The sequence below is a fragment of the Trichosurus vulpecula genome, chromosome 4, assembly GCF_011100635.1.
Source record: "Trichosurus vulpecula isolate mTriVul1 chromosome 4, mTriVul1.pri, whole genome shotgun sequence".
In the NCBI taxonomy this organism is placed as follows: domain Eukaryota; kingdom Metazoa; phylum Chordata; class Mammalia; order Diprotodontia; family Phalangeridae; genus Trichosurus; species Trichosurus vulpecula.
In genome coordinates, this window is record NC_050576.1 from 117,046,290 (window position 1) to 117,118,378 (window position 72,089).

The following is a 72,089-nucleotide window of genomic DNA, read 5'->3' on the forward strand; positions in this document are numbered from 1 at the left end:
TGGCAGTGCTAGTTTTTTTTTGTTTTTTATCAATTTATTTTTAGTTTTCAACATCCACTTCCACAAGATTTTTAGTTCCAAATTTTCTCCCATCTCTCCTTTCCCCCTGCCCCAAGATGGCATGCATTCTGATTACCCCTTCTCCCAATCTGCCCTCCCTTATATCACCCTCCCCTTTACCCCTTATCCTTTTCTCTTCTATTTTCCTGTAGGGCAAGATAGATTTCTATACACTATTGCTTGTATAAGAAAATTCTTACTTGAGTGGTTCTCCCCCTGGCCCCTTATACCACATTATCTCCCCATCTAGACTGTCTAGTAGATACTAAATGTCTTGAGAGTAGGGGCCATGTCTCATTCATCTTGGTATATCTGAGCACCTAATTCAGTGCATTTGCACATTGAAAGTATGTAAATATTTGTCTGGCTCCTCCTATAGCTTATATTTGGGCATGCATGAAATATATACTATAAATTAATGAGTAAGTAAATGACTGAAAGAATAGTGATCCATAATTGAATACTATAATACAATTAAAATGGACAAGTACAAGGAATAGAGAGAAAATGTGAAAGATTTTCAAGAATTAATATCCTCCATAAGAGCAGACACAGAAAACTGAAGTACATACTATAATCATTTAAAGAAAAGTAAATGAGAACAGATGAACAAAGAATTCCGATGGTGACTTAAAGGAGGTGACTGAAAAGTGTTGTACATAACATGTTGAAATCAATGAATTTACATGTAAATAATCATTAAGCAAGTTTGTTGTTGTCCGTCAGTTGTTTTGGTTGTTTCTGACTTTCCGTGACCCCATTTGGGGTTTTCTTGACAAAGACACTAGAGTAGTTTGTTATTTCCTTCTCCATCTCATTTTACAGATGAGGAAACTAAGGCAGAGAAGATTGAGTAACCTGCTCAGGATCGCACAGCTAGTGTCTGAGGTTGGCCGCGAACTCGGGTCCTCCTGATTCTAAGCCCAGCACTCTATCCAATGCACCACCTAGCTGCCATGTAGTTGTTTGTATAGATGTTTATGGTTAAATTTCTAATAAAACTATATTTTTTTAAAAGAAAAGAAGGGGGGAAATGGTTTACTCCAGAGGCCATGAGGAAAAGCAGAATAGTATATTTAGAAAGAGTCCTGGGATTTGGCATCAGAAAATGTGGGTACAAAGCTCATCTCTACTCTTATTTACAATGGTTGAACTTACGGCTCTCCTGCTCTGAAAAGTGAAGTTGTTCTGTGAGTTCCTATGACTCCAAAGGCCCAGTTACCCTTTCTAATTGTCATTAGACAGTGGTTTTCTAATCCCACTTTCTGCTAAGTTTGTCTCAATTCCGTCATTCAGATTTTGAGCATGACTTCAGGGTGAGGGTGGAAAGAGTTGAATTTCAGAAACTAGTTCATTTGTTCATTGTCCAAGCCTGACTTTGTCAAGCAGGACAGCTTCCCCCCCACCATTTTCTGTCTGTCTCTCTGTCTCTGTCTATCTCTCTGTCTCTGTCTCTGTCTCTGTCTTTGTCTTTGTCTCTCTCTCTCTCTCTCTTTCAGACACACGCACACACACACACACACACACCAGGAATGGAAAGAATCTGATCCACTTATGTTTAAATAGCTAGTAACAGACTATGCAATGTAAAAATGTTGATTTTTTTTCTGCATACATCCAGCTCACCTCACTCCCAGCCTTTGCAGAAACACACACAAATCTTTCTAAGAAGTTTCTGTTTCAGTAGCTACAAGGCTGAAGCATGCCCTATCCAGGGGAGGGAGGCTACACAAGAGGATTTCGTTGAAAATGTTGCTCCCCATTACCAAATTATCATCCTGTTCCTTCACACCAACTTTTGTTCGGCTACTTACCGATGATTCTGCTTTGACTAACAAAACCATAGCCAGGAATGGGCACCCCCCACCTATGATCCTTCTTTCAATTATTTTCCATTTAGCTTCCATCCTATAGCCCAGCATAAAACTTTATTGAATAGCTCATTTGAGGAAAGAATACTTTTGAAAGAATATTAGTAAACTCTTTCAATGGAGTCAAAACACCAAAATGGAAAATTCAAGTTTTGAAGAGAGCCATTAAGTGTGATTAAACCTTTAAAAAGGAGAGAACAACGCTGGCAGAACTCTATTTAGCCATTTCATATCTTTAATTGTCCAAAGATTTACTTTAAAAGCACAGACATGAAAGGACGCTGAATGTTAGAGTATTTAGAGGGGGAAAGTGAAGATAAGCCCTGTTCACCAGCAAATGGAGCATAGCCCAGAAGTAGGAACAACAAAAGCTGTAAGGACCTGCTTCCTTCTCCAATATATAGAGAGAGGGAAATAAAAAGGCAGCAATTCTTGACTTAGCTTTGAGGAGCACAATGGGCATGATTAGGGATCCAGAGCCGGGAGAGCATTTCAGCAAAGGCAGGCGACATCCACCAGTTAGCTCTGGTAATTAGAATGGAGAAAAGGAGGGAAGCAGAGGAGGAACCCAGGCGGGAGCTGAGCAAAACTGGCAGAAAGAATTTGGGGATGAGGGTGGGTGGTGAGATTAAGACAAGACATAAGAAATAGAGAAGGATAAAAAGGAAAGAAAGAAACCACTCCTCCCAACCCTCAGAAGAAGAGGTGTGCTCCTAAATAGTACTTGGCCAGATAGAGATTGGAGAATCTCCTAAAAATCTAGCTGGTCAGTGCCCAGAGAAACTGAGGCCTGAGGGAACAAATGAATGGGATGGACTTCTGAAGGTTTATTTTTTTTAATTAAAACTCGATTTGTCTGGTTCCATAGTATTACACAAATGTCTGTGAACAAATTGCTTTCTTTCTTTAAAAAAATTATAATAACTGGAGAGAGAAAGAGAGGGAGGGAGGGAGGGAGGGAGAGAGAGAGAGAGAGAGAGAGAGAGAGAGAGAGAGAGAGAGAGGAGAAGGCTGTTTAAATAGGGTTTTCAAAGAACGCTATCTGGCTCTGAGTAGTTTAGCTGATAACTACATTAGGGAGCTCTCACCATAGTAATAAATACAAAGACATTGCAGAGAAGAATTGTAAGAAGAGCCAAATGATCTCAGAAAGAGCCGACGTGTGTATGTCTTCAAAGAAGGTTATTGGCATAGATGCCTAACCAAAAGAAGAAAGGGTGAGGGAAGATACTTGGGGTAGGAGAAGACAGAGGGTTTCTTGGAAGCATTTACTGATTCCTAGCACTCTAATAAGGGTACTTCGCAATTTATGGCATTTCTTTGTGCATCAATTTCCCTGACGATGATGATATGAGTGACACTTCTATTGACTTGTATATTTCAATTACTATTAAAAATATGAAGTCCTTAAGTTATAGGAAATTATGAATGCAGCTCCTGGAGTGTTGCACCTCTGACACTCCAAGGATAGTATCATTTATCTCCTTAGCACTCCAGAGGCCCCATTACTCATTGTGGATAAGGAAGGAGCCAATGTCTATACAATGGTAGCCCACATTACCAAGGCACTTGTGAGATATTCTACAATTTACATGCCGTGTTATGGTAACCCCAGGTGACCCACAGCCTTTATTTCCACAGGACACAATGGCAAATAGAAACATTAACTCACACAATGTCACAAGAATCCAACTGCATTATTCCCTGACCTCCAAAAAGATAATGTGTCATTTGCTATTCAGAAGGAAAAAAAAAGTTTTCAGAGCTGTTGGAAATATAATTGTGTACACTTCACTTGCACAGCAGTCTTTCTGGGGTTTGTTTGTCTTGCCCTTTGGAGCGAGTGAATGAGAGAAGGTTTGCAGAGAGGTGACCCCGGCTGTTTCCTTTCCCTAGTTTCTCCCCTCCCCCAGCCCCTCTGGGAAGCTGGAGTGATTTCTGAGAGTTGGGGGACTGTGGGCAATGGAAAGCAGAGTTTTAGGCCAGCACCCACCCAGGGGTGGAACAATAGGGAGATAGTCTGGATTCTGAGAGCCCCTGAGGCAAGGCTTGGTGGTATCCTCATCATTGATGGATATTCACTGGGAGTTAGAAGCCCCAGTGCCTTCCAGCACAGTGTTAATGAGGCCAAGGTCACTTGGGGGCCAGTTCTCTTTCCTATATTCCGTTCACACAAGACACCACTAGCCCCTGCCAGTCTTCTTGAAAATGCATGGAGAGGTTATAATTAAATGGGTCTAGAGTCGACCACATCCAGAAAGTTCCTCATCACTGGTTAAACTTCAGGCATTGATACTACATCTCAAGGAAAAGGGGAGGAGGAATTTGACTTAGAACTGGGAGGGACTTTGCAAGTCCAATGCTTTCATTTTATAGATGAGAAAATGGAGGCCCAGAGTGACTAAGTGACTTGCCTTAGTCACACAGGTATTAAGCATCCTTCCCTCAGTCCCCTGCACTCTATCCCTACTCTAAGATGGCAGATCACTTCTCCTGAAGCACCCCTACCTCAGTGATGGGTGGTACCCTTCTTCAGTGCAGCCTAGGATCAGTCATCTTCTTAAACCAAGAAACTTATTACATTGCATGAAAATCTCCAGCTACAGTTCACAACAGGAAAGTTATGAACACACTGTTCCTCTTAATTCAGGTCAGCTTGACTTGGCCTAAAGGCCTTGTTTCCTCCTTGGCTCAGCTCAGCTGACTCCTCCTAGACTCACCACCCTCGTGCCCCTCTGTGTTCCCTTCTTAGTCCATATTAATCTCTACCCTCAGTCCAAGGTCAGAGCAATCCCTCTCAGCTTGCTTAGTCCTTATAGAACTTATGCTCTCTGTTTTAGATCAAACCCTTAGTTCTATGTTCTTTTTAGCACCCCTAGAATCCTGATTCATCTGGATTCCACAGCCTCCTCCCTGCCAAGGAAACCTCTCTAATCCAGCCCTCTTCCCCACATTCCCATCAAGTCCTCTCTTATTTCCGAACTTTCATGTTTACTTCCATAAGCCTAGCTCATCAACTCTTTCTAAAAAAGCTTCTTTAAGTTACTGACATATTCTAGTCTCTTCAGCCTCAACCCATGCCGTTTTCATGTCTGTTTCCTTTTTCTTCCATGGGACTTAATATATGTTTGTGAGTCCATGTGCCCCAGTTTCACAGTACCCATACTCCTGAAAAAGGAAATCACTGAAATTGTAGGGGACAAGCTTTATCCATTAATTCAGCTCCTTGAATAGTGCATCACTGAGGCAGTTGGAAAGTGATTACAAGTTATGGGATGCCAAAACATCCAATCAATTTATTTAAATATGTTTTGTTTTAATTTGCATAGTAATTTTATTCATAGAAGAAAAAAGTCAATCATATAGACCATTAGTTAGGCATCCATCAGTGTTCAAAGTGTGATCTGGGAACCCCAGTGACCCCAAGACCCTTTCAGAAGTTGAAATTATTTTCATAATAATAAGACATTTTAATGTCTAATGTGGTAAATATTGATAAACAACAGCTCTTTGGGAGGGAATCCTCAATAATTTTTAAGAAGGTAAAGGAGTCCTGAGCCTAAAAATTTTGAGTGGAAATAATCCTGTCTCTGAAGTCATAAGATTGCAGATTTAGAGTTGAAAGGTACCATATTTCCCCACATATAAGATGCACCTTAACTTTGGGGCCTGAAATTTGAAAAAAAAAATGTATTACATAGTTATTGAACTCAAGTTTTATTCATCATAAAATTCATACAACTCCTCATCACTGTCAAAACTCCCATCCATTAGCTTGTCCTCATCTGTGTTTGACGATGAATCACTGTCTTCATCTATTGCCTCATCCTCAGTTCCATCTATGGCATTTGAAGTGCCACACTTCTTAAATGACTTGACAACGATCTCAATCTTGATATTATCCCAGGATCTTTTCACCTAGGTACAAATTTCTCCTATAGTTGTTTCCTTCACTCTTGCCTCTCATGACCTTCTTCTGCCGTGGCATTTTTGGTGGGGTTTCTTCTTCCCATAGCCAGTCTCAGATTGTTTTCTCAGTCAGAGGAGGACTAAACTTATGTTCAGCAGCACGATTTCCATTGTAAACTGGATCACTTTTAACTTGAATTCAGCACTGTATGAAAATCTTTTCTGAGCCATTTCTGGGCAGAATGTGGCAAAACGTAACCTAATATACGGGTAACAAATGCGAAACAATGAGCTCAAAAACAAGTGCAAAAAAGCAGGAAATGCAAGCAAAAAAAAAAATCTACAACCACTGTATAAGATGCACCCAGTTTTTAGACCCCAAATTTTTCGAAAAAGGGTGCGTGTTATACATGGGGAAATATGGTACTTTATAGGTAACTGAGTTCGACTCTCTTATTTTAATCAATTGTGCAGGATCACATAGATAGTTTAGTGCCTGGGGTGGTATTTTAACTCCAATCTTTCTGACTCTAAGCACTCTATTCACTATGCTACTTGGCTGTCCTGGATTTGAATCTTGGCTCCAGCACTTATTAGCTATGTAACTTTGGACAGGATACTAACTCTCCCCAGGACTCACTTTTCTTCTCTGTAAAATGAAGATGTAAGACTAGATGACCCTTCTAGGTCCCTTCCAGCTTTAGATCAATGGTCATCTATGTACATTTTCTGCTGGTACTAGGCAGAGAGAAGACCCAAAAAGCATGAAAAAGACATGGGAACTTAGGGAACTAAAAATCTAATGGATGAGAATAGAACACACATATATAATTGTGAAAACATCTACAAAGACCCGGAAGAAAGAGTGCAAATGAAGATCCAGCAAATTCCATTCATAAGTGCTTTTGGGAGGCAGAATAACTAAGCATTTGGGAGAAGATAATGGTCTTTGGATGGAAAAGCCCAAAGGGGCCCTTAAATCTTTAATAAATCCTCTACATGACTCATGTCTCTTCAGAAGCTTTCTTTGCTAGCCTGCCTACCTACCCTCTGTATTCAACCCAAACACACCCAGTCTGGGTAAATAAGATCCCATGTAACATTGTTTGATCTAGGATGACCCCTCAATTCTTGCTTCCTTTTCTTCTTTCATTTTGAATATACATTGATTTCACCTTTCTTGGAATAAATATTTGATAGGCTTTGTGCCTATCATTTCAAAAAGTTGGTTGATGGTGAAACATTCAAGTGTCGAAGCTGAGTTAGCATCAAGGGCTGGGATACTTACTCTTAGACTTTTTACATGGGAATCTTAGAAAGACCATTTGGAATGAATTGACTGATTAATTCTTATTGGACTTCTTTGTTTGTTTCCACTGAATTGACTAACAATGTTCCTGGACTGACTAGGTCAGTTCACTCAGAATGTTGAACTGCATAGTAGTAGGTGTGGGCATAGTCCTGGAAGAGCTTAGCTGAAGGGGTCAAAGGCCTGGGGCTACTATGAGTACTCACCATGATCTCAGAATGGCATTCTACTGTGGAGTAAAAGGTAGAGTCACTTTCCATTCTCCAAATATCCATTGGGAAGCAGAACATACAAAAGGAGTAGAAGTCAAATCAACAACTACTTATTAAGAGTTTATACTGTACTAAGTTCTAGGAGTGCCAATATAAGCAGAAAGACATTCTCTGCCCTCAAGAAGTTTACATTCTAATGGGAAAAAACAATACATGAAAGGAAAGTGAAAAGAGATGAGCAGAGGGAATTGCAGGGAGCAAAAGGTACTTCCATGAGAACATGGTAGAGAAAACCTGGAAAGCCAGGAGTGAAAGCTGGAGAAGAATGAAGACATGTCTGGCCTGGTGGCTTTCCCTCCTTTCCTTAAAAATGAAAGTCCTGGGAAGAACCAGCAAATCAGAGGAAAAAACCATAGAAGTAGAGTATACTTCCAGTATGAGAAATCCAGAGATAGAATGAATTTCCAGGGTGAGGAAGGAGGCCTCTTGCATAGTAGAGAAAGTCCTGAGAGTAAGGAGTAGAGCCTAGAGAATAATGAAGACATGATCCCTATCTTTGGGGAGCCTGAAGTCTGTATGGAGAGACAAAACAATTACATGTGAAATGACTCCTCTGCAAAATTAGGGGGTTAGAATGAATTTTGGTCCTTTCTTTTTAATTTCCTTCCCTGACTCCAATTCATGCTTTACAGAGCTACCAAAGCAATTTTCCTAAAGTGTAGGTTTGACTATGTAACCATCCTTGCCCCCAACTCAACTCCATTGGCTCCTTATGGTCTTTAGGATCAAATATAAAGTCCTTTGTCATTGGAAGGTATTCACAACCTGGTCCCCCCTCCATTATTTTTACTTTCCAGATTCATTCATTTTACTCTTGTCTGAATACTCTACAATCCAGCTCTATTAGTCTAACTACTGTTCATTACATACAACGTTTCTCCATGCATTTGTACAGACTAGCCTAGAATGCCCTCCATTGTTATATCTCTTAGTATCCCTGGATTCTTCAAGGCTCAGCTAAAATACTGTCTTCTCTAGGAAACCTTTCCTGGGCCCTCAGGCGTTATAGACTTGTCTTTCAAGGCTGCCTTCCATCTATTCCATATGTATATATTGTGTGTGTCACATACACAATATACACATTGGCATGTAGGCATGTATGTATGTGTGATGTCTTCCCCATAAGGATACAAGATCTCTCAGGGCAGATATCATGCTTTTGTCTTTCTTTGTAGCCTTAACACTTAGCGCAGTGACTGGAACATAGTGATCAATAAAAGCATATTGATTGATTGCACAATAAATAATAATTGAATGAATGGAATTTGTCTGAAGGGGTTAAAATTCTCTTCAACAATGCACACAGAAAGAGTAACAATATTTAATATTTATTCACAATCTAAGAAGTATGTGATTTTTTTGCTTATCTTTTTTTTGTTACATTTTGAGTTTCGATTGTCTCCCTCCCTCCCAACCCCACATAAGAGGAGGCTGACATTTGATATAGATATATATGTGGAACCATACAACACATACTTTCATATATCGATTCTTTCTCTGGAGGTGGATAGCTTTTGTCTCCATAAGTCCTTCATAAGTGATTTGAATCATCATGTTATTCAGAGTATCTTAGTCACTCACAGTTACTCAAAACAATATTGCTGTTACTGTATACGGTGATCTCTTGGTTCTGCTTGTTTCACTCAGCATGATTTCATGCAAGTCTTTCCACGTTTTTCTAAAACCAACCTGCTTGTCATCTCTTACAGCATAGTAGTATTCCAATTTTTAGACACTGATAACTAACATTTGTATAGCACTTTAAAGTTTGCATAGCTCTTTACAAATATTATCTCTTTCAATCCTCACAACAACCCTGTGGGGTACGTGCCTTTATTAATCTCATTTTACAAAAGAAGAAACTGAGGCTGAGGGGTTGTGACTTAATGCAGAATTTCCTAATCCCAAATCCAGTTCTCTATCCACTAGACCACCCAATTAAGAGCTGCCTCTTAATGACTAGTGCCCCCTTTTCAGCCTCCTTGATATTAGAACTTCAGGAGCAGAAGAGGACTGCATAGGCCTGATGGAAGTGTGTATTTTAATCTCTTTCATGGGTCATGGTGACAGGGAAAAAAAATCTATCATCATTCTTATTGTGAAGACTCCCTACTTAGCAAGATTGGTCTTCATACAGTAGGCACACTGAGCCAGCATTCAACGCCTTTCCAGTTTGACTGGACCTGCCAAAGACAGAGTCTCTGGCGTAGTGTTCAAGAACCTGGCACCACCTACATTCTCGAATTCTATGACCAGAGGGTAATTAAGGAGCAACATATGGAGGAACATCAACATTTTGATGGGATGTAACACAATAAATTGAGTCATTTAGGATATGAATGTGGTTTTTTTATGGGGGGGAGAGTGGGAGGCAGAGAAGGGGAAGGTTTCTTAAAGTTGGCCAGTTTTGAGAAGGTCTTAAAATATTTCTCTGGGATAAAGCAGATGGGCAGAGAGCAGCTGATGCAGTTAAGATACTCCTGAAATTCTCCCTGATCCAACCTGACTATCTAAGGGGTTTCGTTTAGGTCCAGAGGTCTGAAAAGGAGCCTCTACATTTTCTAGACATGTAGGTACAGTGAGGCAACAATCGATTACTGGATTCCAATTTTGCCAAACTCCCCATGATGTCACTCTCTAGAATTCTAATTTCCAGAAGTTCTTCCCCTAAAAAGCCCTAACTAGTCATGGAATCATAATAAAAACAACTTCTTGTTACAGCAATTTGCTGTTCTAGACTGCTCTTCTCCCAATAATCCTACATGGTAGGTAGTACAAATGTTATCATCCCCATTTTACAGATGAAGAAAACAAAACTTAGAGTGGCTTAATGGCCTGCCTATGGCCACAAAGCTAACAAACATCAGTCAGGCTTCAAATCCACATCTTCTGATTCCCAGTGTTCTTTTTATTATTACACCGTCTCATTCAACTAGTGTAACAGATTTATTCCAACCTCTGACCTGTTCTGGCCCATATCTCCTTTTTATGCTATGCAACTCAGACACCCTGGAAGGATGGAACCCACCATAAGGGTATTCCATGTCTTTACAAACTCTTCTGTGTAGCTTAATTCCTCCTCTTTCTCATTCCTTCACTACCACCATGAAGGCTACTGTGAGGGCACTGAATATATTAAAAATATATATTCATAAAGAAAAAAGGAGTGGTGTTAGTGTTATATAATATTCTTTGTAGAGATGGGAAAATAGTTTAAAGGGCCCATCATTATTATTTTTTTTTCCAGACATTTTTAGCCATCCCTAAGTCTGGGATATGCCCCCTTTTGCAACACCCCCCTCCCCAGCTTTCTTCAAAACACAGCTGAAGGGCTTCTTCCTACATGTGTTTTTCCATGATCATCCCAGTTGCCAGTGCTCTCTTCTTGAAATTTCTTTGAATAACTACGTTTACTTGCCTGGGTTCATGTTGTATATCCTTAGGAGAATGAAAACTTCTTGAGGGCACAGACTATTTCATGTTTTTATTGTTGCATCCCCAGCACCAAGTGACTGGCACACACTAAGCACTTATTAAATATGTTGTTTATGGTGGTGGTGGCAGCAAAGATGAGATCCATTAATTTTCTAATTGTTGGGCATCCTCCTCTCTTTCATGTTCCTTGAGAATTAACACTTTGGTATCCTTAAAATTGAGCCACCTCCAACACGGGCCTTCTCTGTGTGATCTAATTCAGGTGTACTTCTCATCTGTTTTCTTCAGTGACATTTCTATTTTCTCTTGTAGGACATTGGGGTCTATGATGTAGGGGTTCAAATGTGGCAGTTTTACTGTCATGGATGGAGAAAATAATTTGTTGTCGAAATCTTGTTAGATCTTTTCTATTTATCATCTGCCTTCTAATTTCATCCTCAAATGCCCTCATGATACTCTGGCTTAGTTGAGGCTCTCACCAAGCTTTCTGTAAATTTGTTTTTCCCTTCAGTACAATGATCTCATTCCCAAGTAATAAGCTGTTTGGGAAGTTTTAATTTTCCACAATCGGTCACCATCAAATACACATGTGGAAGAGGGAGTTATTTACTGGTGTTCAGGCAAGGTGGAGACTAGCTAATGTGAGCCTTCAATGAAAAAGAAAAAAGTATTTACTAAGTGCTTACTATGTGCCAAGCATCGTGTTTAGTTCGTTCAATGTGATAGCACTTCTCTGTGGACTCAAGAATCTGGCTAAATTGAAGGGCTGTCATTTTAAAGACCACTACTTCTGTGTAGCATTTGAAAAAAATTGATAATTTGGATATTTGTTCTGCCCACTGCTTATCTTGGCAATATATAGGTGATTAGCCACAATCTAGAACCATCCCTTCTATCAAGAAGTTATACAAATTTAATTTGACCAATAAGGATTAACTGCCTGATATCCAGAAAGCATTTGGTGGGCACTAAGAATAGAGTTTCTGCCTTCATGGAACTCATAGGTTACTCCATTTCTGAAATTATAACATTTCTTGCAGAGCCCAGTCCTAACAACTAACATAAGTAAAGGTAGAAAGTCCAACAAGGAATCCTAGCCTCCCCTGGTAAGGAAGGGTACAAAAGGGAAGGATTTGCAAGATAGCCTAGAGAGAAATAATGAATAATAATGGCATGACATTTCCCATTAGATAATTGTGTCTACACTGAGCCACAAGTGGTTGCAAAGTTCAACCTTCTAAGCACAGCTCAGATGCCACCTTCTACTGGAGGTCTTTCCCAACCCCACACCCTTTCTAGTCATTAGCACTTTTTTACTGTTCAAATTACTCTGTGTTCACTTACTTAACTGCTTGTTGCATTGTCCCAGCAGAATATAAGTACCTTAAGGACATGCTTTTTCATTTTTGTCTTTTTGTCCCCAGTCCTCAGCATGTTGCTTGCACATAGTAGGTACTTAAAATGTGTGTTGAATGTAAAAGGGAAAATTTCAGCAAAACCAGCTACTGGGCATCATATGAAGGTGGGAAGAGGAAAACATTTGAACCTACATGACTGTATGACAATTTAACTCTTAATTTTGAAATTTTGTTTTTCTGGATTCAGTCAAACTGATTTGTGTATGTCCACATAACCATGAGTAAGAATTAAGCATGAAGAAAGGGTAGGGCACTAAAGGAATTCACTTTGGGTTTTCTTCCAACATTGGAAGCAAACTGGCTGGAACATTGTTGACCAAGGAGGAAGTATTCTTTGTCAAGCTGTCCATAACTCAGAGGGGACGGCCACTGGCTAAGGGTGTCCTACAGCCTCCTGCCTGGCTTGTTTAAAGCACCATTTCGACAGCATCCGATAACTTAAAAAAAAAATTAAAACCATTTTATAAGACTGCGTTAAGCTAAAAGCTTCTCTCTCCCACCCCCCACCCCCATAGCCAGGCGCCACTCTTTCCGAGAGCATGTTATTTCTTTTTAATTTGCTCACTCAGTCCTGAATAACTTTTCAGAGGGCTCCAGACACCACAGTATGACAGCTAAACCAAGGAGCATTGGATGCGATGGAATTGCTCTACAAGCAACCTTGCCAAAGGCCCTTTTTTGCTGCACAAAGCTGGCTCTATCTTTGTATATTGAGGGAGCTAAATCAATGTTAAATGCTTGGCTCTTTTCACAGGACAATGACCAGGACCTAAGCTGCGTCCTTCCTTTTTGATTGACACTTGAAACGCTGAGTTGGAATCAGCCAGAGGCACTGCTACAAGCCCGAAACCTCTGCTGGGGATAACAACTGGTGACATCTGCAGAAAGGCCTACAAAAGGCAGTTGAAAGCTGTGTTTGTTGCTTTCCCCTCTCAGATCTCCTCTCTTTCATGGAGCTCCTTCCTTGCTTTAATATTATGATTCAGCACCTGGCTTTTTTGAACCTTACTTTAAACTTCAAAAGCCGAGGTGGTATTAACAAACATGAAACGGAAAAGTGGCGGTAGTTTGATTTACTGTTGTCGTCTTATCAAGGGGTTTTTTGTCACCAGCTGCCACTTTCTGTCATCTTTGGAGCCATTATCATTTCTCTAAAATCTGAAAGACTCCACTTAATAACAGCTTTGAATACAGGCAGGATCAGTAACATATACAGTTCTGGGGATGACAGGACCATCAAATGAAAAGAAAGATGTTGCCAAAAAAAAAAAAAAAGCCCACCACACAAATAAAAGCTGTAGTACTTTCTAGTGACCTTGATATCAGAATTAAACAAATCAAACCCAATTCTATTGTTCTTTTTGAATTCCACTTTAGACTTTCCTTGAGAATTTCCTTTTTTGTTCTTGGGACTAAGGGGGGTGGGGGTGGGGAAAGCCAACTTCACACCACAACAAGGCTTTGCTATCCCATGAAGTGCTCACAATGGATGACCCTCACTTGTGAAGCCTCTCAACTAATTACCAGTTCACTTTCACTGACTTTCTAATACTTTGGACACCCACTTGAGGCTGACAAGCAAATCATGGGGGATTCTGGCCAACTCTGGTATTTGTTTTCAGCTTGTTTCCAGAGGGGTTGCTGGCTCTAACTCTCTCTAACCAAGCCCAAGCCGACCTCCAAACTCCAGAACCAAATCTCCTGATGTCCTTTAGATGCAAAGGTGTCAAAAGTATTTATACAAGATGCATTCAGTCAAGTTAGTCCCTCTTCAGTTCAGCCATTGGGCTGAAATTGCATCAAGGGGGCTGGAGAGTTGATTGGCTGATCACTTTCTAGTTGGTTGTAGTGGTGGTGTGGGGTGTGATGGATAGAGAGTAGACAAAGTCTCCCTTTTCTTAAATCTAGTCACCCCTGCCTAAACAGCAATCTGTGGCCTCTTCTCTTCCCATCTAATTTCTGTGCCACCATCATATCTCCTTATAAATTATATGCATATATGAAATTATATATATTATGTGGATATATAATAAATATTACATGTATCGTATTTTACATATATATGTTACATGGGTGATCTATAAATGATGGATGTCCCAGGTGACATGTTCTTTTTAAAATCCTTTAATAATCCTTATAATAATTCTTTTAATCAGCAAACATTTATTAAGCACCTACTATGTGCTAGGGTCTTTCAGTGCTATGCTAGGTACTGCCTACCTCACAGGGCTGTTGTGAAAATTGTGTTTGGTAAACTTTAAAAAACTACAGAGGTGTAAGCTAATGATTTAGAATTAAGAAATGTATGTGACACAGTGTAAAGTAGTGGATAGAGAGCTGACTTCTGAGCCAGAAGACCTGAGTTCAAGTCTTGAGTTTGACACATATTGGCCGCACAACCCTGGACAAGTCACTTCCTCCCAGACCTGGAATACTCTCTCTCCTCACCTTCACCTCCTGGCTTCTTTCAAGACTCAGTTTAAATCCTACTTTCTTTATGCAATTTTTCTCCCCAACTGCTAGTACCTTCTCCTTCTCTTTGAGATTCCAGTTTGCACCATATGTATCTCTAATGTAAATAGCTGTTGAGAGGTTGTCTCTCCCATTAGAACACAAGCTACATGAAGGCAGGGACTATGCTTTTGCCCCTTTTTTACTCCCCAGAGCAGCTAGCACCATGCTTGGTACCTAACAAATGCTTTAAAAAAATACTTGCTTGATTGACTTAAATTCTTAGGACCCTAGGAAACTTTCTAAAATAGTACATTGCAGAACAGCTACTGATCAGCATTGAGAGAGGAAGGGCATTCCCCCATACCCATGAAATCACAGATCTCGTTAAAAACCAAAAACAAGTGAAGGCAGACTTAAGCTTAGGTTGGTTTTTAACACTTTTCTCACATTGGATTTAAATTGTTCTCTTCATAGCTCATAGGAATATATATTTAGATCTGTAAAAGATGTTGGGGGTCATATAGTCCAAGCCCCTCATTTTACAGAGAAGGAAACTGAGATCCAGAGGTTAATGACTTGCCAATGGTTACGCAGAAAGTGGCAAAGATAGGATTTGAACCTGTGTCCTTTGACTCCAAATAAGTAGCATACAACTCTGCTTCATTTGTTATAAAGGTGCAGACGTGACTTTTGCCTCCCTCCTTGAAGATGGAGAGAAATGGAGTCTTCAGATGTTTTTAGGATTAGAAATCACCCATTGAGGCCACAAAACAAAAATCTCCCTCTCTCCCTCTCCTTTTCCCCCTCCCCCCCTCTCTCTGTAACTAGTGGTTATATAAATACATAAATATGTTACATCAATGGCTTAAAAAGAATCTTTGGCACAAATCTTTGATCCAGTGCTCCTGGATTATACATAGCAAGAGGGCCTAAAGATAAAGGAGAATCTCTTTATAGTCATGAGTGACATTTGCCTTCTTGTTAAAAAAAACCCACAAACAACCATGTATACATGTATATTATTGGAACTTTTAAAAAGTTTCAATATGAAAAGCTAATTGGAAAGGGAGGATCATGGATGTTACGAACTGAAAGGTGGCATTCTTACCACATTTGATGAGTTGGGAGTCAGAGTTCCTTAGGCATAGTCTTGCCTAGAATGAAAATAGTCAAGATTATGACTTATTACCCTGTACATCAACAGCAAGATATACATTAGAAAAGGGAAGTGGATTACAGTGACTATTATCCACTTATTCAAGGACACAAACAAAAATATCTGGATACATCAAGAGGAATAATCTTTAATGTGTTTTCTGTACTGTCCAGATAATTATCTTACTTCTCTACTTTTATGCTTACTGTTATTTATTATTATTATGACTACTCTCCAAAGAAGAGAGAACATTTTTTTCTCAAAACCATTCAGGAACTCCCTAGACACAAAAAATCAGGATTGCTTTGGCCATCACAAGGACTGATCAACTAATCACCACAGCCATCCTTGGTCCCCTAATATTGGGTCACCATAGCACCAGCAAAGAGGCATGTTGGTGCTCTTACTGAGAGAGATCAAACCAAAAGCTCACATGTTTGATTTCCCCAAGAAAATACTTCAACTATGGATCATCAACACAAACTTGTTTCCCAGGGTTCTTGTCTGTCCCTTTGGGTTTGGCTTATATGTTCTTGTATTTAAAAAAGCTTGGGATGTGGTAAGGCTATGAAAGAAGCAAAAAAAAAGAACAAAAGAAGGAACTGGTACTTTCTGCTTCCAGAAAAGAAGGGGGAAAAGATTGTTGAGATAATTTTTAAAGCTGTATGTTACTGAAAGTTACCCAACACCACGTATCCAACATGACTATGTGGCCTGGATTTCCTATACTTTTAATAAGAAAACTGCTAGCACTAAAATGTGATCTTTGCACTGTTCTTCCTTTCATGATCTTTATTCTGTCCTCTGTTGAAGGGAATTGTAAGGAATGGGATTATCTTCATGAACTGGAATCAGAAGATCTTGAATCTCAAACTGGAAGGAATTTCAGAGGCCAACTCATTCACCCCCCTCCTTTTTCAGATGAGAAAACTGAGACTCCCAGAAAGTAAAGGACTTGACCAAAGTCAAATAAGTAGTTAGCCTAAGAGACAGGATCTGAATCCAGGTCATTTGACTTCAGAGCCAGGGATCTTTCTCCGGTACCAGACCAATTCCAGGATGAATTGTGTATTTAGTTGGATTAAAGATAATGGGAATAATATCGGGCCTTGCTTGTATTTTGTTTTCTTTTTCCCTCAGAAAAGAAAGGAAGTTAGTTAGAAAATGATATTGGGAGCCAAAGGGTAGAAGGAAATGGAGGGGAGATAATTGTACAACAAAACCACCATGCGATAAGGGAACTTCTTGATTGGCTATGGGTAGATGAGGATAATCCCTTGTACCCAAGTGGGCACAGAATTGGTTCAGGCATATACTCATAGGGAGGATATCATTTTGTTCTTGGCCCTTCAAGAAACCAGTCAGATAGTAAGTCAGCCAATGAGCATTTATTAAGCTCTATGTTCCAGGCACTGTATTCCAATTTAGAGAAATCATGGTGAATCCAGTCAGGTATGGAGAAATGTAAATAGATAAGCCCAGCAGATAAGTTAAGTACTTCCTACCTTGGGAGCCAGGATTTTTTCTTTTTAAATTTCTACTTCCAATGACCTGACCCAGATGTTTAATTTCTGATTTTTTTGTATTTTCTTTTCCCTTATAAATATACCTTAGAAAAATACTCTTGTGGTTTAGTAGTTAAGAGAAGTAGTATGAGAGTTCACCAAGATACAGTGATAGAAGAAGAGAGAAAGGTTATGATGCTAGACTCAGCGTAGGGAGTCAGGGAGGCCAGAAGCTCTGAGTATCAAATTGGAGTTTAGAGATCAGTGAAGGGTAAGAAACTAATGGCAGGTGAAAGCCCTCGAGACAGTTCCAAGTGAAGAACCTAAAGTCCAGGAAGCTCCCATGGTCCAGTGAATGGATTTTTCCCAGGCATACCAACATCTGTGATGCTGTACCAAGTCTAATTCACAGTCACCTCACCAGTATGATTAAAAGAAAGACTCATTCGCCTCCAAAATATCTCCCTCATCCACTGGTTAAAGTGATGGACCTTACACCATTTAGGGATTCTACCATTCATCATTCTTCTAGAATTTTAGGGATCTAAATGCTTTTAGATGAATACTGCATCACTACTGGACATGCTTTTATAATGAATTAAATTATTTGTATCCATTTAGAATATACAAAGGACTCTCATAGTAGTTATCTCATTTGATCTCCATAACAACCCCATACCAGTGAGCTGAGCAGGTATCATAATTCTCTTTTTACAGATAAGGATACTTAAGTCTAGAAAAGCTAAGGTACTTTCTCTAGGTCACATGACTGCTACTGGTTGTAGTTGAGACTAGAACTCTGGCATCCGGATTCCAAGTTCAGAGTTGTTGTTGTTACTGGTTTTTTTTTTTCCATATGAACACCTTGGAATGAATTTGTACTAAAAGAACATAGATAGAGTTAGAAGCTACCTTCCACTAGAAGGTCCAACCTCCTCATTTTATGAAGAAGAAAAATGTCTAGAAAAGTAATTGGTTGCAGCATAATGGAAATGAGCAAGTGAATTCAAATAATATGACCTTTTCAAGACATTCATCATATGCACTAATCTGGACCTAGCTTTACAGCCATAGGAGGACATGACAGCCAGTTGGAATAGGGAATGTCATGGTGGTGGGGGGGAGGTGTTAATATGGTTCAAAACAAAAAGAAGTAGAATGCCAAAAACAAGCTTTAACTTCTTCACAATTCTACCTTGAATCACACCTGAGCTACTAGAGGCATGGATTGGACTGAAATTAGTGAATTCAGAGAAACCATTAATTGACCAAATGCCCCTCATCCCCAATCAGCTGAGTAAAGCAGTTGTTTTGGTGTTATCTAGAAATAGCCTAAACCTAGATGAAATGCACCTGTTTTTTAGGTAGATACTGTGGTATTATTGTGATTAAAGATCTTCCCCATTGTTAATCCCCTTAATAGGCCTCAGGTGAAGCTAGTTAAGGGAAGCTTGACTAGGTGAGGCTTGTTGGTAGGAAGGCCCACACCTTTTGCTAATTAGGTCCACAGAGGTGTGAACTCTTGGGCCCTAAACAGGATTTATACCCTGAGGGTAGCCCTTAAGCTCTGAGAATTGAAAGGGCTCTCAGAAATGCAAGCTTTCAGAACTGTAGGAAGAGAGGACATAGGCAAGCAGACAACTAGGATTTGTGAGTGAGTATTTATGGGAAGGCACCAGCATAGGGGAAGGTTACAGATGGCTTGGCTCCCTGCTGAGATATCATGTTTTAATTTCATTGCTGTTATGACAAAGTGGGCTTACTCGTTTTGGAATATGATTGCTGCTATGTCAAATTGGAGTTATTGGTTTTGGGATTTGATCCTCTGGTATCTGAATAAACGTTTTATTTCTTCTGCCTTCTACATGGAGAGTCTCTTGTATTCTTTGATACAGAACTATACAGGCATATTCATGGTCACCATCAATATTGTGACACTTGCCTTATAGATAGAGATGTCTCCACATTTTCATATCCCATGTAATCTCATAGAGTTGAAATCACAATATCTTTTTGATATGACAATGAAAAAAACAGGCTTTCAAGAATTGCAAATCATTTGAATTATCCCACTAGAACATAAGCTCCTTGAGGCCAAGGACTGTTTAATTGGTTTTGTCTTTTTATCTTTATTGTCTAGCACAGAATCTGCCACAAGGTAAATTCTCAGTAAATGCTTGTTTAATTTGTGAATGAATTTGGTCTATGCTGGAAAGTAACTAACAAGAGAGAAGCCATTTCTGTGCTCCCAAGTGTGGTACATCTTCTCCAGGATCCATTTTTAATTCACCACTAGGGAATGAAACTCGCCAAAGTTGGAGGCAATTGCTTGTCTTTTACTTGCCCTGAAATCAAAGTGCCGGCTTCTTTTATGTCTGTTAATAAGTTCTGCTGAACTTGAACTATTTCCTGTCACACCAATGTTATCTCTCCCTAAAGAATGCATTTCTCTTCTACGTTTGAAAGTAGCAAAACAAACCAAAACAAAATCTCCCAAATTCTGTTCCTCCCTCCAGCCTCCCCACCCCTCTGCCCTCTCAGGGCATACTTATCAGCCACATGCAGTGTAGCTCTGATCCAATCAGGAGCTACAGGAAACTCCAGAGCTAAATAAATAGGATGGTGACGAACACATGGAATGCTCTGGAGATCAAAATTCCAGTCGCTCATTTGCCACATGGCAGATGTCAAGAACCCTCTACTTTCAAAAAACTCTCCCTGAAATTCCTGTGCTTGACTCCCAGCCTACCATGGTACTATCTGCTTCTACACAATCAAATGAGGTAGAGAACTTAGGCTATTATCTGGATATTTCCATCCTCAAAAACACAATGCTACTGCTTTCCTTCTGTTGGTTATCTGCAATTTATTTCATTCATATATATATATGTATAAGTCTATACATGCATACATACCCCGCCTTGTTTGTACATAGTTGTTTTGTCATGGCTCACCTATTAGACTGAGTTCCTTGAGTGTGGAGACTGCTCTTTGTGTTTCTTTGCATCCCCAGCACTTACTATGGTGCTTAGTACAAATTGAGTGCTTAATAAATGCTTATTGACTGACGTTGAACTATCTTGGTAATTGAGACTCTGGTTTGACATTGAGTTAATTCCCCAACCTCTTTCATTTTCATTTCTATGAATGGATGCAACCACAAACTCTTCAGTTCTAAGAAGAAAAGTTATTTCTCGGGGTATAAAACAAAACTCCCTAGTTTTCTTCTGTTTAAATCTTATTTTCATTGATTTATTTTTGTTTTGCATTTTTACACTTATATTCCTCTCCTAACTCAGGAAACCATTCCTAAGTAACCAAGATTTTCAAAGAAATAGAAATGAATCCATTTAGCAAAACCAATCAATGTATCAACTCTACTTGACAGTATATGAAATATTCCACTCCCCTAGCCTCCTCCCACTTCTGCGAAAAGAAGAGAGAAAGGCAAAAACAAAAAAACCAACCCTCTTTTTAAGGCTAATCTGTTTGGAGATAACGGGGTAGAAATAGCAATAGAAAGAATAGCAGCAGACCAAGACCATGGAGATTTGTCCAGCTTGTTTTGAGGATATGGTTCCACTGTGGCCACATCCTAAATCAGAAGCCCATGTTCTAAACTCAAATTATTTGACTAGATTAATGTTTTTTTCTTCTTTTGCAAATGAATTTGTTTGTATAGCCACTGCCTCCAAAAGCATTTGCTAAGAGTAAAGTCATTTTATTTTGTTTTTCAAATAACAAGCACTTAGGGGGGAAAAAGAGAGAAATATAAACCAAGGAATAAATAGTCACTGAAGTCCAGAAAAGAGAGCCAGGGCTGTTTCATAAAACTCACAAAAGGGGTCCAAGGGGATGCATAGTCCAACCATCATTATTAGGAAGAGAGTTTGAATACTCCTGGATTTATCAGATATGGCTCAGGTGATCTGTCTTGACTAGTAAATATGTCACTGCACTAGCATATAACCAATTATATCTTCTCTGCTTTTCCTAATCTCAACAAGATATGTTCACAAAATCATGGCAGTTTGGAAAAACAACAGTGATGTAGCAAAAACAAAAATGCTTCCCTTAAAAAAGATAAGGTTTTAATACATGATGGAATTCTGCTAATAATTTGGTGGGGGGGGGGACGACGACAAATTCACTTATTCATGCCAGAATGGGGACAAGAAAAATGGAAGATGTCTGCATGATAGGCTTTGGATGCATTTGTGTTATTTTGTGTAATGTTGTCTGCACAGCCATGCAAAAGAGAATTTAGCATTCCCCTCTAGAAATTTTTGGACAATCATAAATACTGGATACAGTCATAACATCATCAACTTTGAACTGAAAAGTTCACCCCAGAGGTTATTGAGTTCAGATTTCCCGTTATATAATGGAAGAAACTAAGGCCTAGCAAGGCTATGAGACTTGCCAGAATTACATAGGCAGTAAGCTTCAGAGGTGTGTTATGAACCCAGGTCCATTGACTCCAGGTCAGTACTCTTTCCATCAGGCTATGTTACCCAAACCTACTGTGACTATGTAGTGAGAGTTGTGTTCTATTAACATCAGAAGAAAACTGGTTTTTTAACAAGAAGTCAATTGTTTGGGAAAGTGTTTAGCTTCCAGAATTGAGATCCTGACTACTGGGATTGTAAGAAACAACAGTTGGGTGGAACTGGTTAGGGCAAGATCAGAGGTTCGTGAGAGTGACAGCTAATAGACACCTTAGAGATCATCCTGTCCCATCTTCTCATCCTAAAGATGAGGAAGCTGAGGCTCAAAATGAAATACCTCGTATAAGGTCATAAAGTTGCAGAGGTAGTAGCCACAGCCTGGTCTCTTTCTCTTCTACCAGATACACCTACACCCCTACACCTGTAGGGAGGGATTCTCAATCCAGTTCTCAATCCAATCCTCCAGGCCCTCTAGGTCTTTGAGTGCTGCTTTTAAAGGGCACTTGAAGACCTAGAGGGCCATATGTGGCCTCAAGGCCAAAGGTTCCTCATCCCTGCTCTAGACACTTGATTGGGCAGCATTTCCTAACCATTAACTTATCGAATAGGAACAACCATGCTTAGACAATTTGTACTGCTCTGTAAAACTTTTACTAACAATTTTTATTCCTTATTTCTTACTTTTCATTGTTTACTTCTTGTTTCTTAAAAGCCTGAGAACTTAAAAAAATGACTTTCCATTGTCCTCCTTTCTTCTTCCTCCTCACCCACCTTACCCCCTCTCTCCCACCTTCCCTCTTCCCTCTGGTTCCCAAAACCTGCCAATGAATCCAGAAAACTGAAGTATTTTAATTTTAAAAATATTTTAAATTGGAAAATATTAAACTAAGCTTTATTACCTATCTTTACCCAATCCAATCTTTAGGACCCTTTAGCAACATTATTAGTTACTTTGGGTCAAGCCACTGACTGGGAGACTTGATTAGAAGTATTTTTAAAAGAAAGACAAAGGTGATACATTTGGAAAATATAGCATAAGACTTTGCCTCAGGGCAATATATGGGCTCACCACTGGAAAAATAAATTAAAAATAAAACTAAAGTAGATGCTTCTGAAGGGCAGAGATCAAAAATGTTTCATTTACATAGTGCTGCACCCAGCACAGAACAACACAATGAATAGGTTTTTCAAAAATGCTTTAGGATTATAATGATAGGACAGCTCTGGACCTGTGATCTCACCAGAATAGGGAGGTTCCAGGTGAGGAAACTCCTGCTCATTCAGATCAACACTTTCTCCAAAATTTACAGTTTTAGAGGGTAGCCCAGAGCCTTGAGAGGTTAAGTGACTTACCCAGGGCCGCGTTGTCTGTATGAGTCTGAGGTAGAACTAGAACTCAGGTATTCCCGTCTCCCATTCACTATATCAGGCTACCCCCGGCTACCTCTAGCTGCTGATGCTGCTAAATTGCAAATATCTGAATCAGATCCATAACTTTTACTGACAGCATTTCATAAAATTGGTTTTTAGCCTTCATTTATGATCACGACCTTTCTGAGAGTTACTACCACCAGAGGTACACTGATAAATGTTCAACAAACTAGCTGGGGAGGTGAGTATGTGTGGTACACTTTTCAGTTTAATCTGCATTATTAATACTTTCTTAAGTCCAGATGAAACAATCAATCAAGCTGTGCTTTTTAGTATATGCTGATTTCTTAGGTCTAAATGCTCACAATGAAAATTTAACGATTAAGGCAATCAAGCTAGTTTGAGCTGGCTCCAGCTTACTCCTACCCTTGGTAGAGCTTAAAGAAGGACTAACTTCTTCATCCCAAGTAGGTATGGCCTTGTAGGAGCCAGAACAAAGGGTGGCAGAAGTAGTAGTCATAGGTAGTTGAGAAAACAAACTTTCTGCCCTCAGGGCATCTAGAGGAGTGCCATATTTTAACATTGACCCACTTAGTAGTGGTAAAGGAGAGAGGGATGGGTTGTCCAGTAGATTGTCAACTCCTTGACTATTTTTCCTTTTGCTATTGTATTCCTAGCACCTAGCTTTATGCCTTGGATTATGTACCCACAAGTTTATTTAACAAAAAACATGATGGGGGTACTATGAGACGACATACTGAAAGTTTGGATCTCTTCAGGCTGGACAAATGAGGGTTGGGAGAGACATGGCTGAAGTCTATAAAATCCTGAAGGATGTGGATCAAAAGAATGATTTGTCCACTTACTTTAAAAATATCAGGACCATATTCCACTAGACTTTGGAGGGGGTCTTGATAGGACCAGTAAAAGAAAATATTTGGGATAGGATGTGCCAAATAATACAGAATGGTTTACCCTTACAGGTGGCTCAAATCCAAAGAGATTCATGAAAGCGTTTAGGTGATTTCATGAGTTCTCTTTGTTAAAAGGAACTAGAGATATTCTGAATATAATCATCCCTTCCAAGGATGTAGTAGAAGGGAACCCTCCCATTTTCCATAGACTATTCATTGGTACCTCTATCAGAGACAGAATCTTCTATTTGGTATTTAAAGCCCTTCACAATCCACCTTCAATCTACCTTTCCAGTCTGATTTCACATTATTGATAAAGTGTTAAGTTCCAGCCAACCTAACCTACTTGCTGTTCATATTTGACACGCAATCTCCTGCCTTTGTATTGTACAGGATATCGTGTCTACTGCTCAGGAAGTGCTCTGTCTCTCCTCCCCCCCCCCCCGTCTCTGTTTCTGTCTGTCTCTCTGTCTCTGTCTCTCTCTGTCTTCCTCTCTCTCTCTCTCTCTGCCTCTGTCTCTCTCTCTCTGTCTCTGTCTGTTTCTATGTCTCTGTCTCTCCCTTCCTCCTTCCCTCTTTCTCTCCTTCTACCTCAATTCAAGTCCTCAATTCAAGTGGCATGGCTTGCACAAGGCCTTTCCTTATTTTCCCTCCTCATTCTTTAGTGTTCTACTCTGCTGAAATTATTTCGTGCCTATTTATCTTTGCACATGCAGTTTTCCCTTGAGTAGAATGTAAGTTCCTTGACATCAGGATCTCTACTGTGTTTGTCTCCAGAGCTTATGTAGAGATCCCCTAAATAAAAACAAAAGATTCCCTTGGTCAGTGCAGGTAAGTACCTTCCCTGCAATGTATAGTTTTAGAGAGATCATTTCCTAAATCAGTGAGAGGTTGAGACACGGCCTTGGTCACACAGCCAGTATGTGTCACAGCCAAGATGATCTGGGGTCTTCCTGGCTTTCAGGGCAACTCCCTATTCACTGCGCAACATTGCTCCTCAACTTAGTATAAACACTAGTTGAATTCAAGTTATTTTTAGGTTTTAGTACCATTAGGCTGACCATCTGATAGTCTTTAAAAAAGAATTTCACAAGAAAATGTGAATTATCTGAAAGGGGTGATGATGCATAGGATGGGCTCAAAATAAGCCAAACTGAAATCAAACTACCTACATCTGTAACTTGCCAAGGAGTTTGTTCATTCATTTTTCAAACACATTATAGGCACTAGATAGGGTGGTTAAGGTCATTACAATCTAGTGCTTTGTGTATACTTAAGAAACTTTAAAATAAATATTATACCTAAATATACAGATACTAATGGCAACCCTTCATCAACTTGCCCAGTATTTTTAGTCTTGTGATTTTACATTTTCCTGCTAGAAAAGTGCTCTTAATTCTACTGTTTTCACTTTGCATGATTTCACGTAAATCTTTCATATTTATGAATATTCTTCACATATGGGAAACAACGTGGTTTTGGGGAAGAACACTGAGTTAGGAATAAGAGGATCATAATGTCAGAGATGGAGAGGGGCATTCATTAGAGGTCCTCTGGTCCAACTCCCTCATCTTGTGGATGAGGAAACTGAGGCCCAAAGAGGTTGAGTAACTTATCAAGTTCATGAAAGTGTCAGAGGGACTTGAACCAGAATCCTCTGACTACAAATCGAGCATACTTTCCACTATACTAAACTGCCTGAATGATATACACACTCCTCATTTTGTAGATAATGGAATTGAGACTAGATGAGGTTAAGTGACTTGCTTAGGGTCACAAAGCAAATAAGCGGACAAGCGAGGTATTAACTTCCAACCTGGATTTATGCCTTAGACCATGCTCTTAGCCCCAGAACAGAGAAACCCCAAGTTCATCTTCCAAGATTTAACCACCACCTAATGAATTTTGCACTATAGTATGCTGTGTTCCAGCAAAATCTAGTCTGATTTTGATGAGATTCCAAAGCCCTTACGAACAATAGGCAACTGAGTCCCGTGTTTTTGATGACAGGCTTTCTCCTCCCTGAAAAGGCAATTTCTCTCCTACCAGATACACCCCAAATACAGACAGACAGACAGACAGACAAAATTTCTATGAACTCATTTTCTATCCTAATGGCCTCCTGACATTGGTGGGTCCTAGCTGCATGGACAAGTCACTTAATAACTCTGAGCCGGAGTTTCCTAATATATCAAATGGAGACCTAAGGCTGGAAGAGACCTTAGAAGCTGTTGAACACAATCCTCTCATTTTAAATGTGAAGAGACTGAGGCATAGGATGGCTAAGTGATTTGCCTAAGTTTACGGTCAGTAAGTATCAAAGTCAGCATTTGAACACAGATCCTCTGATTTTAGAACTCATGCTTTTTCTACTATATTGAGCTGCATAATAATAATAATAATAAATAATAATACCTATAGAGCTATATCACAGAGTGGTTGTGAGGGTCAAATGAGATAGACAATCTATGTGAAGTGGTATGTTAATGGCAACTATGATGATGAAAATAAGGATGAGGAAGACAAAAGCCCTACCATGTCACCCTCTAATTGCTCCCAGTCCCATTTTACAGATGGGACAAAAATAAATTGCTATGCTCAGGCAGGCTTCAGGATCACCACCTCTCCCTACCCAGATAACACAAGGAATCTGTTTTCCAGTTGGGAATTGCCACAGAGCCCCCAACTCTCCCCATCACGCCTCTCTCCTCCAAGAGAAGCCAATTCTCAACTTCCTCGTGCAGAATTACAGGTTCAGTCATGAGATTGGTGAGCCTTTTCGGAATGGTTTTCTGCAAGGTAACAATTTTGTAATATAGGATAGCTGAAGTAAATATAGACTTGTGCTTTCCCCGGCCCCCTTCACTCTCTTCCGTCTCTTACCACATCCCCACTTAGGTGGAATAGCTCTGCATATAAACAAACTCTCCTCAAAGACACCTCAACCTTGACATTTCTTTCTCCTTTTCCAAACTTGCTTCCTTTTTAAAACACCTCTTGACTGCCGTGCTCCCACATGAGGCCCAATTATCAGAATAATAATTAACAGGCTCTCATTAATTTGGGATCAAACACTGCCCCCCTTAATGAAGCTGAGACTAGCCAATGTGATCCCTTCCAACGGGGCATATGCTTTCCTTGCACCTTGCGGGCACCCAGTCCACTGTAACCATTAGGCACTGGCCAGAGCAGCCCGGGTAACATTGAGTCAAGGACAGTTAATGGATGCCAGAGCACAAACCAAAGTGCTCCAAGCATGTCAGTCAAGACTAACCAGAGGCGAAAACATCAAAATGCAGGTTGGAGTTTTGACATTCCTGCAGGCTCTGAACGCCTCGCCAGTAAATTTTTAAAGTCAATACCCCCCTTATGCTTGTGAACGCTTTTCTGTCTGATGGGTCGGACTAATGTGGATCTGATTGAACTGTGACTAAAGTATGGCTTTAAAGTCAGCTTTGAATGTGAAAGGGGGGTTTTGTGGGTGTGTGGATGTCTAGGTCTTTTGGTACTATTTTTTTTCTCCAGAAATGTCTGTGATAATAACGAAGACAGTGTACACAGATTATCACAGGCTGTGTCTTTCGACTTCAAGGTTATATGATTAGGAAATTAGAAAAGTGACAAGATTAGAAAAACCACAGAACATTTTGAAAGGGAGCTTTAAAAAAAATTTTTTTTAACAAATTATCTGTGTGCTGGATTTACCCAGAATCTGATAGATGGATCTTTTAATGTTTAGAAATGGATAAATGCAACAATGTAAATAGGAAGAACTCGCTTTGGAGCCAGTTCCTGGCAGAAGTTCAAAACCCATATTAAGTATTCTAATTCGCTTAAAGCTTGTTACTTCTATTTTTTTTAAAAGAAAGAAAGAAACCACCACAGACAGACATAAAACAAAATGCAATTATCCCCTCATAGGAAAGTAACAAACAATAATGTGAGGGCTGTCCTGATGAGCACAGTGGGTGTTTCTTTTTTTTTTCTCCTACCAGATTTGATATCAAACCTTCACTTCTCTGCCCTTTTGCTAGTAAAGTTGAGCAAAAATAATTAGAGGGACACCTGTGTGGAACTCTAAGCAGGAACAGGTTTGGGAGGCCCAGTGGTATTGGACAGGTTAGCACCTGTGAAGTCATAGCTGCTGATGCCTCCAGAAGTCACAAGATCATAGCTATAGTACCGAAAAGGACCTTAAAGACCATTGAGTCCAGCCTTCTTATTTTATAAAACAAGTCGACAAATACCTTCTACGTACAAGCCACTGTGTTAAGTGCTGGGAATATAAAGAAAGGGGAAAAAGAACAAGTTCCTGTTCTCAGAGATAAAGGTCTGTTGGAGGAAAATTGAAGCTCTGGAAAGTTAAGTGACTTGGCCAGGGTCATGCAACTAGTATCTGAAGGCAAATTTGAACTCAAGTCTCCCTGAGTGAGGATATCAAATTGGACCACCTCTCTCCTTAATCCTTCTTTGATTAGCCAAAACTTCACTCCTTCCTTAATGACTGAAAACTTCACTTTTTCTTGCTCTCAGGCCTGGATCTATGAGAGGTCCCGCCAAAAAACAAGAAGAAAAACACTCCCCAAACCTCCCTTTCAATTCCAGTGGCAAATGGAGCAATGCTTCAATGTCTGATGACTTGAGGCACATGCCAGTGTATGGACCCAGGAGGGCTTGCCCTCCTATTCCCCATCAGGTGTGTGCCAGGTAATGTCCACAATGCCTTTCACTGTAACTTACACAGAACAGAGCCTGATAATTGATGTCTTGATAGATTTTCTGACTTGGAGGCAGAGGGATAGGCCTGTCCATTTATAGTGTAACAAACCAATATTCCATTCGATAAATGGTTACTCATTGCCTTCTAGTTGTTTAGGTTTCCAAGGTGATATTGAGTCTTTTCATGTGAATATAATATCTCCCTAAGTATATTACGAAATCTTCACAGGCAGGGACCATGCCTTCTCATCCTCTGTAAAGTTCCTCATCCTGGAGTCTGCTTACATGGGCTGATCAAACCGAATCACAGACTCTCAGAGCCAGAAGGGACCTGAACATACACCCAGTTCAATCCATTCCTTAACTAGAAACCCCTCAACAACATACTTGACATGTGGTCGTTCAGTTTTTGCTTAAAGATCTCCAGTGAGGTGGAGATCCTACTGAGATAACCTGTTCTACTTTTGAATAGTTCTGATTATTAAGCAATTATTAAGCAATGTTTCCCCTACTCCACACCTAAATTTGCTTCTTTGTTAACTTTCACTCAATGCTTACTTATACTTGTAGACTCAGTGTTCAGGACAATGTTGGGCACATGGTACAAACTTTATTATTGCTTATTCTATTCATTCATTCATTCATCATTGCTCCTAGTGATGCCCTCTGGGGCTAAGCACAAAGTCTAGACCTTCTTCTACTTGATAACCCTAAAATGTTGATTCACCAGCCCACTGAATGTAACAGATAAGATAATCATAGAATCTAAGAGCTGGAAAGTAACTCAGAGCCCACCTAGTTCAATCCATATCTGACCAAGAAACGTTTTAACAATTTACTTGACATATTATCAAATGGTAACAAGCTGCCTATGATCTTTGCTTAAAAACCTGAGTGGGGAAACAAACAATCTAGGCCAACCCATTCCTCTTCCAAGTCAGCATTCCCTTTGGAACACAGTTGACAAGTGAATAGTCCAAGAGGACCCTGAGACCTCTAACCTACACTTTCAAGAACCTGCTTCTGCCTGACGTGAAGTATTTCCCCATCTTCCTAACTAATAACCTTTCATCCTGTCCTTTTCTGGAGACTTTCATATCCTATGCTTGTACTCCCTAGCTGGTTTTGCCAGGACTCCATCAAGCATCTCCCTGCCTGTGGCATCAAAGAAGGACACCAAGCAAAGTGCCTGGGATCCTGCCCCCTTCTTATTAAACTAATGGTCTTTAAAGATTTGCCCTGGCCATAAATTGTGACCATGATCGAGGCACCACATAAGTTGTGAACATGGTCCGTGATCCAGCTATTTTGTACACACCACTTTGAAGCAATTATTATGGGTTTTTTTGTGCCTTTTTTATGGTTGTTGCTCAATATCTTATATGCCTTGATATAAGCTCCATGAGGGTGGGCCCGTATCTTAACTAAACTTTGTTCTCCTTCAGTGCTTAGCAGGGCATTAAGTAGGTGCATAATAAATATTTGTTGAACCATAATTAGTTAGTGTTGAATTTTGGGGAAGAAGGGCCGGGGTCAGAATGGTGATTTGATTAGTACAGGGAACACTCAGTGAAAAGACTCCATCCACTGAAGCAGTGCTGAACTTATTTTACAAGCTATAATCTTGAAGAATTGCCTGAGGCACTGAAAGGGTTTAGCCTTTCCCAGGGTGACACAACTAGAAGGTGTCAGAGGTGGGACTTGAACCCAGATCTTCCTGACATAGCTTCCTTACTCAGAGGACAGTTCTTTATGCACTCTCAGTCTCTCTCTGGTATTGAATTATGAACCATAAAATGAAACATTTCCCTGGGCATTCTGCAGTTCCGAAGGTAATTTAAGATAATTTATTTTTCAAAACTGCTGATTTTGGTTTTTCTTTTTCTTCCCCCTAGAGAGTACAAGTCTTTCAGGAGTAAAAGTATGTATGTTTAATCAGACTCTTATAAAAAATATCCAAAGGAAAATAAATCCTAGTGAATTTCTCAAGGAAGAACCTTGAACAAGACACAGAGAAGAAATTTTGAAAAAAATCAACCCCAGAACAACGAATGTGGATATTTGCAGGTGTGTCTCTGCATCTCTGTGTATGTAATTTACATCTAGGTATATATTTTCCTTAAGAGCATGATTGATTTCTTTTTTCTTAGGATACAACTTAATGTCTTGGGAGGATCTCATGACAATGTCATTTCAAATCTCAGCCGATGGGACCACATTAGGATGTCACTGGCGTGACAAGATGACAGCAAAACCAGTAAGACCAAGTGGCAGAGCATGGCAATCTTGGATCAAAACAAAGCTCTCCAGAGTCTGGGTTTGCATTTTAGGATTGAGGTGGTGATGATGTGTGCAGAGAGAAAGTCAGTCTAGTAGGTTATAAAAGCTTCTTTGCAACTGTTACAGCTACTGAGGGTGCCTCCGTCTCCCAGAGGGCTTTCAGGTACATGGAGTGCCTACGCAAGATTAGCTGTGGCTTGGTAGCACAGAGAGGAAAGAAATCAGTTCAGTTTAAAAATAAAATCAGAATTAGGCTGCTCACAAGGTAAAAATATGGAGGAGAACAACTGGGGAGGGGAATCAGGAAAGGCTTTTGGTAAGAGATGCCACTTAAATTGAGCATTAAATTTTGGCTGTCCAGGGCAAAATGCCCCTCTTGGCACTGTCCTTGTGGCTCATACTGCATCTTGTATCGTCTAATGTCGTTAGACGGTGAGTGTCTCCAGTATAGGGACTGTCTTTTGACTCTCTTTGCATCCCTAGAGCTTAGCACAGTGTTTGGCACAAAATGTTAAGTTGTTTTTCAGTCACGTCTGACTCTTTGTGAGTTTATTGTTTATTGGTTTATTGTTTATTGGCAGAGATACTGGAGTGATTTGCCATTTCCTTCTCCAGCTCATCTTACAGATGAGGAAATTGAGGCAGAATTAAGTGACTTGCCCAGGGTTACACAGCTAGTAAGTGTTTGAGGCCAAATTTGAACTCAGGAAAATGAGTGTTCCTGACTGCAGACCCAGGGCTCCATCTACTGCACCACCTAGTTGCACACAGTAGGTACTTGGTTAATGCTTATTCACTCACTTGTTCCAACAAATAACCTGTGTTTATCATCACTGTGACACATTCTGCAATTTCTAACTTTGGTTCTGTTTGCTCACACTAGCATTCCCTAGACCTTGAATGCCACCCTCCTCCTCATCTATCTGTTAAAATCTTAGCCTTGTTCAAAGGCCACCTCAAATGTCACTGTCTCCATTTAATTTTCTCTAAAAGTGGGAAGTAACTTCTTCTGAATATTGGTAATATTGATAAAAGTTGATTCATATAGCCCTTCATTTATGTTTCCTTATACATACCTATGTATTATTTATATACATATCCATACATATATATGTATATTATATATTATTGGAAGCCTTTAGGTGGCACAGTGGATAGAATGCCAGGCCTATAGTCAGGAAGACTCATCTTCCATGAGTTCAAAACTGGCCTCAGGCACTCACCACCTGTGTGCCCCTGGGAAACTCACTTAACCCTGTTTTCCTCAGTTTCCTCATCTGTAAAAGGAGCTAGAGAAGAAAACAGCAAAGCACTCCAGTTTCTCTGCATAGAAAACCCCAAATGGGTCATGAAGAGTCAGACACAACCGAAACGAGTGGACAAAAAAATGTATTTTATATCATTCAGTCCTCACAATGGCCCCTGTGAGGTTGATGGGAGGGCTCATTGAGTGTCTCATTTTTGTATTTGTACCCCTAACACTTAACATAGTGCCTTGCACACTTAATAAGTGTTTATTAATTGAATTACTTCTGGCATAATTATCTGGCCAAGGGCACATTGGTAAATAGCTGATACGCCCCCCAAAAAGTGCATAAGACCAATTTCAAAGCTTTATCTGTTTTATTAACATTTTCTCCACGACTGTCTTAAGTCTAGACAATCAACAAAACAATAAATCAAGCCCTGATTTGTAGTCTTTGCTTATTTCTGAAGTGGAAATGTTCATACTGAAAATTTAACAATTGGCTGTCTGTCTGAGCTGGCTCTAGCACCCCACTGTTCCCATTTTATAGGTGAGGAAAATATCAGTGAGAAACTTGACCATGATCACACAAGTAGTGTCTGAAGCAGGATTTGACTGCTTATCTCTTTTGTTTCCAAGTAAAGCATGCTCTTCATTACACTACACTGCCCTAAAACTTTCAGTGGTCATAGCAGTGAGCTTGAACTTCTTCTATGCGCTTCTTACACCCTAGTTTCTATTATATATGTATCCTAGTTTATATTATATATGCATATGGTTTTACCTCTCTTGAGAAGCAGCATGGCCTTACGGCTTAAATAGTTGATCTTAAAACTAAGAAGACCTCAGTTCAAATATCTTCTCTGAAACCCTGGGTAAGTTACTTACCTCTGGTTGGTCTAGGCCACTCTTTGCATTGCAGAGAAGGTTTTGTCCTGCTTTGATAGGTTTCCTCACTCCGAAGTTCCCAATATTCATGAAATCACAGGTCCAATCCCTCTAGATTTTAAGCTCCTTAAAAATAGAGACCAAGCCTAGTCTTTTTTTATATTTCCCACAGCAACTAAAACAATGCATTATCCCCACAGTAAGCAGTTAACAAAAACGTGTTGAATTTTTATCGATATTTAAAGCCCTTGAAGATCCTATGTTGTGGGTGAGTAATCTTAGTTTTCTTTCTTAAGTGAAATATGTCCTAATTATCTTAGCATCAGTCAAATAGATTTTCTTTGCTGAGTAGTTAAAGTAAGTCATCTGGTACCATCATCGACTGACTACTATTCATTACTTTTGTGTTAATGGGGAGTTCACACTTGGAGCCCAACACCCCAAATAGACATTAGGTGCTGCCTAATAAAAGGCCACCACATCAGCCCCTAATGACTTAACAGCTCATCCTGGAAAACACATTAAGCCAAATGAGCTTTTAAATATTTAGAAATAATTACACCAATTCAGAGTTGTTCTGATCAAAATTACATCACATCAGTGTTCTTTTTGACAAATAAGTCTAATAAAACTTATTTTTCTTAAAGAGAAAAATTACATAACCACAAAAAAACCAACAAAACAATAAAGCAAAATGCTAATCCCAAACATCTCAAACCTTAATACCTTTAAAGTTATTTCCCTTTTGGCCAGAAATTTGGGGAACAGGGGAAGTAGGAAGGGAAAAGACGAAAGAGTTAACGAACATAACTTGACTATCTTCCCAAATGTGCACTCTTGAATAGCACTGACTTTTTTCTATCTAATTTCCTATTAGAAGCATCTCAATGTAGCTAACCACTTGGGTTCTGGGTAGCATTGTTGGGGGCAAGGGTAATCAATTAAGGAAAATGTGTAATGTCTCTTATGATAGTCTCTATTGAAATGGGTTTTTTTCATTTTTTTTTTTCTGAAACATTGCAACTCTGGAGCAGAGGAACTTAAATCGATTGGGTTGAACCTAAGACTGGCCCAGCAAGTCTGGTTTTGCTTAGGGTAAGCAACTCCCTCTTTCTTGAACCCCCATCATGAAATCAATCTCAGGACTCACCTACACAGATGCCACATTATCTGAAGCTCCACCATTGAAGAATCCTAGCTCTCAAGCTGGAAGGGACCTCAGAGATCATCTGGTCCAAGCCCCTCCTTTTACAGATGAGAAAACTGAGGTCCAAAGGGGTTGATCATACAGAGAGAATGATAGAGAAGGCAGATTTGAGCCTATGTCCCTTCCTTGAAGTTGTCATTCAAACAAGTAGCCCTGGGAGAGAAACTGTTTTCAAGGCTTTCCTTTCATTTTTCTCTTGAGTCAGGAATAAAGAGGGGGGTGGGATGAGGAGTGTCTGGGGAATGAGGTCATAAGCATCTAAATAGATGGGGGCAACAGGATTGAGAGGCAGTGGAAGACACATTGTCTCCTTCAGTACTGCCTAAATCCATTAAGTCTTAAGTGAGCCAGCACCCTAGGTAGCTTACCTCTTGCCTCTGAGACACCTCTGAAATCAGGTTGTCTTCAGGCCATACTTCAGTGGTCTTCACCTTGAGGCTTTTGGGACATCCAAGGTGGGGAAGCGCAGGAAATGGGGACTCCTCTACTTTGTCTGACCTGAAGCTGCCTCCTAGGTAATGAACTTCCTCCTCACCTTCCCCCTCTTGAAACCTAGAGGATCATGTGACTTTACATTTTCCATTCTATTGCTTTTTCCTTTGCTACAAAGTATCTCTGCCCATCCGACACCTTTTGAAGTTAAGGGCAGGGTGTTGCAGCACATCCTGTGCTTTTATAGGTTTCCTAATGACTTGCTTAATTATTTGCTTTCTTTGGGACAGATTTGCTTTTGAAAGATGCTGGCAGCTTCAGCTCTGAAATAGCACTGGACTGCCTTGCCAGATCCAGCAGAGTTTCAGAATCCTCATTCCCCAGCTCACTGACCCCAGGCAGACTTGAATTTAGATCTGTATTTGTATTTAATTTAGCCATTAGGTTGGTAGAGTACCTTCTCTCCTGAGAACTCAAGGTACAGAATATGAAATTAACCACAACCTTCTCTATGGAAATGGACTGGTCTTTAATCATCATTACTTCTTTTGGTGCGCTGAGTTTCAAATGAGAGTCCTTGGGTCTACACATCTTTCCCTCTTACAATGCACTAGAGAGTTTGCGTATGAAACATACAGACCCTCTCTTTTTCTTCATTCTCTTCGTTGTCCTTCATCCTACTACCAGGGCTCAGGAGTAAATCACAGATTGTTAACATCTTCTCTAAGAGTGAATGGAGATTCTAAGACAGCTCCAGAAGACTCATGATGGAAAAGGCTATCCACATGCAGAGAAAGAATTATGGAGTCTGAATGCAGATTGAAGCAAACTATTTGCTCTCTCTTTTTAAAATTTAATTTAATTTAATTTTTGGTTTTGTTCAATCTTTCTCATGGTCCATTTCCTTGGTTATAATTCTTCTTTTCAACTTGATTATTGGGAAAATTAGTTTAGTGTGAAAGTATATGTTGAACCTATATCACATTACATGCTGTCTTGGGGGGGGAAGAGGAAGAAGAGGGAGGGGAAAAATTTGGAACTCAAAAACTTGTGGAACTGAGTATTGTAAACTAAAAAAAAAGTAATTAATTAAAAAGTAAATAAAAACATTCTAGGAAAAAAAAAGAGTGAGTGGAGAAAAAACCAGAGATTAAGCAGCTGCTGATAAAAGTGACCACTCCAGTAGCTTTGCCAAGAAAACTCCAAATGGAGTCACAAAGAGTCAGACCTGACTGAAATGAATGAAAAACAATAACAAGGATGAATGAGAAACAACAAAATAGTACTCAATGAGAGATATTTTCAAAAGTGACTTTTTAGAAATACTTTATTGATAATGGCAAAAAATTCCACTCTAATGACACATATTTATTTTGTAGCTAAATCGAGGATAGGTAGTCTGTGAGGTCCCTTTCTACTCAGTCTCATGATTCTAAGTTACACGTGCTAAGCAATGGTTCAAAGCCTTCCATGGATAGTAACTCACAGGAGGTGCAGTTTTCAAACCTTGCGTGGGGTGCTCAAATACTTGTCCCAGCCTGGATGGAAATGAAGAGACAAAAGGAAACTCAACCCAGTACATTTTCTACTGAGAGGGTATATAGGATTTAAAGTTAGCTAGAGAATTTAAGGTCTAGCTAGACCTTATAGATTATCTTATCCAGCCACTTCCCTTGACCAATGAGGAGATCTGAGAGGTTAAGTGCTTTGCCCAAGATTACACAAAGCATAAGTTTGGAATCAAATTGCAGGTCTTCTGAATCCCAGACTCTCTCATCCATATCATGGCTCCTCTCTATGGCTCTGATAAAATTTGCTGGGTCAAAAGCTTGAAAACACTAACTAAAATGAGGTCCTTTACAGAAAAATATGACTTTGAGTCAGGGAGTCATAAGATCATAGAACTATAACTAGGAGCTATCTAATTACCCCTCCCCAATATATTACCAATAAGGAAACTGAGGCCCATGGAAATTAAGTGACTTGCCCAATGTCACATTGGTGGTAAAGCCTCAGAAGTGGAATTTGAACCAATACTCCAGAGCCCATGTTCTTTCCACTGTGCTAGGCTTCATACCCAGATCAGGCCATCAACCTCATCTCCACCATGATATTGGGTAAGTCATATCAATTTCTGTGATATGGTAGAAAAGAACCTTGATTTTGGAGTCAGAGGAATTGAGTTTAAGTCCCAACTCTCACATTTACTACCTATGTGATTTTAGACTTAAAATCTGTGACCTCAATTTCCTCATCTGTAAATGGAGGTGAATTAGATGGTCCCTTCCAATTCTAAATCTATGGATTGTCTGTGGCTCTCAGGTTCTAACCCCATATAATGAAAGTCATACTACATTATCTCCATGGTTCCTCCTATTTCCAAATTCTATCATAAATGATGTAGATGAATAATCCACATTTAATCTGAATCCATTTAACATAAGGATAGGTAATACTTGAATGTAACACAATTATTGCTACCAAGAATTGAGAACAGACTTTTTAGGTAGTTTTTTTTGTGTATGTGTGTGACTAAATTTTATATTAGTTATAGATAATACCATTGCAGAAGAATTTGTTAATTCAATTCAACAAACATGTATTAAGCACCTACTGTTTGTAACACAGGAGGGGCAGCATGGAGGAGTAGGTAGAGGGACAGTCTCTAACACATACTGACTGTGCGACCCTAAGCAAGTCATTTAACTTTTTTCTAATGCTCTAGACCACTTTCTAAGACTATTGGTTATAGATAAGGTGCTCAACTCTACTGGGAAAGGGAGTGTCCCCAGCTGAGTGTTTCCTGTATCAATAAAATCACAAGTCCAGCCCCTGTCCTACGTGTAAGACATCATATCATTTTCAGCCCTATTTTGTAGACCAAAGAATTAAGGAATGAAAACAGGAAGAATATGAACTCTTCCAATATGTCTCTTCAGGGTCCCTTCCTTCCTTCATATATTCCACAAACATTTATTAAGGGCTTTTTGTGTGCAGAACACTATTCTAGGAAAAGGAGGAGTGGAGATACAAATTTTAGATAAATAGGTACCCTGTCCTCATGGAGTCACATAGTCAAGGTTCCTGTTACTCACACCTTCCCCTAAATTCCCTATTTTTATTGAAGGAACTGACTTTCCAGGTCTCCTTACTAGAATGTGTGTTCCTTGAGAATAAAAAGTGTCTTCTTACTTTTCTATCTGTATCTCAGTCCCTAGAATATTGTTCTGCTCATAATATCCATTTAATAAATGCTCATTCATTTATCCATCCATTCCTTTCCCTCAGCTTTGCAATTTCAGATTTATCCTTGGCTTCGTCCATCCTTACCCCTTACATTTGATCAGTAGTTAAGTCTTACTGATTTCATTTCCATAGCTCTCACAGATGTAATCATTTCTCTTTACTCATGAACACTAGTGCTGTTTAGGCCCTCATTATGTTTTATCTAAAAGGCCATGAAATCTCCTCATTGGTCTCTCTGCTCTCAAATATCTCCTACTCTTCAGACCATCCCCTATGCTATGGCCAAATTAATATTCCTAAAGTACAAGCATGAGAGTACCACTCCCCTGCTCAGGAATCATCACTGGTTCCCTATTGTCTTCAGGAGAAACTACAAACTCCTCCATTTAGTATTTTAAGCCCTTCACCATGTGGCTGAAAACTATCTTTCTAAACTTATTTTTATACTACTAGCCCTCATGTGCTCTCCATTACGGCCAAATGGTTGACTTACTATTGCCTATAGGCAGCATCCATTTCTTGCTTGTGCGGTTTTGCTCCATGGCCAGAATGTTCTTCATCATAACTGCTACCTGTAGGAGCCTCCCTCTCTCTCTTCAAAGCTCAGCTTATGTGCCATCTCCTACATGAGGGTTTTCTCAACTTGCACCCTAACCCCTTGTTAGTGCTCCCTACCCCTTCTCCCCCAACTTTTGAATTATGTTATACCTACTTTGTGTGGACATTAAAGTCTCACCCTCCACCCTTTAGAATATAATCTCCCTCAGGGTAGATGTATTCCATATGAAGGTAGGCCTTCTTCCTACCTCTGACTCTTACTAGGAGTAGTTATATGGTGCTGTGGATAGAGTGCTGGGCCTGGGGTCAGGAGGACTTGAGTTCAAATCTGGCCTCAGATGCTTACTAGCTGTGTAACCCTGGGCAAGTCACTTAACCCTGTTTGCCTCAGTTTCCTCATCTGTAAAATGAGCTGGAGAAGGAAATGGCCAACCACTCCAATATCTTTGTCAAGAAAAGCCCAAATGGGGTCATGAAGAGTCAGACAAGACTGAACAACAAAAAAGTTCTATCTGAGTGACCCCTCTTTGGGCCTCAGTTTCCCCAATGTAAAACAAGAGGTTTGGACTAGATGGTATCTGAGATCCTTTCTGCCTCTGGAGTTACAATCCCATAACTTTATATTTTGTCTTTGTCTCCCTTTTGCCAAACCCAGTGCCTGACGCTTAGAAGTCATTCTATAAGTGCTTATTGAATCAAATTCATTCCCTGATCTGTAAAACTGAATGAGAAAATGCATTGCTAATAAAGTAAAACCTGAATTTTGTATCTAAAATAATTTCCCTGTGTGTCTTTTCCTTTATTATCCCTATAGAAACTGACTCTGATGATTGTGGAGGCAAAGTTAAACTACAATCGAATTTGCATCAGGAAGCCCTGCTCAACTTTTTCCTCTCATTGCTACCCTGGTGGATGGAGGGTAAGTGGGGCAGTTTAGGGGAGGGGTTAGGACCTCTTCTGCACTCCTAATTCCCCTAGAAAACTGCTTTTCTCTGAAATGATGAGAGGACAATAAATCCTCAGATTCAATGCTTGTTTTATTAGGAACACTGTTACAGCGTAGGAATAAATCTTATCTAAAGTTTGGATAGTTTTCACCCCTACTTTCTCCTTCTTCCTTCCTGTCTCTGCCTTTATTATTATGGTTTATATGGGCTATTTTCTAGTCGAATGTGACACCTAATAGACAACCACTGATCGCATCCAATTAAGAGCCATTATGTTCTTTGGTTACTTTCTGCTTGGAAGTGGGCTTATTGATCTGACAGGATTTTCCTCTGTAGAATCATAAATAACAGGTCACTCGATTCCGAATTGAACACTTTTCTTTAAGACCTGGCGAAGAGGTCTGTTTAAAGGATGAGGCAGCTAAGGTGGGAGGAGAGATTCAAGATGCCAGAAAGTGGGGGGGAAAGGCTATCTATCTATTACCCTTTTCCTAAAACAAGAAACAATTGGACTCAACTTGACCCTTTGATCCTATCGATTCAACTTGGGTCTTTTATTAAAAACTATTTTGACACAAGGATAGTGTCAGATTGAGGGGGAAGATAAGTTTGTGAATAGGCTTTAATATCAATAGTGAAGAAAGAAGATGGCCTGGGTATTTCAGTCAGAAATTGTGCACTCCCATCTGATTTTCTCCACTGTTGTTGATCAGCCTTTCAGACGGAGAGAGCCAAAAGGTGACCAAGGCACAGGTACCTTTTGCTATGAATATTTAATAGCTCAAGTATCCCTTTTTCACTCAGATCTGTATGCTGACTGAGGGTTTCTTCAGGATGAGTCCTCAGTTGACTGATGCATACAAAACACCTCTCTGAACAAAAGGCATTCAAGATTAGCAGAAGACAAGACAACCTACTTTAGTTTCTGTGCCTGCTACCTGGGGTATCAATGGAGATAAAACCCTGAGTGACAGGGAACTCTAATACAGAATAACACGATTTATTGTTCTCCCATTGACGGTGGGAATAATGAGAAAGTTAACAAGTCACAGTAATGTCATGGGCGGCGGTGAAACTGGGAGAACTCAAGGACCAGAAAGTAACATGAAACAAGAAGGAAAATGAAGATAATATTGGGTTACAAGGCCATTCTCGAGTTGTACTGAAACGCATCCCGTCCCCTTGGAGGGGGCATGTTTTTGACAATGCAGACAATAGGAAGAAACTGGCGGCTGAAACAATATCACTATTTTCTTTTACTACAGGCCGTAATGTGAACTTCTTAGAAGACACCTTCTTTCACCACAGCTTTGTCACAGAGTCTATTTAGAAGCTGGAGACCAAAGTTGTATTCTTGCTGAGGGACGATTAGAAGCCAAGGAGCAGGCTTCTCCCAGCCAAGGCACTGACAAACTGCTTAAAAGGGTGGAGTCATTTACAGAGCAGAGAAAAGAAACCTGCGGTGGGGAAGTGGGGAGGGGGGGGCGGGTAGGAAGCGGGTGGGAGGGGAAGGAGAGAGGGATGCTAGAGGAGAATGAGAAGCTATGAAAGAGAAAGGAAAGATATAAGACTCATAAAAGGGGCAGGGGGCAAAGAGTTAGGGAGTGAGAAGAGATGGGGAGAAAGTTAATTAGTCAGTCAGTCGGCAAGCATATATTATGCTCTAATTATGTGCCAGGCAGATGCTCCTAAGAAAGGCAAAAACAGAGTCCCTTCCCTCGAGGAGCTAGAATTCTAATGGTGGAGACAACATGCAAATAACTTAGAAGGAAAGAACATAGCAGAGCTGGGGTTTGAACACAGGTCCTCTGACTCCACAGCCAGCTTGCATTTCACTGTATCATAAAGCATTGCCAAAAATGACCAAGTCTTGGGTAATCAACCCAAAACCAGAAGAGTACAAGTAGCTGTTACACTACAGCTGCCCATTAAAAACAGGGGATTCTGTGAAGAAAGGCAGATTTGTGAAGTATCTACTTAAGATGTTGGAGAATGGGATTTGAATTTCTGGACCACAGAATTACAAAAAAGAAAAAAGAAAAAGAAATATAAAGAAATAACAAGCATATAACCAGGGATGGAGTGTACCTAACTAAAGCTTGTTGAAATATATTGTCTAGAATCTTACAAATCTAATCAAAAGAACTTTTATCTGAAAAGGAAGGGGAGAGGAAAAAACTTTGAAACCTTGTTTAGCAGAGAAAGAGGTGTGCTAGAGTTAGCTCCAATCATCTTGGGAGCTTGTTAAATATTCAGTGTGAGCATTTACACCCCAGGAATTAGCAAACACTACTAGCCAGGGCTTGATTTATTGTTTTGTTAACTGTCTAGACTTAAGAAAGTGATAGTGAAAATGTTAACCATGCGGGTTATCAGGTATATATTTTTCCCTTGGAGAGCCAGTTGTTACATTTTTACCAGCACATCCCTGAATATAGACTAACTGGGAAGAAAGAAGAGTAACAGTTGAGACATGCAAGAGTTCACAGGAAACAAAACCCAATAAATGAGCAAGTAATGAAACCTCAAACCTCAAATGTCTACACGAATACAAAAAGTGTAGGCAAGGAGGCAAATTTGATCTGAGAATTATTGTTGAGCCGTATTGTGATGAAAACCATGATTGGAATATGGTTCTGGGTGGGTGGACACTGAATATCTTTTAATATTTTATTCAAAGCAAATAGGATAGGTAAAATGTAGGAAGATGAGGAGAGAGAGAATTATATTTTAAGAAGATATGTTGAAGTGGGGAAATCTAGGAATCAGAGTAGGGGAAGGAAGTATTGTGGGAAATATTTGGGCAAATAGTAATGAATATAGAAACCGAATGAGTTCTCTGAAGTGTGCTACAGAGCATCTAGATAGAAAGAGTAAATAGGTGAAGAATTTAGGAAGCAGATCATAAATTTATAATAGAGATGGTAAAACTTAATTTTATGGATAGAGACTAGAGATCTCCTTTTGCCCAAAGATGATGGGCTAATAATTTCTTGATATGTCTTCATGATATTTTCAACCTTCAAAAGGGAGAGGAACCAACAAATGGAATTTTATTCTGTATCTGTTCCTCACTAACAAGCAGTAACTTGTTTTTAGTGCATAAGTGATATGTATCGTCTGGGAAAGTAAACCATCCCTCTTAAAATGTGTGATAGAGAAAGAAAGGAAAATAAAAACTATATTCTGACATAAACCCCAGATTTTTAAAGAGTAGATTTCAAAGAGTCCACAATAGGGGTATGCTGGAGCTAGCTTGTACAGCTGATTGTTGAATTTGCATTATGTTTGTGCCTTGGAAATAAGCAACATTTTTAAATCAGGACTTGATTTATTGTTTTGTTGATGGTCTAGACATATGAAAGAGATGGAGAAAATGCAAGTAATGCAGATTAAATTTAAAAGTATGCTGTGAAGACATTTTTTCCCTCTCAGAGGACCTGTTGTTCAACATTTACCAGCACATGCCCAGTCAAGAGAGAAGATAAAGAGAATCCAATGGAACAGCATTTTATAGGAGAGGTCAGGTCTCAAGAATGAATTCTGGAGACCCAAAGAGAAACAATTCGATTGAGGAAGAAAAATAGGGAGATACCTGAATGATTTGTATTTTCAAAGAACTCAACAAACTAAATGCTATTTTGAAAAGATGTACAGAACATGACAATAAAGGCAGATAACAAGATGAAAATCAAAGTGTGTCATGGCATTGGTCAGGATAGTTAAAACACATAATGAGCTGAAACTGGTGAGCAAAGTTAAGGACAACAAAATAGGGGTTTTTATTTAACTTTTGGTTCCAGGTTTTATTTGTTTGGAGTAAGAAGATGAGGATTAAAGAAGGAATGGAACTTCTGGAGTGAATTGTATGCAGTCTGTAACCTTAGGGACTAGCAAAGTCTTCCTCATCAGAGATTTTCAAGAAAAGGCTCTATCTCCTGTCTCCATTATTTGGCACTGATTGTCTCCCATACCTGCAATGCTTTCCCTTTTGAATTCCACCTACTAGAATTCTTGGATTCATTTAAGACTTAGTGCAAGTGCCACCTTCTCCTTACCCAATTTTACCAGCTTGCTGAAGTTTTACCCTCCATGGGTATCTCCATCAAGGGCTGTATTTATCTCAGATGTACCAATTTATGTATATGTTGTTCCTTCCATTAGGCTGTAAATAGGGACTATTTTGCCTTTCTTCACATCTCTGGCACTTAACGCAGTATCTGCCACTCAATAAGGACTTAATAAATGCTTATGGATTGATTGATTAGATGACCAATTATTGAGCATATCATAGAAGGGTTTCTTGCCCAGTTATAGGTATTGGACTATATAGCCTCTGATATCCCTTCCAACTCTGGAATTCCGTGATTCTTATTCCTCACCTTCCTTTCATTCTTCTCCTTTATTTCTTGTTTTCTGTTCCCTCTAATCTTACTTTCTCTTTACTCCTTTCCCTCAGTCTTTCCATCTTGAGTCTTAGTAATCCCTTATGTTGGACGTTATCATCCATGCTTCATGTATGCAACATTATGAATGCAAAGCCATCTGTTTATAAGTGATCCACTGGGATTTAAAAACAGGGACATTTAAAGTAGCATCCAGAAGGGAATCCTTAAGTACTGGGGCAGGGAACCTGTGGCCCTGAGGCCACATGTGGCCCTCTGGGTCCTCAAGCCCTTTGACTGAATCCAAACTTCACAGAACAAATCCCCTTCATAAAAGAATTTGTTCTGTAAAACTTTCACTCAGTTAAAAGACTGCACTCAAGGATCTAGAGGGCCACAGATTTCTCATCCTTGCTTAAGTAGCCATCCTGATGAAAATAAGAACCAATTAGTGGTAGTCAAAATAACTACTGAAGATATCAGGCCTATACTTCCCCATTTTATATCAGGACAGGTTTTCTCCACCACAGATAACTTGAGTTACAGTGAGCCCAATTTTCAAGAAATAAACACTATCCCCTTAGTAATTTAAGGTCACCTGGAAGCTGCTTGCATTCCACCCTTTGTTTAGATAACTAGAGTTTATATCCTAGAGCACTTAGCCTCACAGAATTTCAGTGTTGGAAGAGATCTCAGAGGTAGATCATTTAGTTCAGAGTATCTGAAGAAGAATGCCTTCTATAACACATCCAACAAAAGGACATCTGGCCTTTGCTTGAAGACCTACACTGTGGGGGAACCCATTTCATCTTGAAGCAGCACATTCCTCTTTAAATTTACTCTAATCAAAAAACCTGAAAAGACTTACACAAATTGATGCAAAGTGAAATGAGCAGAACCAGGAGGATGTTGTATAGAGTAACATCAATAGTGTATGATGGTCAGTTGTGGATGACTAAGTTATTCTCAGAAACACAATGATCCAAGACCATTCTGAAGGACTTATGATAAAAAATACTGTCCATCTCCAGATAAAGAACTGGTGGAGTCTGAATGCAGATAGAAGTATACTTTTTCTTTACTTCCCTTATTTTTCTTGTGTTTTTTTCCTATGGTTTCCTTCACTACATGACTAACGTGGAAATGTGTTTTGCATTACTGCACATTTATAACATATCAAATTGCTTACCTTCTCAACAAGGGGAGAAGGAAAGAGAGGGAGGTAAAGAATTTGAAACTCAAAAATTTTGAAAAGCAAATGTTAAAATTGTTTTCACATGTAATTGGGAAAATAAAATGTTAAATTTTTAAAAATTTAATCTAACCTTGACATCAAGTCCCAAATTTCCTCTTTGCAACTTAGAACTTTTGATTATTCCTAGTTTTCTCTTTGGATCCAAAAAAGAACCAAATTCCTCTTCCACAAGACAGTCCTTGAAATAGCTAAGGACAGTCACAATTTCTTCCCTTTGTCTTCTTTTCCCACTTTTGAAAATCAGATAATTTACCCTTCTCCATTCATTTAACTATCCATGATCTTTCAAATATCATCTTTCAGTTCTTCCCATACTCTAGGATATAATTAATCTGTACCTAGTTATTTGAACTCACTGAGGGCAATAATGAACTGTCTCACTATCTTCCTACTTATCTTGGTCATTTACTTATTACTAGTCATTTTGGTTCTGTCCTTTCCAGTCCAAAGCCACTTCTCCTTAGCAGAGAAAACAGAATCAAAAGAAGAGTTGAGAAGCTTTACCTTCTTTCTATGGTCTATTATCACTACCCTATCAAGATCACTCTGCATTTGCTTTACATATTTTTGGTACTTGTGTCCATGTCATATCCCCTCAGGAAAATGTAGGCTACTTGAGGGCAGGTGCTATTATCATCGTTACCTTTTTGTCCCTAGTACTCCATGCACTATTTTGTAAATGAGACCTATGATTTCATTGGTATAAAGAATTCCTAGTGAAGAAACTCCCTTCATCAAGACAAAACAGAATGTATTCTGAACATACAGTTTTAGAGACTTGCATGGATCACCAAAAGTTTAGACAACTTTCCCATGATTGCATGGGCAGTATGTGTCATAGATACAACTTGAACCCAGGTTTTCCTGACTCTGAGTCTAGATCTCTAACCTCTCTGTATGACCACTGCTCCTCAGCTGATGAATAACAGGTGCTTAATAAACACTTATTAAGTTTTAAGGCAAATGGCCTTGTCTAAGGCATGCCAGACTAAGACAAGTAGACTGAAAACAGTAAGGCAATATATAAATAGGTATAAATTACTAATATTAAGTACATTTGAGGGGGGTAGAAATTTATTGGTGAGCAATGGGAAGGCTATTTCGAGAGGCTGTGTGGTCAGAAGATAGCATGTCTCACTTGATGAATCAAGAAGGGCTTCCTGAAGGAAGTGTGCTTTTAGGGGCTGCTGACTGCCTTGGAGTAAGGAGAGTGAGGAGGGAGGAAAGAAAGAAGAAATCCCTGTTCTATTGCTTCCCCACTTTCCCACCCCCACTGAACTTGAACCTCTGCTTCTGTCTATCACATTCTTTTTGCTACCAAGGTGCATGGTTTTGTGTTGAGTTTTGCCAGCTTTCTTGAAGTTTCAGAGAGAGACAGACCTAGGAAATTTGCAACTCAGGAAGCAGCTGCTATTAGACCATAAATCATTGATAAGAGGCTCCTAGAGATGCAATTAAATAACTAAATCCTTGCAAGAGGGTCCAAGTCCTTTACCACAAATATTTTTTTGCTCTAGGATTTGATACTACATCATGATGTATGGATTTTGTACTAAAGTGTTTTCAAAGAGATCATAAGAGATTGGAGGCTATGTGAGTTCAAGCTAGGTTCTTTTGGCTAGGTGGCCTCTCCAGCATGGTCAGAGAGAGCATGCCCTTTTCTGAGTGCTCTCAGTCCTCTATAATGCTATCCATTCTCTTTGACATGGTCTGCCCTATCAGTGGGGAAGAAAGGAGGCACTCAAACCATCGCCCCATCTATTAAGTCAGGAACATGCCTGGATGCTGTTTCTCAAACTGGGAATAAAGGGAGAGTTGGAGGTGAGAACAGAGAGACCTAGCTTCAGACTTCCAAACACCTGGGGTCAAAGGACCTGGGTTTTAAGTCCAGACTTTGTCATATATGTACCATGTGACCCTGGGTAAGGCGCCTCACCTTTCTAATGATATCTGTACTATCTATAGGCTTGTTGTAGAGATCAAATGAGAGAATTTAAGTGAGTGCTCCTTGTAAACTTTAACACACTGTACATATTTACATTGTTGTTGTCATTGTCATCGATTTAACAACAGTGGCAACAAACTGCAGACTGTGTTGGGTTGGTTGCTTCTACATTTCCCGAAGTGTAGAAATGTCTTGCAGAGTCAAACTTTTTATTCTTTATTTTGTTCTTCTCCTTTGTTGCCTCCCTCCCTTTCTCCTTTCCCTTCTTCCTCTCCTCTCCTCCCTTCCTTTGTTCTTTTTTTCTATCCTTCCTTCCCTCCCTCCCTCCCTTCTCTCTTGACTTTTCTTTATTCTATCTTTTTTATTGCTTGACTGGTGAATAGGAAGGTTAAGGTTCATAGAATAGTAAGAGCTTAGAGTTGGAAGGAATTTTACATTCTAACCTCCCACACAAAGAAAAAATTCTCTCTCTCTCTCTCTCTCTCTCTCCCTCTCTCCTTTCCTTTCCTTCTCCTCTTCCTCTTTTCCCTCTTCCTCATCTTCCCCTCTCCTCCTCCCTCTTTTTCTGTCTCTCTGCCTTTGTCTCCATCTGTCTTTGCCTCTGTCTGTATCTATATATCTGTCTCTTTATCTCTGTCTTTCTCTCTCTCAAACATCCTTGATACTGTTACTTAGCCTCTGTTTGAAGGCTTTAGTCATAGGCAGTTCACTAACCCAGGAGGCAATCCTTTCAGTTTTTCAGATATCTCTGGTTGTTAGGAAGTTCTTCCTTAGACCAAAATGTCTTTCTGTAACTTTCATCCATTGCTACTGATTCTAACTTTGTTAGCAAAACCCCCATCCCTCTTTTATGTAATAGCCATTCAAATATTTGAACAGAACTATGGTCTGTCTCCATTAAGTCTTTTATTTTCCAAGTTACATATCCGCAACTTCTTCACCCTGGATACGTTTTCAGACTCATCAGCATTCTGATCATTTTCCTATGAGAATACTCCAATCTATTTTAAGGACTTGTGATTTCAGTGGAATGGGAATTTTTTTCAATGAACACAGTTATGTCCTGATCCATCACTTAGCAATAGTCCTGTGACTCACAGAGCTTATGATTCACCTTTTATCACATGGTTAATAAGTGTCAGAGGTAGGATTTGAACCCATCTTCCTGACTGCAAGTCCAGTATGCTATCCACTATACCATGCTATCTCTATCTCTATCTCTATCTCTATCTCTATCTCTGTCTCTATCTCTGTTAATATGTCATGGCTGGAAGTGATCCTGATGCTGTAGCTGTGGTCTGGCCAGGCAGAGTGCATTTGAACTATTGCCTTCCATGAGCTAGATGCCATAATTCTGTTGATGCTGTAGAAGATAACACTGACTTTAATGGCTGCCATGTCACCCAATTGATCATATTGATACAAATTATATTGTAAAAATCTATAATTTGTTTTTCATAAATTATGCTATTATTCCTCATCTCCTCCATCCTGTGCTTATATGATTGATTGTTTGAAACCCAATGCAAGACTTTATTTATTCCTATGAAACAATAGTTAGTTTTGGCCCTTTGTTCCAGTTCATTAAGTTCTTTTTTCATCTTTTAAAATTCTACCATTCAACTTATTTGACTATCTCTTCCAGATATGAATCATTTGGAAATTTGTTAAGGATGACTTCTCTGCTTTCATACAAATTATGTAAGAAAGTAGTAAACAGACATAGAATTAAATCAAGTCAGCATGAATTTATTAAGTACCTCCTATGTTCCAGGCACTATAATAAGGTCTGGGGCTACAAAGAAAGGCAAAAAATAGTGCCATTTCTCAAGAAGCTCACGGTCTAATGGGGAGAGATGATTCAAACAGCTACACACAAACATAATTTAGTCAGTATAAATTGGAGATAATCTCACAGGGTAGGCATCAAGATTAAAGAGGACTGGGAAAAGCTTCTTACAGAAGGTAGGACTTTAGCTGAGACTTTAAGGTAGTTAGAGAAACCAGGCATTGAGATGAGTGGGGAGAAAATTCCAGTGGAGGAAAGCCAGTGAAAATGCTCCAGGCAGGATATGAAATATTGTATGAGGAAAAGAAAGGTGGTAAGTGTCACTGGATCACAAAGCACATGATGGGGGGAGAACACGGGAAAGGTAGGAAGGCACCAGGTTATAAAGGACTTTAGAAGACAGAGGATTATATACTTGATCTTGGAGGCAATAGAAAGCCACTAGACTTGACTGACTAGGAGGAAGGGAATGACATGGTTAGACTTGCACTTTAGGAAGACCAATTTGACAGTAGGCTAGACTAGATTGGGGAAAGACCTGAGGTAGTGAGACCAATCAGAAGACTACTGCAATAATTCGAGAGTAAGGTGATGAGGGCCTGCACCAGAATTGGTATCAGTGTTTTAGGAGAGGAGGGAATATGCAAGGGATGCCGTTAAGATAATGATTGGATATGAGGAAGAGAGAGAGAGAGAGAGAGAGAGAGAGAGAGAGAGAGAGAGAGAGAGAGAAGCACTTCAATTGCAAGCCTTCATTATTGGGTGAATGGTTGTACAGTAATAGGGAAATTAGGAAAAAGGGAAAATATTAAGGAAAATATAATGAATTCAGTTTTGGATATGTTTGGCTTGGGTGTCTATGTGACATTCAGTTCAAGATTCCCAATTCCCAGTTGGAGGTGTGAGAGTGGAGGTCAGGAGAGAGGTTAGAGCTGAAAAAAATAGATTTAAGAATCATTTGCATAAAAATGATAATTGAATCTAGGGGAGCTAATGAGCTAATGACCAAGTGAACTAGCACATAGGGAGAAAAGAGGAGGATCCAGGAGAGAACTTTAGGAGAAAGCCAGGGTATGTGTATGACTTGGATGAAGAGAAAGTAGGTGATGATGGAGTGACAATCTGCTAGAAAAGATGGGATGGGGGCAGCTAGGTGGCTCACGGAGTAGAGCACCAGCCCTGGAGTCAGGAGGACCTGAGTTCAAATTCGGCCTCAGATATTTGATACACTTACTAGCTGTGTGACCTTGGGCAAGTCACTTAATCCCAATTACCCTGCCTTTCTCCTCCAAAAAAAAAAAAGATTGAGATTACTTGGACATGCAAAGGGATTTTCCTTGGCAACCAGAAGAGCTATTTCCTAATGCAAGACAGAGATGAAGGAGGTATGGTGGTGGAAGCCATCTTGAAATGAAAAGGAAGGGAGAAAAGGGAACTCCCTGCAAATAGACTCATATTTTTTTTCAGTGAAATGTGAGCCAAGGTTCTCAACTAAGAGTGTGGGAGTAGGAAAAGTCACGAGAGATAAACCTTGGGTTAAAATAAAACAACAAACTTTCACAAGTCCAAGATGAGGGAAGGCATATCATTAAGTATTACTAAATCTGAAGAAAATCCAGAGATTTTAATGACATAGAAGCTCACTTGAGATGTTTAAATGGATCTGATCTCATAAATTTGTCAATACCTTTCACTGATTCAGATTATGACCCATTTATGCCCACTTATCCTGTGTGACTCTTGTCCCTGTCCTCCCAAAATATCACTACAGAGGATTTGCCCAGCAAGCTCAACAAAATGTAATATTAACAGCAAACAAAAACAAACCTAAAACAATTAATATAATTTAAGGCTGCGATTATTCCACCCTACTTTGCCCTAGTCAAATCACACCTCTAGTGTTGTGATAAGTCCTTCATGCCACGTTTTAGGAAGGACATTGATAAGTTAAAGAATGTTCACAGAAGGGGAGCTTCCTGTGGTGAAGGTCTCCAAGACTGGCTGAAGGAACTGGTGACCATGTAGCCAGGAGAAAAGACAATTTAAATAAACTCCAGTGGCTCCTTGTTACCTCCAAGATTAAATATTAAATATTCCATTTGGTATTCAAAGCCCTTCCTAATCTAGTCTCCTCCTACATTTTCAGTCTTCTTATGCCTTACTCCCCTCTCCATATTCTTAGATCTAGTGACTCTGATCTCTTGGCTATTCCATGAATGAGATACTTAATCTATTGGCTCTGGAAATTTTCTCTGGTGGCTCCTCATGCCTGGACTACTCTCCCTCCTCATCAATACCTACTGCCTTTCCTGGTTTCCATTGTCTCAATGAAAATCTCATCTTCTACAGGAAGCCTTTCCCAACCCTTCTTAACGCTTATGCCTTCCCTCTCTTGTTTCCCATTTATCCTGTATATAGCTTGTTTGTACATATTTGTTTGCTCATTGTCCCTCCATCCCATATTAGATTGGGAGCTCCTTGAGGGCAGGGATTGTCTTTTGGCTCTTTTTGTGACCCCAACACTTATCACAGTGTCTGGCATATAGTAGGTGCTTAATAAATCTTGCTTGATTGATTTCAGGATAATGTAATAGCTATCTCCAAACATTTGTCATCCTTTCACATGGAAAAGGGATTAGATCTTTTCCATTTCACCCTAGAAGAAAGAACTAGGAACAAATTACAGAAGCTGCAGAGATGCAGATTCCCGTTCTATATATCAGCTTTGTCATTTACCAGCTTATGATAAGGACTAGCATTTACAAAGTGCTTTCAAGTTGATGGGACATTATTCCTATGATAACCTTGTGATGACAATAATATGAACACTTTTTAATTTTATTTTAATCTGCACACATGAAGACTACAGACCTGTATGGAAAACTCCTGGTGTGGAAATTCTTCTCCTTTTAGTACCTATGGGTAACTTGCCTGCAATTTATTGTCTTAGAGAATTGCTTGGAACACTGAGAGGTTGTGACTTACTTGCCCATGGTCATATAGCCAGCACGTCAAAGGTGAGTCTTGACCCCAGGTCTTTTGGGCTTCAAAGCCTGCCTTCTATATAATAAACAACACCATCTTTCAGTATAGACAAGATTACCTCCATTTTATAGTAGAAGAAACTTGTCCATGATTTCAAAAGTTATCTGAATTTTCACTTGAACTTAGGTCTCCTAGTGCTGTTTTCACTCTCAGAAGCTGCTTCACAATCAAGACTGTGCTGGAGCCCCAACCATTTAGAAGAGCCTATGGTTAAATTTTTAGTGTGAGCATTTGCACCTCAGAAATCAACAATTGCTACAAATCAGGGCTGATTTGTTGTTTGGCTGCTTTTCTAGACTTAGAAAGTGTTAATAACGCAGATTAAATTTAAAAGCCTGTGTGTGTATATATATATATATATATATATATATATATATATATATGCACCCTCCAGTTAAACATTTACCAGCACACCCCTGTATTCTCCTATAAGCATTGATTAAGCTTATCAGGAATGCAATAGAAGACTCATGGAATAAAGCCATCACAAGACTGGAGTCCTGGTGATGCTAATAGTAGCAGCATTAATAATAATTAATAATGATGATGATAACTGGCATTTAGATAGCCCTTTAAGATTTGCAATGTGCTTTACATACATCATCTCATTCAAGCCTCACAACACCCCTGCTTGCAATCTTTAGTTATTTTCTAAATAAAGGTTATACCATAAATTCAGATGAAATCCATAGGCGGTTACTCATAGAAAGTTGGAGATGTTCTAAATATATACATATATATACACATATGCACACATACATACATACATACATGTGTGTGTGTATAAATTCTTTGAGGCCAATGGCATGGAAAGTAGCCACCGAACTCTCAATTTATTGCCCTTCAGTATCACTGTCAGAGACAGAATTCTGAGCTGGAAGGACCAATGGAAACATTTCCCATTTGTGTTTGTACTCAGTAGAAGTAGTGCCAACAATAAATACAAGCAATGCTCTTGGTCCAGACATTAGCTCCAGCTGTGGGGATGGAAGAGGCAGAAAAAATTAGGCATACCCTGGGGTCCAGCTCTGCTGCAGGAAGTAAGTCCAGGTTGGAAGACAGTATCTCAGTATTCCCTATATGTGAAAGAAAATCCTAGCATCTTTATCAGGAAAAGGCTTCACCAACTGTCCACTTTTAGCCACAATGAATACTTACAAACACACATACATACATGTGTATACACACATACATACATATACTTACACACACCCACCCCACAACAATTAATATCAAAATGAGACATAGAGCAATATCTTCCCTAGGATAATAGATCAGGATTGTTCATCGATGCAACAATTGCTAATGCTTTGACCTCCTGGACTCTGAACCCTGGCCACTTTCTTCAACTTGCAGTACTTGCCTGGTCTTTGCCTACATCCTTGGACTTGACCCTTTGCCTCCTTAGACTTGTAGTAACTATATTCCTTTTTATCACATCAAGGGAGCAAGGAAAACTGAACTCTCCAACTAGTAAGCAAACTGTAGATAGTATCTGCAAAGACAGCATCCATAGTCTCTCTCTGCCTCTGAGACTCCTTGGTAATAGACTGAAGCAGAGAGAAAGAGACTCTGGTCTAGTCCATCATGCAGATTCTTGTTCAGATGATTTTCCTCGAAGTTCAGAGAAAACTGAATAAGGCTTCTTAATGGCAGAGCAATGCCGTTGTGGGGGCCAGGTTGTCCCCATTCATCTGTTTTCAAATTCTCCCTGGTCGTATATGATTCGGGGAAAGCCTTATTATCCCATCCTTTGTCTATTGACATGTCATTGTCATTATTTTAATCACTACCAAGCAGGGAAGTCCATTTCTCATGGAATTGTGTCACTGAGCAGCGTGTCCAGGTCTCAGACCCCTTCTGGGAAATGTGTAAAAAGTGCTGATTCTTCACTGGATCCCTGCATGTATACCCAGGCTGCAATTAAAGGGTAGTGTTAAAGGACATCAGAACTGGCTGGCTGGCTGCTTAGTCTAGGGCTTACAGGCTGGATGCATCTTGTTCATATCACCAGAGGTTCCAGGGTCTGGTCTTCAGATTTGCAGGTTCAAGAACTCCATTATGTCCATTGACTCAGGGGTGATCAGGCTTTTGGGGACTGATTTTCACTAACCAACATCACCAGAGACAGGCAGATAAGCCAGGATGCTAATTTATCACTTTACAATGAGAAACATAACTGCCAAGTGGCCCGGAACACTCATCAGCACATTATCTTCCCAGTAGGAAAGGCTACTTGGGAAACCCCATTGATATCAGAAGGTTAATTAGTGAGTTTCATCAGAGTAAAGGAGTTAGATGCTCTTAATGCATCATGTCACCACCATGATATCCTGATTTGCCCAGCATCTCTATAGGGATGAAACTTCCAGTTGGGACTGAATACTTATGTGGGCCAGGCAGGGCACACTCTCTGTCCCCCAGAATAATGTGGGATAAAAACAGGCAAACTCTTTTTCTTTGCCTCTCCTAAATTAAAAAAAAGAAAACCTAAAACTGCAACGAAACTCCATATAGAACATTGTCCTCCCATTTGCCTTTGTGATTTACAAGTTACAAATTCTTGGGCAGTTGCCCAAGTGGAAACTAGTAAACCAGTCTCTTCCTGGTGAGATTTAGGAAACACCCTTAACCCTGGATAGAATTTGGGGAGAAAACATCTATCTCATCAGCAACACATTCTTGTTGGCTTCTTCTTCCATATCATGCTTTTTAACTGTGAATGCTCCTCAAAGCTCTATCCTGGGCCCTTTTCTCTCATCTTTCTGACCTTAATTATGATTTCCATATAGATAATTCACACACACACACACACACACACACACACACACACACACACACACACACATATATATATATTTGTAAAGTCCCAGTCTCTCCCCTGAACTTCAGTCCCACATCACCAATACCTATTAGATATTTCACTTCACACTGGATGTCCCAAAGATATCTCAAAATCAACATTTCCAAATCAAATTCATCATCTTTCCCTTCCAAACCCACTCTACTTCTAAATTTCATTCTATTAATGATGCCAACAGTTTTCCTGTTTCATTACCTCAGTGTTATCCTCATTCTCCCTCACCTCAAATATTCAATCAGTTGATAAATCTTGACTTTTCCCTCTATAATATCCTTTCTCAGGTAACCCCTTCTCTCTACTCAGCTAGCCACCATCTTAGTTCAGACCCCCATCATCTCTAGGCTATGGCCTCTTGATTGGCTTCTCTACCTCAAGTCTCTCTCAGTTTAAGCCATTCTCCAGATAGCAACCAAAGTGATTTCCATCTGACCATGTCACTCCCCTACTTAATAAAATTAGTAGTTTTTTTTAATTTAAAAAATTATTTATTAATAAATAAAATTTCAATTTTAAAAAATATTTTATAATATATTATGTATAATATATAATAGCCATAAATTATTTAAAATAAATAAAAATAAAATTTTCATTTACTAATAAAAATTGTAGATGCCTATTTCCTTTAAGATCAAATATAAATTCCACTTGTTTCAAAAACCCTTCACAACTGACTCTAACGCACCTTTCCAGCCTTATTATATATAAAACTTCCTTACACATATTCTTCATTATGGTCAAAATGAACTATTTGCTATTCCATCTCTCATTTCAATGCCTTTGCATGCCTGGAATTCACACCCTTCTTACTTCTACCTTCAGAATCTTTAATGTCTGTTTTCTCATCTTAAAATGAAGGAGCAGTACTGAATAATTGTTACCCAGATAGAAAATTCTATAAAATGACATATTACCTCTTGGGCTTCCAAGCAAGGCAGTTGATTAATAATTAATAATAAATCTAGAAGCATCATGATATAGTTCGCAGAGGGTATGACTTGTGTGAAGAAGACATGAGTCCAAATCTTGTCTCTGTGTCATCATGGGTAAATCACCTAATCTCTCTGAGCCACAGATTGCTCTTCTATAAAATGAAAGTAATAGCTCTAGTACCTACCTCAAAATGTTGTTTTTAAGGCTCAATAAGATAATTATGTAAAGAATTTTGTGAAATTTAAAGGGCTTTAAATGCTTAGATTTTTAAAATTTTAATTCTTAAAATTAATTTTAATCTAATTTTTAAAATTCTGAACTTAAGATATAAAACAAGCATTTCTATAACATAGTAGAATAGGAAAAAAAGATGATTGCAAATGAAACTACAAAACTATTATGTACAACTTGCCATTCCTTTTAAATATATAATAAAGTCATCAGGTAACTTTCTTCCCCCCCCCTTTTTTCCCCATTTTTCCTTTCTTCCCTACACCCTGCTCTAGAGATGGCTACCATTAGACACAAATATGTGTTTGTGTGTGTGTGTGTGTGTGTGTGTGTGTGAATGTAAAATCATTCTATACATATTTCTATTTCTCTGGATACAGATAGCATCTTCCTTCATAGGTCCTTTGTAGTTAATTTGGATATTTATAATAGTCAAAATAACTTAATCGTTCAAAATTGTTCTTAAAACAATATTGCTATTACTGCATACAATGTTCTCTTGGTTCTGCTCATTTCTCTCTTCATGATTTCATGTAAGTTTATCCATGTTTTTCTAAAATTAACAAGTTCATCATATCTTATAGCACAGTAGTATTCAATCACGATCATATAACACAACTTGTTCAGCCATTCCCCAATTGATGGGCACCCTGATAATTTCTAATTCTTTGGTCACCACAAAGAGCTGCTAGAAATATTTTACAACATATAGGTTCTTTTCCTTTTTCTCTGATCATCTTTGGAAATAGACCTAGCAGTGGTATTGCTGGGTCAGAGAGTACAGGCAGTTTAATAACTCTTTGGGCAAAATTCCAGATTGTGCTCCAAAATGCTTGATCAGTTCACAGCTCCATCTCCAGTCCTCATCTTTATTCCATCTGCCAGACACCAATCCCTGCCACCTCTGTCTCCTCCATTACACCCAATGTGTACTTTGACATTGCCTTTAATAACAAGCCCCTGGACCAGATTACTTTAGAGCTTTTTGCAGACAAGATTCCAAAGACAGTAGAAAACTTCTGCACTCTGAGCATGAAGAGAAGGCATCCTCTTTTCACAGATTCATTCCTGGGTTCACGGCACTGGTGGCAAGTCTATCGATGGGGAGAAATTTGCTGATGAGAACTTCATCCTGCAGCATACTGGTCCCTGCATCTTGTCCAGTGACCTCTTAATTGCCAAAGCTAAACACCTTTTTTCAATCCCCTTCCTTTTTGACCTCTCTGAAATCTTTTACTATCAATCACTCTCTTCTAGATACCCTCTTCTCTTTAGGTTTTCGTGACATTGCTCTCTCCTGGTCCTCCTCATACCTGTCTGAACACTCCTCCTCAGTCTCCTTTGCTGAGTCTCCATCTAGACCATGCCTGCTAACTGTGGCTGACCCCAGCCAGGGTCCTCATCTCTTCTCCCTCTACAGTGCTTCACTTGATCATCTCATCAGCTCCCATGAATTCAACTATCATCTCTATGCAGGGGTTTCTCAGATCTATTTGTCCAGCCCTCACCTCTCTCCTGACCTTCAGTCTCGTATCTCCAACCATCTATAGTAATCTTGAACTGGATGTTATGTAGACATATTAAACTCAGTATACTCAATTCATTATCTTTCCTCTCAAACTCTAACCTCTTCCTAAGTTCCCTATTTCTGTGGAGGGCACCACTATCCTGGGGGCAACTAGATGGTGCAGTAGAGAAATAGCTGGGTCTGGAGTCAGGAAGACCTAAATTCGAATCCAGCCTCAGACACTTACTAGCTGTGTGACCCTGGGCAAGTCACTCAACCCTGTTTGCCTCAGTTTCCTCATCTATAAAATAAGCCAGAGAAGGAAATGGAAAACCACTCCAGTATCTTCACCAAGAAAACCCTAGATGGGATCAGGATCACAACTGAACAACAACAAACAACATCTTCGTAATCTTGCTAACACTTGCAACCTGGGTGTCATCCTTGATTCCTCACTCATTTTTTTGTCTTGTGTAATCACAGTGTTGCTAGCCACTGCTGTGGCTGTGTAAGACCAATCACACCAGCACACTGAAAGGCTGCCAATACAGGTTCTTTGATCTGCTTTTCTAAGAATAGCAGCTTTAAGTGGTTAACAACCTCAGTTTAGTTAAACACATATATCATGCACTAAGTTGGGGGGGGAAAAGATCAGCCCCCTGAACTTCAGGGCCAACACAAACAGAAATTACAAGCATATGTTATATAAACAGAGCAAATAACACAAACCAGTCTATCCATAGGAATACATAGTTACCAGAGAAGCACCAATCTGGGTTATCAAAGCTGGGGAGCGCTGTTTCAGTGGCTCGCCCAGAAACAAAGGCCAGACTCATTAAAGGCACTTGATAGCCTTAGCATACCAAAAGAGAAGAAAAGCAAAAAAATAAAAAGCCTGCCCTGATTACCATTACAATCCCCAAATCCAATCAATTGTCAAATCCTGTCATTACCTTCACAATATCTGATGGTGCACAGTAGGCACTTAACAAATATGTTGCTTAAATGAGTGAAAAATAGTAACCATATAGCTCAAAACTATCAAAACTATCATTGTACTACTAGAATAAGGGGAGGGAAGTCTGCAGACATTAGGTGGCTGTGCTATGAAGGGTTTACAGAAAGACATGAAGGAGAATCATGCACTATAAGGGGGGATGGCTGGGGCATGTCAGGCACCAGAGCAGAAGCACTTCAAGCTAATGAGAACTCAGATTAGAGCCTGAATTAGTTTAGCAACAAAATGAATGGAAGGAATGAACTCTTTTTTCATCTGTAAATCTGAGAATCCCCGGTTTCCTTCAAAGCCCAGCTCACACGCCACCTCCTATGTGAAGTCTTTGCTGATCGCCCCAGATACCAATGACTCCTGTAGCTTCCAAATCACCTCTCATTGATTTTGTATGGCTGGTGTACATATACGCACATATTTACATGTATACATGCATATCTTTACCCTAACGGAATGTAAACTCCCTGAAGACAGAGGTTGTTTAATTTTGGCTTTGTATCCTTATTAAGTGCTTAAAAAATGCTTCTCAATTAATCTTCCATCTCAATGCATCTGTGTGGAGAAAAAAACCCCAACAAACTATATTTAGGAGTTACGAGGCCTATGATCTAAGTACCAGCTCTGAAGCTAGCTCATCGTGTGACCTGGGACAACTCACCTTTCTTCTTGAGGCCTCATTTTCTAAATCTGTAAAATGAGGCAATTGGACTAGATTATATACAGGGTCATATTGCAGTCTGAGAGTCTATAAGCTTTCTTTCAGCCCGTGAACAGCTTCGTGGTCTAGTGGATAGAACACAGGACTTGAAATCAGGAAAACCTGGGTTTCAAGCCTGCCTCTAGCTGTGTGATCCTGGGCAAGTCACTTAACCTCTCATTGACTCAGTATGCTTGTCTATGAAATGGGGTAATAATAGCACCTAACTCACAAGATTATTGTGAGAACAAATGAGCTAACATATAAATCACTTTATAAATCTTAAAGTGCTATAGAAATTCTAGGTAACATAATTATAATAATGCTTCTCTGGGAACATTCTTCATTCAGATAGATCCAGGGGCCATGGCCTGTCTATGGAGGCTTTGTAACTTATAAACTCCACTCAGAAAATCCTGCCTTGGTCTTCTACCAAGAGCTACCCCAGCTCTGTCTCTCTTGGGGGAGAGAAGAAAAGACACTCTGAAATGTAAATATAACAAAGTTAAGCAGGCAATCTTGACTATATACAAGAGATCAACTCTCTGGTTTCTCCCTATCTCTGTCTTTCTGTCTCTATATCTCTGTCTCTGAATCTCTTTCTGTCTCTGTCTCTCTCCGTCTCTGTGTCTCTCTCTTTCTCTGTCTCTGTATGTCTCTATGTCTGTCTGAGTCTCTGTCTTAGTTTCTTTCTCCTTTAGGACTCGGCATGAGTGTCTGGTTAAGTGTGAATTAAATGTGTTCGTGTAGGGTCCCTAAGGAACAAGCCAGAGCAGCAGGGCCAGGGCCCTGGCAGGGTCTCTATCTATCAGTGCACCTCTCGGGAATTTTTCGTCTCACACAGGCCACCTCCCTCCCAACAGCTTGGTGGGGCCGGCTGAACACGTGGTTCCAACTTTCTAATTCAAGAGACTGTGTGGGCCAAGGCACGGAAATACGCTCTGAATATTTGGCATCATCGCAAACATGTTCCCAGAGAGAAACTTTGCCATTTCCACATGCCAATAGTATTGGGGTGGGGGGGCAGAGAGGCAGAAATGAGTGTTTGTGGTGAGAGGAGGGATGAATTCTCTATCTTTTAAGAACCCTTTAATTCCATTCGTCCACCTCTGAATGAGAATAAATGGCTCTTGAAAGTTCTTCCTACTAAGGCCGACCTGAGCTTAGGTGTAAGCACTTACCACTATGATATGATTTGAAGGGCCCCAAAGACCCCACCATTAAACACACACACACATATATGTACATATATCACACACACACACACACACACACACATATTTCCCATGGCCCAAGGCTGATGCTTAAAATTCATCTATTAGTAATCTACCACTTTCTGGTACTACTTTCATGGCGATCCCTATGAATTCTTTAAAAATTCCTGGGAAAGTTATCACATTACGGACCTAAAAAGAGTCAGTCAACAAGCATCCACCTACTGGGTGCAAGGAATGATGACACTGGTTGTCCAACGAAAGCTAAAACAACGGAAATGGTAGCTTCTCTCAAGGAGCTCACGGTCTAATGGGAGAGATGACATGCAAACAACAATGCGGAAACAAGCCATAGATGGGATAAAGTGGAGATACTTAACAAAAAGGAGGTATTAGCATTAAGGAGAAATGGGAAAGTCTTCATGAAGAAGGTTGGGATTTTAGCTGGGGTTTGAAGGAAGCCATGAGTAGATCAGCTCACTTTCCTTAGTGATAGAAGACCTGTGGGGCTTGAGAACACTGGAGGCCCACTGGGTAGAGGCCACCTTGGATCAGATAAGGGGTGAAGAAGCGGGCTGAGCACAGAGGACAAAGTTTACCTCCTTAATTTTTTCCCCCTAGAGTTGCTCCTTCCTCTCATTTTTCCTTCCTAATACCCTCTTTTTAAAAATTTTTCTCCCCCTTCCCCTATCTTCTATTCATGTGTCTTATGTATCTTTCTATCACATCTAGTCCCTAGAACATCTTGCGTGTAGTAGGCATTTAATGAATGCTTGCTGAATAGAGAAATCTATGAAGGAAACACAAACTCAAGATGAAGTAGGGAATAGACTAGTGGGCCTGGAGTCAGGACAACCTGCCTCAGAAAATCCTGCCTCAGAAACTTACCAGTGATGTGACTAGTGAGTCAGTTTCCTTATCTGTAAAATGAGCATGATAAGAATAGCTCCTACCCTGCAAATTGTGGTAAGATGCGAATTGGATAATGTACGTAAAGCTCTTCGCAAATTGTGAAACTCCCTATGTGTTATCATTTTTAGCATTTCACTGACCCTTCAGGGAAGCCACATTACAGGTTTTTCTCTAGACTAAGGCATGCTCACTTTCTCTGTCATGGTTGGTTTCACTGTTCTAATCTGCTCCCCACCCCCACTCCCAAGTAAAGGTGAGGTCTCAGATTACCCTGCCTCAAATAATAGTCTGTGAACCAGTCCTCTTCACAGAGCCCCAACTTTCTGGTGGCTGCTACAAGGTCAACTTCGAGGATCTCTTCCAGTGCCTGCAAACTAGTGAGTTGCCATATTAGGGTCTCTCTCTCTCTCTCTCTCTCAATCTCTCTCTCTCTCTTTCTCTCTCTCTTTTTCTGTCTCTCTCTGTCTCTGTTTCTCTGTCTCTCTCTGTCTCTGTGTCTCTGTCTCTCTCTGTCTCTGTGTCTCTGTCTCTCTCTGTCTCTGTCTCTGTGTCTCTATCTCTGTGTCTCTGTCTCACACTCTCTCTCTCTCAATCTCTCTCTCTCTCTCTCTCTCTCTCAATCTCTCTCTCTCTTTCTCTCTCTCTCTCTGTCTCTGTTTCTCTGTCTCTCTCTGTCTCTGTGTCTCTATCTCTGTGTCTCTGTGTCTCTGTCTCTCTCCGTCTCTCTCTCTCTCTCTCTCTCTCTCTCTCTCTCTCTCTCTCTCTCTCTCTCCCCCCCCCCATACAGACAAGATAAACTTGTCCAGAGCCAGTGACAGAAACTCCTAATTCAGAATAAGGAACATGAAATTCCCACAAGACAGGAAGAGGTGGCTATCCCAAGGCTGTGTATGAGGTGTCTTTTGTGCCCAGTAGTACTGAGAAACATTCACACTGCAGGGATAGTTCAGACACTGGGCGCTGGGGTGATCTCAGTGAGTCGAGGTAACTGGACAAGTTAAGACCATAAACAGCAATTGAATGGACCCTTTCCTGGGCTCTTCCTCTATCCACAATGAATAAGTCAATGATGAATGGTCGTCATGCTCATTGAGGATCTGCCCATGGGTGAAAGCGCTTCGCAGGTGGGTAGGTAAGGTCATTGCAGTGGCTCACAATTCCTACACCTGCCAGGAGCCTCAAGAATAGACACAAGCTGGCCAGGTTAGGAACACACCCCAAAGCCATGCCAACACAACATCAGCATCCCAAGTCCTGCCATTTATCCTCTCTCCTCTACCAAGAGCTCACATCCCAATTGCCTAGCCTATTTAGTTTGCTTTCAGACATTATCCCCTTCCTTCTCCTCCTTTCTTCTTCTCTCCTTCCTCCAGCTCTATTTTGACTCTGATGTAAATTTTTCCAGCTGCTCCTATTGAGGCATTCCACATCCTCTGTTCCATGAGGAACAGCTGATTGGCAGAAGCTTGCTCAACAGAACCATGAAGATTTCAGTTTCATTAAGTTCTGTGTCCCTAGTGGTACAGACCAAAAAACCACAGATCACTGACACAAACAAGCAAAAATACGGGATAATATGTGTTTGGTTTGGTTTTGGTTTTGAACTAAAGCAAGGATTTCATTTGTACAGAGATCTCCTGATAAAAAAAATGTTCTATCACTGCTTATCAGAACCTACTCTGAAGCTTATAATCTTTAGAGATTTACCTGGAGAACCAAAATATTAAATGGCCTTCCCAGAAACACACAGCTAATATGTATCAACAGCAGGACTTCTATCTAGGTCTTCCTGACTCTGAGGCAAATGCTCTACACACCACACCTCACATATTCTCTTACCTGTTGGTGCTAGGAAAAGAGAAACACACTAAGAAATACAAGCTCTCCTCGACCACCCCCACCCCACCGGAAGAAGTCTTTTCTGTGAATTTCCACAGCACATTAGACCTCTTTTTTTTAGTACTTTCATATCATTCCTTGCATCATAGTGGTCATTTAGTCCAACACCCACATTTTATGACCCACAACATAACTAATCTATTGAAGGTGAAATGCCTTCCTGTAGTTTTATTGCAGTAAGTCTTGTAAGGTTATTCCCTGTCCATCAGAGCTGGCCACCCTTCCCAGCCCAGTCGAAGGACATGTGTTTTGCCTCACACCTTCAAGTGAGCAACACTGGATAAATATAGCAATTAATTCACCCTCCACCTGGTGTGTGAGCTCCACAGGCTACCACCATCTGCTACACCAGGAGTCATTTGGCCCTAGGCTCTCAATTAACCCCTTCACCTGACAGGTAGCACCTAAGGAAAGATGTCTTCCAGGAAATCTTGGAGTTTCTGCTACCAGATTGCCACCGAAAACCCCATTTACTGACACCTCTGACTGGTATTGGCAACAAGTGTGTTTGCAATGCTCAAAGGTCTGATGTGCCTATCACAAGCATTCCATCATCATAACTAACATTGCATACTACATTAAAGTTTGCATAAACACTTTATATATGTTAACTTATTGAATCAAGCAAGATAGCGAATTCAATAAATACATAGTATAGTGGAAAGGTCACTGGATTGTGAGTCAGTAGGTCAGAAGGTGCCATTAATGAGGCTGAGTAAACCCACTCTCTGGGCTTCTGTTTCATTACTCATAAAATGTGGGGGTTAAATTAAATTACAGCTAAAGTGCTGTATAGCTGTAAAAATCAGTGGTCCTACCAGTTGTAAAACATCCCGGGCCATGAGAGCCAAATGTTAAGTTTTCAGAATAAACATTTACCCTCCAGAGATTGGTAAATGCTACATATCAGGGTTTGATTTATTGTTTTGATGATCGTATAGACTTAAGAAAATAATGAGGAAAATGTTAATATTATAGGTCAAACTTTGAAATTCATCATGGTACATTTTTTTAAGAGAACCAGTTGGTGCACATTTACCAGGATGCTGCTGGCTGAGACTCTGGTGACGGAGACTCTATTACTTCCCAAGGTAAGCCACTCCACTTTTGCATAGCTCTGGTTATTGGGAGGTTTTCCTTGCCATCAAGCCTACATTTTCATCTTTGCAATTTCTACCCACTGCCCCTTGTTTTATCTCCTGGGGCCAAGCAGGACAAGTCTAATTTCTCTTATACATGCCTGAAAACAGTTTTCATATCCCCTAACATCCTAGTCTTTTTTTCTCCAGGCTCAGCATTTCTAGTTCCTTCAACAAATTCTCATCTGAATTGTCTTTAGTCTTCCTGTTATCCTGGATCCCTTCTGTTTATTGTCTATTTTGTTAATTTCTTTCTTAAAATGTAGTGCTCAGAATTAAATACAACATTCCAGCTATGATCTTTCAAAAGTAGAGGACAATGAAGTTCTTGCTTCCCTATTTTTTACACTATTTAATGGTGTCTTAATACATTGTAGGATAGAGTCAATATTTTTCATCACCATGTTGTACTGAGCTATCAGTCCGTTAAAAATCCCAAAATTTTTCCCATGAACTTTTGTCCAGGTAAGCCCTTCCCATCGTCTACTTCCTGAAAAGAATTTTTAACCCATATGTTGAGACTTTTTGTTTACTAATATTAAATATCATCTTATTAGAGAAGGCCCATTGTTCTAGCCTGATAAACTTTTATTTTGATCTCAGCTTTGTCATCCAAGATTTTAACCGTCCTTCTAGCTTCATGTTAGCTACTAATATGAGTCTTTTGATATCTTCCATCCAAGTCAGGGTGTATGGGATGTTAAAGGAAGACTAGCACCTCCTCCACCTTTGGTGTCCACTTGCCACCCAACTCTCACCTATGGCTCCAAGAAGCTGTAGCATGTGCAATGGCCACACTGTGGTAAAAACCATTTCAACAGATGGGCTAATCCAGGTTCAGGTATCTGATAGGCCTCAAACTCATTGGTGAGTTGGGGGGGTGTCCACCCCAAGCACACGAAGACTTCTCTGATGTCAGAGGCCATCAATTTGTTCCAATAGGCCATGAAGGCGGCTTAATCAGGTGCTGTGGAGTGCTTAGAGCATTGAAGAGGTCCAGTTCGTCCACTGCATCCCAGGCTGTCACCCATCATCTTGACTTTTGTCTTACCACTGGACTTTGATGCCTCTGGAAGAGAGAGTGAGGCTGATGACTTGTGCGATTCTGCCTCACTTAAATCCGATTTATGTGTGAGTAAAAAGACTCCACCCATATCATTTTACATAGTGATGTAATTTTGGTCCTCTTCAAATATAAAGGACAACAACAAATCAATCATTGAAGTCACTGATAAAAATATTTAACAACTCCCCCCAAGTTGACAAAAAGACACTAATGACTACATATATAGACATGTATAATAGCTCTGCTCACTTAATATTTAATGTCAACATTAAAATTTAATATCAGATTTATTTGCGGTCATATGTGTATATTACATGCATATTTATGTATTATATATGGTTGTATCATTCAAAGAATTTTGTATCATCTTAACATATGAACAGGTGACATAGCTAATAATAGACTTTTAGGTAACTTTTGCTCTACAAAATGCATTTTTTAATAGTCAACAATCAGCATCATCGGAACTTATATACCCCACATCTTTCAATTGTGTGACTAAAAAGATACGATCTACTTCAGAATATCACTGGCACAACAATCTTCCTGCTCCCTTCTCATTTGTCCATCAAGGATGCTCTTGATGCATGTGGCTATGAGGAAGTAGGCAAGCACATGGGCCGCTATTGATCTTTAATTGCTTTTTCGTAATAAAAGAGAAAATAGTTTGTTAATAAAAAGTTCATGGATCATTTTGATTTTTCATCTGTTTAGTAGTAGTAAGGGCTGTGATTTTCCCACAAGTCTTTGGTTTCCCTGCTTCCTTCAGATACTTTGGGAATTACACTTGATGTCCTCAAAATTGTGTCTGAGTGACACAGTGAGAGACAAAGGTAGCCTTCAGAGCGTGAGGTCAATGCAATTGTGAAAACTAAAGGAGTTAACTGCCTCCATTCCTTACCTCTCAACATTTCAGTCATTTCCTCCTATCTCTTATTTCCCCAACCCCTTCTCTTCCATGCCCTTCTGCCAAACATCTTTCTCCCCTCCACCACCATGGGGATGGAAAAGAGAATCATTTTTTTCTAACAATACAATGCAATTCAAAATCACATCCAATACAAAGGACAACAATTACATTGAAATACATTTAAAAAATTTTTTAAAGTTAATAGATTTCATATTAAGAACCTCCACTGTGAAGTGAAAACATAATGTACCCAGGATTCAAACTGGCCTGGAAATTGAGGGGATAGTTCTAGCTCAATCCTTTCTCTTCCTATCTGTTCCCTACCCATTCCTCAAACCCCTAACCAAAAAGGCGTGTCCTATACTGACTTCTTTTTTCTGTAGGGTAGATATTCTCAGATAGTCCCATTGGTTCAATTAAATAAGCTTTTATAAAATTGCTGTTTTATTCAGGCACCATCCTTGGTGATGGATATACGGTTAAAAATGAAACAGTCCCTGCTCATTTATTCAGGGGTGCTTATAGGACAATGCTTATTGCCTCTTCTAAATGCCATGGTGGTCCCAAGGCTCTGGTTTCTTGTACACACTCGGAGTGTACAAGACAGTCCAATCTAGCCCGTAAAGATTAATTGGTACTGATTGTCAAATTTTTAAAAATCCTTGTAGACCAAAGAGATACCTCCCATGGATTAACACATGCTACATTATCTCACTGTGCAAGCTGGGTACAGTGCAAATTCTGCAGATTGTCTTCCCAGAATCTCCATGGGAGAAAAGTAGGATGCTTCCTGTCATGGCTATATTACTTATAAATTAATATAGGTTATACTGTGAGTAACCACAAGGACTTCGCAATATTACATCATCAACCTGGTGCAAGCTAACTCAATAGACTAGACAAAAAAAATCAAAACAAAGCAAAAAAAAAAAACTGTGGGCTCATATCTTCACAGAATTCCATGCCGCCACCTTAATTTGTAGATGAGGATACTGTGATCTGGAGAGGTGGTGGTCAAGAAAACTTGACCAAGGTTTCTTAGAAAATTAGTGACAAAATTGGAACTAGAAACCAAGCGTGCAGACAACCAGTCTAGTACACTTTCCACTCGCTATATGAGAATTATACTTCCAGGTAGAAAAACCTGCACCTTCACTATTGGCCTGGCTCAGCTACATCATTACGTGATCCTGATGACTGATCAGCCCCTGTGATTTTATTGGTCTTTGTACAAATAGGGGTGGTTGGAATACTTGGCTTGTCCTCACAAGAATGCCTCACTGGAAGCTTCTTACATGAAAGAATGAATGAAAAAGTTTTTAGTAAGCATCTATTATGTGCAAAGCATTGTGCTAAGCACTGGGAGTACAAACAGAAAAAGAAAGACAATCTCTGCTCTCAGTGAGCTCACATTCTGATGGGGGAGACAACTTATATGGAAGATTCCAGGTGCAAGTCAGATGGAAAAGCCTGAGGGTCCTTAGGATTCAGTGGCAAAACAGATAGCAGTGCGTCTTTTTTGTATTTCCTTAAGGTCAGTTAGGTGGCCCAGTGGATAAAATGCTGGACCTGGAGTCAGGAGGACTCATCTTCCTGAGTTCAAATCAGGGCTCATTCACTTACTAGCTGTGTGACCCATGGCAAGTCACTTAACCTTGTTTGCCTCAGTTTCCTCATCTATAAAATGAACTGGAGAAGGAAATGGCAAACCACTCCAGTATCTTTGCCAAGAAAACTTCAAATGAGATCCTGAAGAGTTGGACACAACTGAAAATGACTGAGCAACAAAATATTTATTTCCACTGATAAAACCAGCACCATTTCTTATGTTGAATCATTTGACAGTGATCATGTTTTATTTAAACTCTGTACTTTCCCAGCATATAGAACAGCATTTTGTACACATGTCATTGTCAAGGATCTGTGATTTTGGTCACATCCGGAGAAGACTAAAACCCATCTTAACTGATTAGAGTTGCCTGAGAGTCAGACCAGGTGTCGACTTGCCCACAGCCTTACTGTAAGTTTCAGAGGCTGGATTTGAACCTAGGTTTTCCTGACTACATGTCTTGGGTCCTATCCACTATAACATGCTACCAGGTCAGTACTCCATCCATTCTACCACATTCTCTTGCTCGATGCATAGAATCTGGTTAATAAATGCTTGCTGAAGTCGCTGTCCAGCAATCTAACCTTTCTTCTGCCTGATATTAGGATATCGAACATTGCCAAAGAGGAAAAAACAGACACAATCTGAAATTATTGTGGGACTTTTTTTTGGATGTTGTTTTATTGATTCTATAGAGTGTCATCAATTAGCCATAACAAGCACATTGGTACCAAATGGGCTGGACAGTCACCGGCTATGGAATTGCTCTGTGGCCAAGATGAACACCTTATCATGCTATTAAGACTGCTTATGAGTCTTGTGGTCCTGATGAAGCCTACAATTTAGGAACTATCTATTCCAGCTGTCTCCATTTCTGTGGATTCCTACATCCCAGACAATTGTTGCACTAAGTGCTGCATTTAATTAAAGGGCATTCCCATGTCATGGCGATAGACCCAGGGAAGACAACAGAAATCTAGATGGTAAGCCACAATACAACAAGACAAAAATCTTGCTGTTGATCAGGTGGCTTTGATTTGAACAAGAGGAAAATCAATAGACCGCAAGAGGCAAATGTAGCACTGAGAATCCTCGACTGGAGAATTCAACAAAATGTAAGCCCACACCTCCTTCTTTAGTATGAACTAGAAGCAAATCATGCATGGAAAGTAGGAGGTGGGGGAAGTGTGTATATGTGTGTACCTACCTATGTATATGTTTGTTTCCCTTTTTTGATGGAAAGGAGCTGTGGGGGATGATTTCTGTTTGATTGGTTGGGTGTTTTACTTTCAAATGCTGCATCTCAACCCAAAGAGCTAGAATTCTTTCCAAAAATTAGGATATGATTATTACCACCAATGGTTTCCAACCATCAGTTTTGGACAAAACAAGCCTGAAAGTTGGTTGTTGATCAACAAGGAAAGGGAAGTGTAAGGAGAGAAGAGTTCACTGGATCTGGGTAAAACAGAAAAATGGATGAATATAAAACTCCAAATCTAATTTTTCTTTTTTAGCCATGATTTGCCTGAGATTCTTCTTATAGGATAAGGAAACATACACACACATGCACAAATCAAATAGGCAACAAATAATTTTACCATTACCAGGTAATATGTGTTAATTGCTCAGTTTATATACTCAGAATGACATACCATTAGAGACTGTGTATGCATTGTAACTAGAGCATTAATAAATTTAAAATGTGCCTATTAGGATGACAGCTTTGGAGGTGCAAAGGAATAACAGTTATCACTTGGCAGAAGCCGCTCTCACCCCATCTGCCGAGACTTTGCATACATTTTCAGCTTCCTGAGCAATGATTAGGCCTGTCAGAACCTCTTTAACCTTCTAACTGCTGGTCCCCACTGGCCGTAATTAGAGACTAATGAATTCAGAAGATGCAGGCCGTGAGGAAAACTGCCTTGACAGTTTGTGTACAAATTAAGCCCCAATTACTTCATGCATCTTTTGCATTGCTGATACAAGTCTCTGTTATTATTTTTGAATATGGTCATTTTAGCAGAAACAGAGAACTTGGCTAATGTATTTTGTCATTTTTATGGCTCATCATAAAAAAAAACATACTGGGAGGGTCATGAATATGTGAAATAAACTACGGCAGATTATAAAAAGAAATTCATTTTCCTCTAGGGAATACCATACAACCCCCTTTTTTTGGACCGACGTACTTATTACTATCGTGATTGCTATTCAGAGACTAATCACCATCAAAGGAATGGACCTACCAGGGCTCTCTGGGCAGAACTTTGCTCAGTGGAAAGGGGCCCTCAGAAAGAGGAAGCATCCTCATGGCCAATCAGTCCAAATACGGAGGCTATTTCAGTGATGGGGAGTTAGTAAACTTTTGCTCCACCAACCCACCCACATGGTTGTAACTAATTATAGAAAGCGCTAGAGACAGATGAGAACCTGAAGAATGGTTGGGAGATCTCTTTTACATCCCCCACCCCCTACTCCAGTAGAATGCTAGTTCCTTTAATGCAGGGATTGTTAAATTTAGTGGAACTTATTTAACACTACCAGGGACACCTCACTTCATCCACACACACCCCTCCATCTTCCTCTATCCTTTCCATGAACCATTCATAGGATCAAAGGAGAGACAGAGACAGAAAAACATGGCAGGGGGGAGAGAAAGACAGAGAGATACAGAGACAGAGAGAGATGGAGACAGACAGAGAGACAGAGGAAGATAGAGAAAAAGATAAAGAGGGAGTAGTAGAGCTAGAAAAAAAAACCTTATCTAGTCATGTTGTTCTTCAGTTGTTTCACTCGTGTCTGACTCTTTGGGGTTTTCTTGGCTAGAGTGGTTTGCCATTTCCTTCTCCAGATCATTTTACAGATAAAGAAACTGAGGCAGACAGTGTTGAGGGATTTGCCCAAGGTCATACTGCTAGTAAGTGTCTGAGGTCAGATTTGAACTCAGGTCTTCCTAACTCCAGGCCTAGAATTTAGAGCCTATCAAGTTCTACCTGTTCATTTTATAGGTGAAGAAACTAAGATCAGAGAAGTAATATGACTTGTTGACTGGGGCCACACAGCTAATAAGCATCTGAGGTAGGATTCAAACCCGGGCCTTCTTGACTCAGAGTCTTATGCCATATCCAGTGTAACACATTTCCTCTTAAAATAATTCTCCCCTGACTGCAATAGCAAGAGTGCCAAATCCTAACCAGGGAACTAAGCCCAATACTTTCATTTTATCACTGAGGCAACAGAAAACTACAGAAGTGAAGGGATTTGTTAACGGCAGAGTGAAGACTAGAACCCATGTCTATTGACTCCCAGGTGGTACTCTTTACACCAGCTGGGGCTCAAGTCCCTGACTGAGACAAGGCTATGAACAAGGGGAGAAGAGAAAGGGAGTTTCAGGGCCATAGCTTGGGCAATCAAACTGGAAAATGATTCTTTCCCGTGATCCAATTAAGAACAGTATTTGAAAGGAAATGATATAATTTCCCCCCCTGAAATAGCACTCCTTTATCTTTACAAGACGATGGTTGGCTTGAATCATAACAATATAACTTCCCCTTCAAACAAATTCTCTCACCTGCTATCTGCTTTCTACAAATCCTAAGGTCCAGAATGCAGTGGTTTAAAAAAGAAACAAACAAACAAACAGATTGGTTAGACAAGACCTCATCACCCTTTATTATGAGTCTTCTTTTTCTAAGCCAGTCACAGCTTCTCTATAAGGAAAAACAAGTAGCAGGAAGTTCATCCACGAATACCATTTGCAATCCTCTTCAAACTACAGAGAAGGCTGCCTCTCAGGTGATCCTGTTTTAAATCCCCTTCAGCAGAGAATATGCCCTGAATTTTTGACAATAGACAAAACTATACTGTCCTTTCTCTATCTTTGTGGAACATGGTGTAACAACAGTGTTACTAGCAGCTTCTGTGGAGGTGTAAGACGAACAACACCAGCACACAGGAGGGCTGCTAGCATAGGTTCTTTGATCTGCTTTTCTAAGGAAAGCAACTTTAAAGGGTTTACAACCTCACTTTAATTAAA